The sequence below is a fragment of the Eptesicus fuscus genome, chromosome 23, assembly GCF_027574615.1.
Source record: "Eptesicus fuscus isolate TK198812 chromosome 23, DD_ASM_mEF_20220401, whole genome shotgun sequence".
NCBI lineage: Eukaryota > Metazoa > Chordata > Mammalia > Chiroptera > Vespertilionidae > Eptesicus > Eptesicus fuscus.
Window position 1 is genome coordinate 28925202 of NC_072495.1, and position 69109 is coordinate 28994310.

The following is a 69109-nucleotide window of genomic DNA, read 5'->3' on the forward strand; positions in this document are numbered from 1 at the left end:
CAGGGAAACACCAGCCAGGGCTCTGATATTACTTCATCTGTCTGTGGATGAAGTCCTCTCACACCATGTCCCATTCCTGCCCAATAACCCTGTGTCCGTTATATGTAGGAAACATCCTCTGGCCTTCAATGGTCATGAGTTCCTAGTTCGTAGCAAGAGGAAAAGATTTTAGGTGCAGCGTGACTGTACCAGTTGAAGCGTGTTTTTCCCTACGTCCGTAGATCCTGGTTTCTCACAAATGAGCCTCCTCTTGCAGGATAAGAAAGGAGTTCCTGGAGCCAAGAATTCATTCCCAGTGTCTGAGACCTAGTCACGACCTCACACCAGAGCTCTGGGGCACGAGCAGAGAAAACAGGATCGAAAGGTCTCAGACTTGCTTATCACCTCACACAGGGAACAGAAAATGACCACGTTACAGGTGAGTGGACTGCTTATTCCTGATTATTTTTCCAGGAGATTAGAAGTATGTAAGTTTTCCAGTGAAAAAGAAAAACGGAAATAGTTAAGGAATTAGGGGGAAATAGCTTCAGAAGAAAAGACCTGGATTGGAACAAAATTGGAGCAGTAATACATTAACTATAGGCCTTTGTGATATTCTCAAGGTTTTCATTTTTATAGGCCATAATTACTGAATATGAGCTGCACTGTTGGCTCTCCATTTTGGGGGCAGAAGTACTAAATAAATGTGAACATTTACGTGACTTGTATTGTCCAAAGAGAAAAGCAAATTAATTCTTCATATAAAGTAACTATTTCTTGCTCCCTCGTTGAAGAAGTCTTTTAATAAATGATACAGTGGGTAACGTCCTCAAGAGAAACATTGTGGTAAATACACATGTCTTATGGCCGTTTTTCACAATTTTCCGCCGAGTGTGACCATAATTATTTATTTACCTCTTTAATTGTGAAGCAGAAACACATGCAGAATAACATTAAAAGAAAAAAAGTAATATGCAGAAAAGTAAGCAAAAGGTAGGAAGTACAGTCTAATGGATTATTAATTGAATACACATGAAATTGCCATTCAGGTCTTAACTTCTCCCTCCTGGGAAAGGAGACCCGTGGCCTCGCTCCCCGTCACAGCTCCCGTCTGACCACGGACAGCCTCATTAGGCCCGACCGTTCACAGCGTCTCCCTCCTCAGGGAGCCAGGACCCTGATTTCATAACCGTTTTCCTGCTTTTCTTTACTGGTGTATTTCTAAGTATTCATCCTGAGACGCTGCATTTTGGTTTTGTGTGCTGGCACATACTAGTAGACTCATCTATGTTCTTTCCCTTTGTGATTGCTGCTTTCACTTAACCGTTTGTTTGTGACCTCATTGCCGTGACAGCCTTCATTTAATAAGGCAGCTTCTTAACACCTGTCACCAAATCCAGTCCGTGTGTAAATGCCCAGTGGTTTCACAATTCATAAACTGTTTCTAGTTTATTTGAATTAAAATCTGAATAACATTCGTACAATGCAACCAATTAATCTGTCTCTTAAGTCTCTTTTAATCTGTTGGCTGTTCTTATTATTTTCTGGAAGTGTGTTTCCTCCATGTTGGTAGATTTAGAAATGTTGCTGTCCCATGCAGAAGCTGCTAGCTATGTGTGGACTGTTTAAATTTAATTAAACACCAGCCTCAAGGACTCAATAGGCATAAATTGGACAGCCAGGAATTGGATAGCACAGATAAAGAATATTTCCATCGCCTTAGAAAGCTGTGAAGTATGGCAGCAATCATCTCAGGTAGAAACTGCAGTCTTTAACTTTAACCCTGCTGTTTTGGGTTCTGTACTTATTTTCTTGCTAAAACAATAGAAAAGTTAATTTGATTTTCTGAACTTATGTATGCTATCCCAATCGATTGAATACTCCATGGATGGTGGTTTGAATATCACATTGATTGTGATCTCACTGGTTATCGAAGCACATTCTTCTGGGAACTAGGACAGCTCAGTTACCCTAAATTGTCTCAGTAGCTACAGATAATGCGTTCCAGTTGACTCAGTGGTCCCAAGACCAGGACAGCACAATTATTCCAAATTGCCTCAGTGGCTCCAGATAATGTGTTTCTGTTGATTCAGTGATCCGTAGACCCAAAACTATACTTAATCTTTATAGATAAACTAACTTGCTCAGTTTTGATTCTGTAACTGCTTCGTGCAAACCAGGCTCCTCATTCCAAACCCAAAGGTGCAGTCGATACCTTTGTGATATTCTGCCAATATAAGCCGGAGGTGGCGAGCTTTTCTGGGCTGCGAGATCTGGAGCATGTTGCCCCTCGTAGCCGCCGGCCTTTAATAAATGACTCCATAATTCGAGTTTTTGAGGCGTCCTTTGTGAGATTCGGGGTACAATACAACAGTTGGACAGATCTGATGTAAAGATTTGATCAGATTCAATTTTCAGTTTTTGGCACGAATGCTTCAGAGGTAGTGGTATGTCCTTTCAGGAGGCTCACATGTCTGCTCTCCTCCCTTTTTTTGTCACGTGCGCAACTTTAGAAAATCATTGCCTAGATGGAGTATTTCATTAGGCGTTGCAAAATGGTAACATCCTACTTCTATCATTTTTTTTTTTTATTGACTGGAATACTGCTTTCTAGCTTGGCAAGATATATCAAGGCTGTTTGTATATTTTCCCCCAGCCCCCACCTGCAATTAGATAAAACAGTACCATAAAATTTATTTATTTTTAAAATATATATTTTTATTGACTTCAGAGAGGAAGGGAGAGGGAGAGAGAGATAGAAACATCAATGATGAGAGAGAATCATTAATTGGCTGCCTCCTGCACAACCCCCACTGGGGATCCAGCCTGCAACCTGGGCTTGTGCCCTTGACCTGGAATCGAACCTGGGACTCTTCATTCTGCAGGACGACACTCTATCCATTGAGCCAAACCGGTTGGGGCTGCCAAGACTTTTTATAACAAATAAATGTTAATTATTTTTCAGTAATTGATATATTAATTTTGTTTATTTAATCTGTTTATTCATTTTCATACTATTTCTTATGAAATCTAGACCTTCTTTTTTTGAAGAATTTAAATGTGCTTTTTAAAACTCTGTGTTAGGTGTTTCTATATTTGCAGTTCCTGTGATTTGCATGCTTCTGTTTTCAGATATACTTTGCATCTGTTGAGGTGATTATATATTTTTTCTCACTCTGTTAAGATTTTTTAAATAAATGTAAACCAACTTGGTCTTAATATATTTTGCTTTTTATATATTTCTCAGTTTGGTTTGGTAATGTGTTTAGGATTTTCATCATTGTTTTTGTGTGAGTTGGCTTTTGCTTTTCCCTTCTTGCAGTGTCCTTATTGGGTCTCGTCACCAAGATTGTACTGGTATCAGAAAGTTTAGGGTTATATTCTTGCTTTAATATTCTGTATGAGTTTAGTAAAATTGGAATTATTACTGCATTAAGTGTTTACAGAATTAACTGGTAAAGCCTTTTTTGTGTGTATGAGATTTTTAACTCGGGACCAATACGTTTCACATGCCCAATGCATATGTTGTAAAATCATTAAGGGTAAATGAGTCACTCAAAGAACAAGATAAAACAATAGATTTTAATGTAACAGAATATGACAAGTTTTATCATATTATTTTTTAAAATATATTTTATTGATTTTAGAGAGAAAGGGAGAGGGAGAGAGAGATAGAAACATCAATGATGAGAGAGAATCATTGATTGGCTGCCTCCAGCACGCCCCCTGCTAGGGACCAAGCCTGCAACCCAGGCATGTGCCCTTGGCCGGTGCCCTTGGCATGTGCCCTTGGTCCTCGAACCGGGGACCCTTCAGTCTGCAGGCTGACGCTCTATCCATTGAGCCAAACCAGCTAGGGCTTTATCATATTATTTTGCCAGCACCTGTTCTGGTGCCAAATTTGAGGTTAAGTATTTTATTGGTTCAGAAGATTTAAAGTTGTGTGGTCCAATTCTTGTGTGTTACATAGATGTAAGGATGGAAGAATGACTAATGGCATTTTATCCCACAATATGATACAAATGTAGGGGCACAGTAGGCATTGTCTATGACTTGCTAGGCTAAGAATAATGTTCTCAAGCTCCAGTACTTCTTTTTCTACATCATGGAGTGATAACTGATTCAGTTTCACTAAGATTGTGCTTTTACAGGAGTCAATCTCATTTGAACATTTATCTGTGGACTTCACCGAGAAGGAATGGCAACTGCTGGACCCCTCTCAGAAGGACTTATACAAGGACGTCATGTTGGAGAACTACAGCAGCCTAGTGGCACTGGGTAAGGAAGCTACCCAGAGGACCTCATTGTGCCAGTAATTGCTCTTTCTTTTTTCGTTGCTGCGAGTTGTAGGACCTCTGAAATTGTTAATGATTTTGGATCTAAATATAGAAGTCCAGAGTTTCTTGGACTATGACACCAGGGAACGTATTTGGATATCACCTTCCAATAATGAAGTCTTTTATTGTGCAGCCTCTGAGACTCAATAATAGTCGCAGTGGTATTGGTAGCACCTAATGTAGATAACTCACGGTATTCCACATGCTGTTCATATATCGACTCTGGTAATCATTAGAATAATCCTGCATGACAGGTATGATTATTCTCCTTCGTTTTTCTAATGAGGAAATTGAAGCAAAGAACGGTTAAGTAGCTTTTCAAAGGACTGACAGCTAGGAAATGAAAGAGCCTGGATTTAATTGAACCCAGGCACACTGGCTTTAGAGCCTCTGAATTGCTTAATAGTTTTGGACAGGAATCATAAAAGTCAAAGATTCTTAGACCCTCTTAGCCACCAGGGAGACCGTTACCATTTCTTTGAGAATCACTTACTCTGTTGATATACAAATGGTTAGCTTAACTGAGTCTATTCTGATGCCAAACCTTGCCCATTCCTCAGGGGCCATAAAGCCCAAGCATTCAGGGCCAAGACCTTTGTGATTTCCCTTGAATAGGGTATGAATTTATGAAACCTGATGTCATTTTCAAGTTGGAACGAGGAGAAGCACCGTGGATAGAAGATGGAGAAGTTCCAAGTTCAGACTCTCCAGGTGAGTGTATAAGAATCAGGCAGATGGGCGACGGTTCAAGTACAACCTCAGCTGGTTATTGGGGTGGCATCTTTGAAATGTGCTGTAGAGTGCTCCTTTCAAATTCTCTAAACCTTTGGCACCAGCTATCAAGTAAGTCACATTTTTACATGTGGCTTCTTGCTTTTGGATAAAGTGAAATGGTTCCATGATGTCATCTCCCATCTGTCAGGGCCATGATGTCATCTCCCATCTGTCACATCTTGGGCTTTGACTTTTTGTTTGGTTTTCTGCCTCCGGCATGTTACTCTCCGTATGTCCTCCCTTCTCCTCTGGATGATGAAACTTTTGCTTTGTACATTTAAGAGTTTATATCTTTTTCCTCGTTTTGGGTGTGTCTGATGCCCAGAGAAATACCCATTGAAAGCCCACTCTGTTCAGTCTTACTGTATTTGAGAACAGTCATTATTCCTCCCAAAGAGTTTGTTCTTTTCCTCCCTTTTTTTAAAAAAATACATGTTTTTATTTATTAGAGAGGAAGAGAGAGAAAGAGATCGATAGGAGCATCAGTGATGAGAGAGAATCATCGATTGGCTGCCTTTTGCATGCCCCACACTTGAACTGTGACCTCCTGGTTCATAGGTCTATGCTTAAACACTGAACCACACTGGTCAGGTTATAACCATGTAATTTTTCTTTATAGAACAAGACTCTCAAGTAAATAGTCACATGATGTGGAACCAGGATAACCAAGAGAAGCCTAAAAATACGAAACAAGATTATGAATGTGATGCATTTGGAAAGAATTTCAATCTGAGCATAAACTTTGTTCCTTTAAGAAAATCAAACAATGAAGGTGATGATGTAGATGGATTAACTTTAAAACGTCATTTAGATTTACTTCTTCCAAAAGCTGATTATGGAAAAATAGAACGAGATGACTTAAATATATTTGATAAATTGTTTCTCCATACCAAGCCTGAGGAAACTGATACTTGGTTCAAACACTATGAGTGTGATAAATATGATAATGTTAACTATAAGAAGTCACAGATTATCATATATCATAGAAATCGTTTAGGGGAGAAACTTTATGAATGCAGTGAATGTAGGAAACGCTTCAGTAAGAAATCAAGTCTCATTAAGCACCAGAGCAGACATATAAGAGAGATAGCCATTGGCTCTGGTAAATGTGACAAAACTTTCCCACAAAAGTCACAGTTCATTACACATCACAGAACTCATACAGGAGAGAAACCTTATAATTGTAGCCAGTGTGGGAAAGCCTTCTCCCAAAAGTCACAACTCACGTCCCATCAGAGGACACATACAGGAGAGAAACCATATGAATGTGGTGAATGTGGGAAAGCCTTCTCCCGGAAGTCACATCTGATATCACATTGGAGAACACACACGGGAGAAAAACCCTATGTATGCCATGAATGTGGGAGGGCCTTTAGTGAAAAGTCCAATCTTATCAACCATCAGAGAATTCATACAGGAGAGAAACCTTTTGAATGCAGAGAATGTAGAAAAGCTTTTAGCAGGAAGTCACAACTCGTTACCCATCACAGGATTCATACAGGAACAAAACCTTATGGATGTAGTGATTGTAAAAAAGCCTTCTTTGAGAAATCGGAGCTTATTAGACATCAGACAGTTCATACTGGAGAGAAGCCCTATGAATGCAGTGAATGTCAGAAAGCATTCCGAGAGAGGTCAAGCCTCATTAACCATCAGAGAACCCACACAGGAGAGAAACCTCATGGGTGCATTCAGTGTGGAAAAGCTTTCTCCCAGAAGTCACATCTGATATCACATCAGATGACACACACGGGAGAGAAACCCTTTGTATGCATTAAATGTGGGAGGGCCTTCAGCAGGAAATCCCAGCTGGTTCGACATCAGAGAACTCACACGGGAGAAAAGCCCTATGAATGCAGTGAATGCGGGAAAGCTTTCAGTGAGAAATTAAGCCTCACTAATCACCAGAGAATTCACACAGGAGAGAAACCCTATATGTGCAGTGACTGTGGGAAAGCCTTTTGTCAGAAGTCCCATCTCATATCCCATCAGAGGACACACACAGGGGAGAAACCCTACGAATGCACCGAATGTGGGAAAGCCTTTGGAGAGAAGTCAAGTCTTGCGACTCATCGGAGAACCCACACGGGAGAAAAGCCCTATGAATGCAGGGACTGTGAAAAAGCCTTCGCCCAGAAATCCCAGCTCAATACTCACCAGAGAACTCACACCGGAGAGAAACCCTATGACTGCCATCTTTGTCAGAAAGCTTTCTTTGAGAAGTCAGAGCTCATTAGACACCAGAGAACTCATACAGGAGAAAAGCCCTTTGAATGCAGTGAATGTCAAAAAGCCTTCAGGGAGAAATCAAGTCTCATCAATCATCACAGAATACACACAGGAGAGAAACCATTTGAATGCAACGAATGTGGCAAAGCCTTCTCTCGGAAATCACACCTGATACCACACCAGAGGACACATACAGGAGAGAAACCCTATGGGTGCACTGAATGTAGGAAGGCATTCTCTCAAAAGTCACAGCTGGTTAATCACCAGAGAATTCATACCGGAGAGAAACCTTATCAATGCAATGACTGTGGGAAAGCCTTCTCCCAAAAGTCACAGCTCATTAACCACCATAGAACTCATACCATAAAGAAATCATAGACATGAAGTTAATATATGTCTTTGACAGAGACCTGACTTTATTGTACTTCAGGAAATGCAGTATGGTAAATCAGATAATGGTCACATATATCTGAGTGCTCTTTGGAGGGGGAGGGGAGGTAGGAGCTGTAATTGAGGTTTTTTTAGGGAAAGTTTCAGCATATTTAACAGTTTTATAGATCAGAAGTCAGAGAGGAATGAGCCTATGAAATGCAGTGTGTTTTAAAAACCTTTCAAATTATAGTGAAACCTAATACAGTAGAAAATTACCAGCAAAGAGGAATACTATGGATATCAGAAAGCCTTTAAGAGTGTAAATTTCATTACCTGTTAGAAACATTCCCACTGGGGGTAAATCGTAGTCCAGTGAGTAAAGGAAAGCCCCATGAATGTTGCACCTGAGGTGATCTTTTCATCAGAAAATTACATCTCAGTGTACGTAAGAAATTGCTCTAAGAAATGAGGTTCTATGAAAATAGTAAATATGGAACATTTGTTAGCAAATAATGTAACAATATTGTATTTTGGAGAATTCATATTGTGGATAAACCTAACAATTTAAAGACATTGGAAATGTGTGCCCCTAAAATAATGCTTTAAAGGGAAGCCATATTCTTTTTATAGACAGGAGTACCAAAAATCCCCAGTTCTAAGTGGTTGACAGGTTTTCACTCAGAGGTATGAATATACATGAATAAACTGAACAATTGAAAATTCTAAATTAGGAATTTCTTAGTGTATTTATGATTTTCTTTTGTCACATAAGGTGTTTCGTATTTTGAAACTGCATATGACAATGTAATTAGAAGTATGAGATGCACATGCCTTGTAGTGCCCCTGATGTCTGTCAAGAGACGACATGCCAGTGCTTTTCTATCTTACTGATGCTATAAAAATGGTAACTAATTAATATAATATGCCTTATTGCTAAATAATAATAAAACCACATCTCTTTTCCCTATGGTTTGTTGGTATATAAAAGAGGTCTGTTGTTACTGATCTCACTTCAGTATCAGAAGCCAACATCTTATATAAAGTCTTCTGCGTCCTCAGAGTCTGAGACAGTTTATATAAAAAAAACACACACCCGGTTTATAAGTATTCAAAGGCAGTACCACAGAATTTCCATAGTGACTCATGATATGCTGAGTAAGCAAAAGGAAGGAGGTGTGTGACCATTTTACTCAGCATTCAAACAAAGTGGCAGTAGAGCTGTACAAAATCTTTATCATTTTTTGTGATGCCTCACTGTATAAAATATATGTAAAGTGCTTTGTAAACTACAGCTTTCATTTTAATTTATTATGATGGAACATGGATTCTGTGCGTTGCTATTTTTGGTATTTCAGAAAATATTTTAAAACTAATTTTCCAAAATTTTTGTTTTTAGAGATGAAAGGAAAGAGACATTGATGTATTGTTATTTTCTTAGTTTTTGAATTTTATTTATTGATTTTAGAAGGAGGAAGAAAAAGGGAAAAACAGATTTGTTGCTTGTTATTTATGCATTCATTGGTTGCTTGTATATGCCCTTAGCAGAGATCAAAGCTGCAACCTTGGCCTATGGGGATGACGCTCCAACCAACTGAGCTACCTGCTCAGGACTAAGAAGAAAAGCAGTTTTAGAGTGATTTACTTACAGTTTTGTGGAGCACAATACAGCACACTGAGACAGAATAGTTGAGACAAAATAGGAAGCATCATTCCTGTTTTGTGTATGTGTATTAATCCTAACCTGAGGATATTTTGTTTGTTTGTTTGTTTTTAGAGAGTGGAAGGAGGGAGGGGAGGGATAGAGAAACATCTATGTGAGGGAGATACATTCATTAGTTGTTTCCCACATTCTCCCTGAACAGGGCCAGGATTGAACCTGCAACCCAGGTATGTCCCCTTTATTGGGAATCAGACTCAAGACCCCTCGGTTTGAAAGCCGACACTAACTATTGAGCAACAGGCCTAATCATTCCTCTTTTACTACCTAGGTTGTTCCATTGACCTGGAGACAATTCTACATTGGACAACTTCTATTGCATTCCTTTTAGTAAATGGATCTTTTGGAAGTCTATGAATTTTGAGGTCTGTCGTAGTAGTGCTTTCTCTCCAGCTTTCCTTTGTGTGCCGTGAATCTTCTGACAGTTATCTCTGTATGGATCCCTATGTTCCTGATATTTTCTTACAAGAACACTTTCTTACAAATAATGTGTTGAAATTTGGGGAGCAGGATGTTTATTGAGGATCAATAAACTCACACAATACCAGATTTATCTGTATTAAAAAGCAGAATATAGGTCAATAGTCATTTGCTATCTATGCTTGGAACCACAGTAATTTGTTATTTCATTTATCCCAGAAATATACAAGTATACCCAGTTTGTCAGTTTCATTGTGCTTGTTGGTTTACAAATACGGTACTACTAAAAACAAACAAAATATGGTACCAAGCTTTCAGATGTTCATTAACTAGTCGTGACCTAAGTGTTGATTAACTCATCCATGATCCTTGCAACTGTATGCATATTTTTTGCACCTCGCTTTTATTCTTTTTTAGTCTATTTTCACACTCATACATAGTTATTTTAAGATATAATTGTGATTACACACTCTTGTGCTGAAATGTTGAATAGCTAATTGTGGACTTAAGAAAGTGAAATATGCTTATGGTATAGTTTCATGAGACAAATACACGCCCATCATTTCGGAATACTTTACCTCTCCTCTTACTAATTTTTGGCCTCCTTGAACTACTTGCAGTTCCTTGAAATTTCTACATTCTCAGTTGCTTTTTGCAAATCTGCCACTGAAATTCCCCTGTTTCTTATTTATGCCTATCCAACCTTTATGAGCCTGTATATGTATTTGTCACTGTGATATAATCACTGCATGTTTTATCTTTTCCATTAGAAAGCTGGAACAAGCTTGTCTATATAATTTTAGCAACTGAAGCTTTATATATAAATGTGATTGCTTATCGTAGCTATGTTTTCTACCACATGGAGAAGCATAATCTACAATGAGAGGAAAATTAAGCCATTGTGGAAGCAAAGGCAAGGGCCAGTGCTGACTGAGTGCCGGAATCTGGTTCTTGTCCTGATATGCATTCATCTCTGCCCATTCATGATCGCTGGGTTCCTCTGTGAGATAGCACAGATATCCTCCTAATAAAACTCCATGTTTGTTTCAGGTGTTCAAGTTGTGTTTCTTATAATCCAAATCTTCTTCATGCAAGACATAAGTGGGTTCTCTGGAAGCAGATATTGTGATAGAATTTTGGGAGCAGGATGTTTATTGAGGATCAATGACTGAGTTGACTGGAAAATAAGTGATTGGCCCGCTTGGTGGCATGAACCGGATTCTCATTACTGAGTCCGAGTCACTATGCCCTCCTCATTCCCGACTTGATTTATCCATTTACTATCACAACTGGGCGAGGCAGATCCAAGAAGCTCCTGAGTGGGTCAACTAAACCCACTCATATTCCTCTCCGCCCTGTTGTATAACAGCAACCCTGCCTCATCCTCATGTGTCAGAGACCCCTTCAAAGACGGCAGCTCCTCTTCTTGCCTGCTGGTCTCTGAACACGTTTCCATGTGATATCTGTAGCTTACAATTAAATAGGAAACTTGCCATAACCGGTTTGGCTCAGTGGATAGAGCGTCAGCCTTCGGACTGAACGGTCCCAGGTTCGATTCCAGTCACGGGCACATCCCCAGTAGGGGGTGTGCAGGAGGCAGCTGATCGATGTTTCTCTCTCATCAATGTTTCTAGCTTTCTATCTCTCTCCCTCCCTCTCTGTAAAAAAAAAAATAAAAAAAAATCAATGAAATATATTTAAAACTTGCTCTGTTCTCTGTCAGTGAAGTGTGTCACCATTGGGGATCAAGAGCACCAAGTTGCTGGAGGGTCGCTGCTAATGGTGATAGGTCATCACTGATTCCAAACAGGGGGACCTGTCGCTTCCAGCCCCTGGTAGCGAGGCCGCTCCACAGGCCTCGAGGGTCTCAGGGAATACCAGTCCTCCGAGGCGAGGAATTCCAGTTACAGGTTTTACACTTGAAATTAACCCCTTTGCAAAGCAAGTTCACTCTTTTGTAAAGCAAATTCAACCTTTTGGGAATCATATTCCATTAGGGTTGAAAATAGAGTGAGGTAACACAATAAAGTCGTTTTTTCCTGATTGTATTCGTAGTTAGGGCATGCGTTCAGGCCACAGGACAGTTGTAGAAAGTTGGAAAGCGTAGATGGTCGCGCTGGGACTACAGTGGGTTCTGGGAATTGTAGTTGTGTGAAGGTGGAGCTTTTGGTCTCAGGATGCTGGGGCCTCGCAGCGTTCTGGGAATTGTGGTTGCTGAGGACAATGGCCTTTGTCTGGAGGCGCCCTGACGCCCCTGCGTGGCTTTGTGGGAGTTTTTGTCTTTGCTGGGAGCCTATTTTCTCCCGGAGCGCTGAGGCCGCTGTGTATCCTGGGAAATGTAGTCGTCTGAGGACCGAGGTCTCTGCTTCGTTCCGGGTGTTTTTGTGTGTGTGACCGAGAGCCTTTTTCTCTGGAAGCGTGCTAAAGGCGAGTGAATCGTAAAGTGCAGTTGTCTGAGGCTCCCAGTTTTTGTCACTGCTGGCGTGGGGAGTTCTGGGAATTGTAGTGTGTGATGGGATGTCTGAATTCAACGGAGCGTCGGGGCCGCGGGGTATCCTGGGGAGTGTAGTTCTCTGAGGACAAGCCTCTTCTGTTTCTGCGGGCGTGGGGAGCTATGGGAGTTGTAGTGTGTGGCGGGGAGCCTTCTTTCCTCACGTCGCTGAGACCGCGGTGTGTCTTGGGAAGTGTAGTTGTCTGAGGCCCGTTGTGTCTCTCCGCTCTTGGGCGGTTGCGGGAGTTGTAGTGTGCGACGGCGAGCCTTCCTCCCACGCGCGCTGAGGCAGCGGTGGATCCTGGGAAGTGCAGTTGTCTAGGGCCCGCGGCCTGCTCCGGGGGGTCTGGTCCCCGGGGCTCCGGAAGGCGCCGTCTGCACTCCGGGACGCCCGGTGGAGTCTGGGCTTCTTGGGCCGGAGGTAGGTGAAGGCGCCTAACCCGCCTGCGCTGGGACCACCCCGCCTGCGCCGGGGTCCCCGCCTGCTGGCCTGGGCCGTAACCGCCCGGAGCCCGGAGCCCGGAGCCCGGAGCCCGGAGCCCGGAGCCCGGAGCCCACGGTGCCAGAATCGCAGAGGAAGTGCCAGGCCCGTGACCTCGGCCAAAGAGCAGGTGTAGGGGGTGCAGTCAGGCTGGACTCCCGGCCTGAAGGGAGCCCTCGCGGGCGCCCCGGGCTGCTGGGTTCCCTGCCCCCGTGTGACGAGGGCGGGTGGACGTGGAGCGACGGGAACCCCCTGAGGAGGGACCCGGTTCCTGGGGCCCGGCCCGCGCGCTCAGGCCGCTGTCTCTCCTGCCAGCTCTCCCGGCCTACCCTGTGCTGTCCTCCTCGGTCCCACAGGAGCCATGTCTCAGGTAAGCGGTGCTCCCTCCCTTTTCCCTTAGGGACTCCCTGCCCCGCCTCGCTCCTCTCCTTCGTGGCCTGGTTCGTAGGAGGGTGAAGGAGGGCTGACGGGGAGCTGTTGCCGCGTGGCGGGTTTCTGACCTGGCAGGCGTGTTTTAGGGTTGAAAGTGGGGAGCCAGCTGTGCTGTCGCCTCCTCTCTCTCAATATTCGAGTGAGAGGTGCTTTATTCTGTGTCTCTTGCTCCAGCTGCCTTTCATTCATGTATTCGACATATTTACATTGAGCATCTACGTCCAGCATCTGTATCTGGTCTCAAAGGGTGACCCCTGGACCTGAGAGCTCATTAGACGTGGATGTTTCTGAGCCCGCCCCCCGCCGCCCCCCAAGACCTCCTAAGCCAGAAGCTGGGGGTCTGGTGAACAGCCCCTCCTAGGGATGCGAACGCTTGACCCTTTCCAGGTCTGGGGATGCAGCAGTGAGCAAGATAAAATCTCTGAACTCAGAGCTCACTTTTCAGACTTGACATTCAGTTTCTTTGCAAGGAACACTGGGTATTTTTGTGGCTAAACGCCTGCCTGGCAATCATACTTCTCAGAGGTGAATAAGAAGGCCAACCATCCCAAATTAGCCCCTCTGTTTATAGTTCCTCTTCTCTCTTACTTTTTGTCATACTTATGTCCAAATCCAGAGTTTTGCTGGGGAGTCCCGACTTCCACCCGAGTTGCAAGTCCCACTGTTTACTCCAGGAAGCAGCTTCTTTCTCTGTGACTCGATAATCTTTATCACGTAAAATAATTTTGTTCAGTGTAAAGTATAACCCAGTCGTTGGCAAACTCATTAGTCAACAGAGCCAAATATCAACAGTACAACGATTGAAATTTCTTTTGAGAGCCAAATTTTTAAAACTTAAGCTTCTTCTAACGCCACTTCTTCAAAATAGACTCGCCCAGGCCGTGGTATTTTGTGGAAGAGCCACACTCCAGGGGCCAAAGAGCCGCATGTGGCTCGTGAGCCGCGGTTTGCCGACCACTGGTATAACCTATAACCCTGCCACACATTTGAGGCTACTCGTGTGGGACCTTTTAACATTCCTTTTCATGCCTAACAGTTACATGGGTCACTCAAGTGGTGGAAACCGGGAGCTTCTTGTTGTCTCTCACCTTGCGGGTAAAAGCACTGGGTTCCGGCCCTAGCTGGTTTGGCTCAGTGGATAGAGCGTCGACCTGTGGACTCAAGGGTCCCAGGTTCGATTCCGGTCAAGGGCATGTACCTTGGTTGCAGGCACATCCCCAGTGGGGGGTGTGCAGGAGGCAGCTGATCGATTTTTCTCTCTCATCGATGTTTCTAACTCGCTATCCCTTTCCCTTCCTCTCTGTAAAAAATCAATAAAATATATATATTTTAAAAACCCTCACCTGAGGATATTTAAAGAAAAAAAAAAAAAAAGGCACTGGGTTCCGTGCTGGGAGGCATTGCAGTCCCGCCTCGGGAGGCCCTGATACTTTGGGGCTTATCCTCCTTGTTCTGTGGCGTCTCTAAAACGCTCTCTAAGTTTCACAGCTGTTTCTTCAGGAATGGGAGGAGTGTGATAAGCTTGAGAGTGCATGCCTCATTTCAAGGGCGTTGCTGCTGTCTGCTATAGCCAATTGTTATAAAAAGGAAATTCTTGCCAAATTATGTTAAAAGAGACTGCTATTTTTAAAAAATACATTTTATTTATTTTTTTTACAGAGAGGAAAGGAGGAGTATAGAGTGTTAGAAACATCGATGGGAGAGAAACATCGATCAGTTGCCTCCTGCACACCCCCCACTGGGGATGTGCCCACAACCAAGGTACATGCCCTTGACCGGAATCCAACCTGGGACCCTTCAGTCCGCAGGACAACGCTCTATCCACTAAGCCAAACTGGTTAGGGCAGTGGTCGGCAAACTCATTAGTCAACAGAGCCAAATATCAACAGGACAACTTTTGAAATTTCTTTTGAGAGCCAAATTTTTTAAACTTAAACTATATAGGTAGGTACATTGTTATTAACTTAATTAGGGTCCTCCTAAGCTGGCCTTTGCTAAAAACTCCAGGGGCCAAAGAGCTGCATGTGGCTCGCAAGCCGCAGTTTGCCGACCACGGTGTTAGGGCAAGAGACTGCTATTAAGTACACTCTCCATTGACTGTTAAACACAAAGGAATTGTCTTCATTATTCATTCGTGAAGTGATGCGAGACCTTAAGAGTTTTCAGAACCAAAACCAGAAATCACATGTATAATCCTTTACCTTTCACAAAACTGTAAAATATGTCAGGACATATCACATGGTGTGTCTTTTCTCGTTTTCTCCGTTATACAGCAAAACCACACAGCTCTACTCTTAGTTATACTCTCATTGGTCCCCGCGAATTCTGTCCGCCCTCCTCACTGCAGTCATTTCCCTCCTGGGTCAGGGCCGTGCGGAGGCTGGTGCCGTTGACAGACCCTGTCTGTCCTTTCAGGGGTCGGTGACGTTCAGAGATGTGGCCATAGACTTCTCCCCGGAGGAGTGGGCTTGGCTTCAGCCTACTCAGCGAGACTTGTACAGGCACGTCATGCTGGAGAACTACGGCCACCTGGTCTCCCTGGGTGAGTGCTCCTCACCTCCCTTCAGCTAGAACTTGGCCGTAGGTAGTGGTGGGAATCTTCATTAACTGGCTGAATGTTCCCAAGGGAGGTATGCTGTTTTTTTAAAATTAGGTTGTGGGGTTGTGTTTAATTTGTTAAACTTTATTTTTATTATTGACGCTATTACAGATGTCTCCAATTTCCTCCCTTTCCCCACCTGCACCCAGGCTCTCAGGTCATCACCTCACTGTAGTCCGTGTCTGTGGGTTATTACTCCTTTTTAAGATGGGCATTGTAACTCCACCTAATCTTTAGACACCTTTCATACCTACATCTGGCATTTCTTTTAGTGGTCCCTCTTTTCTGAGGATTAAAGAACTGATTCTGAATTTATTTTATTTCCTGCAAGCAGGTCTTAACATTTCTAAGCCAGATGTGGTTTCCTTACTGGAGCAAGGGAAAGAGCCCTGGCTGGGGAAAGGAGATGTGAGAACAGATTTCTTTCCAGGTGAGTGAGTGAGTTTCCCCTCTGCTATGCACTTCCTGCTGTGTCTGTCTTTGCAGCCAAGAAACAAAAAGGTAGAAAAAGAAAAAAATGGGTGTCCTCTTTAAATGGGCATTACATGTATGTTTGTGAGCTGTCAAATTTTGTGAAGTGTGTAAGGTTTGTGTCTAGATTCATTTTTATGCATGTGTATGTACAATTTTTTTAGCATTTAAAAAAATATTTATTGATTTCAGAGAGGAAGAAAGAGGGAGAGAGAGATAGAAACATCAATGATGAGAGAGAATCATGGGTTGACTGCCTCCTGCACACCCCACAGTGGGGGATCAAGCCCACAACCCGGGCATGTACCCCCATTGGGAATGGAACTGTGCCCTCCTGGTTCATCGGTTGACACTCAACCACTGAACCATGCTGGCTGGGCGCAAAATGAATTTTACTTTTTTAATCCTCATCTGAGGATATTTTTTCACTGATTTTTTTTTAGAGAGAATGGAAGACAGGGAATGACAGAAATATCTATGTGAGAGAAACACATCAATTGGTTGTGTCCTGCACACGCCCCAACCAAGGCCCGGGCCAGGGAGGAGCCTGTAACCAAGGTACATGCCCTTGACCAGAATCAAACCTGGGACCCTTCAGTCCGCAGGCCGATGCTCTATCCACTGAGCCAAATCAACTAGGGCGAAAAATGAATTTTTTAATGTGTAAACTTCCATACAAGTTGTAAGGCTAATACGTAGAATACCCATACGTTTTTATTTATATTTATCTACTGCTAACATTTTGTTCCATTTTTAAAATCATTTGGTATATGTTTTTTCTGGGGATATTTGAGCATAAGTTGTGTACACCATGGAATTTTAATCCTACATATTTTATTAGAATAAGGATATAAGAAAGTATATACTAGTACATTTAAAAAATACATTATTTTAAAATTCGGTCCCCCTACCCCCAAGTGATAAAGTCTCTTTAAAACTGAGCCTGTGCCCTGCCAATGTGCTCTGTGCTTGGAGTGCTGGCCCGTGCACCAGAGTCTTGGGTTTGATTCCCATTCAAGATCACATACCTGGGTTGCAGGTTGGATCCCGGTCCCCAGTTGGGGCACATGCGGGAGGCAACTAATTAATGTGTGTCTCTCACATTGATGTTTGTTTCTCTCTCTCCCTCCCCGCCCCTTCGGTCCTCTCTCTCCTCTCTCTCCGTCTCTCCTTCTCTCTCTCTGAAAATCATTGGAAAAAATGTCCTCTGGTGAGGAGTAACAAAACAGAAATTAGCCTGGAGGAAATCCGGGCTTATGTTTGCCTGTTACATCCAGCTGATAGAAAGACTGTTCTACAAGGTTAAGCTTCAGATGTCAGTCTGGAAAGTAGAGTTAGAGCGAGCATCGTAGGGGGTGGTTTTCAGAGAAATCCTGTATTTATTTAGAATAAGTTGCTGTAAGATGTTCCAGAGGCACTAGGGGAACAGTCGGGTGAGTTGGTGGGATTTGAGAGCACTTGCAGTTTTATTAGCACTATAACATGTTCATTTTCACATCATTCTGGCAGCAAGTAACGAAGTGAGGAAGACGGTAAAAACTCATGCTTCCCAATTACTTACCTTCTTCATAGCTCTGTTTTCCCTTCACTTTCCTTTATTTACCTTTAACCTTTCTCCCTATTCACCTAAATCTCTCCTCTCTTTGATGTCTTCTGAATTTCTGGGCAGAATGCCTAGATTTCAAAGTCACGACAAATATGAAAGCAATGAAGTAATAATTTTTTTCCATTTTAATTCTCTCATTAAAAAAAGAAAAAAGGCTTTTATTTTATTCAATACAGAAAATAAGAAACATTGCTTTGTATTTTTTTTTCAGTTTCAGAGTCAAATGGTGAGATCAGAAAATTTTCTCCAAAAAATGTCATATATGAAGATGACTTATCCCAGTATTTGATAAAGGAGAGGAATCTGAGCCAAGGCCCTGAACATTCCAGTTTTAAAGGAGGCTGGAAATACGAGGATGTTACTGAGATGCTACAAAGAAATCAGGGATGTATCAGGCAAGTGACAGTCTCTCATCAAGAAGCCCTGACTTCACATAGTGTCAGTACCGTGGAGAGGCCCTATGGGTGCCATGAATGTGGAAAAACTTTCAGTCGGCGATTTTCCCTGGTGTTACATCAGAGGACTCACACAGGAGAGAAACCATATGTATGTAAGGAATGTGGCAAAACCTTTAGTCAGATCTCAAACCTTGTGAAACATCAGATGATACATACTGGAAAGAAACCCCACGAGTGTAAGGACTGTAGTAAAACATTCAGTTACCTTTCGTTCCTCATTGAACACCAGAGAACACATACTGGGGAGAAACCCTATGAGTGTACTGAATGTGGAAAGGCCTTTAGCCGTGCCTCAAACCTCACTCGACATCAGCGAATTCACATAGGAAAGAAACAGTATTTATGTAGGAAATGTGGGAAAGCCTTTAGCAGTGGTTCAGAACTCATTCGCCATCAGATTACACATACTGGAGAGAAACCCTATGAATGCATTGAATGTGGGAAGGCGTTTCGACGTTCTTCACACCTTACCCGACATCAGAGCATTCATACCACCAAAACCCCCTATGAGTGTGCGGAATGTAGGAAAGCCTTCCGTTGCCACTCCTTCCTTATTAAACATCAGAGAATTCATGCTGGAGAGAAGCTCTACGAATGTGATGAATGTGGCAAAGTTTTCACTTGGCATGCATCCCTCATACAACATATGAAAATTCATAGCGGAGAAAAACCCTATGCCTGTACTGGATGTGACAAAACCTTTAGTCGGAGCTTTTCCCTCATTCTACATCAGATAACTCATACTGGGGAGAGGCCCTATGTATGTAAGGTGTGCAATAAATCCTTCAGCTGGAGCTCAAACCTTGCCAAACATCAGAGAACACACACTCTAGAGAATCCCTGTGAATATGAAAATTCATTTAGTTTCCACTCAATCCTTACTGAACATCCGGGAATTCATACTGTTGAGAAAACCTAAGGATGTTTGCATTTAAAAATATAGCAGCTAATGCCTTACTTTGACTTCAGAGCCTTATGTGAATGTGTTGAATGTGTTAAGGTGTGAGGAACGGCGAAGCCATGTGATCCATGCCCGGAGAAAAACCCCAGGAATATGCGGGAAAGCCATGACAGCTTCCTTTTCTTTTTTTGGTAATGTCAGAAAGTGCAGCCACTCAATATGGAGAAGACTCATCCTCTAGTAGGATTGCCTTACTCTACATTTATAAATTCCTGCCAGGAAAGGGATACAAGTGCAATGCAAGTGAGAAAGCTTATTGGAGATTAGCTCTCATCCTGCATTTGTCAATTCAAGCACAACAGAATGCATGGGTAAGGGCGCACTTTTTCCTGGAAATCACACAATTCAGCAGTCATACATACAAGCAATGATTTGGGAATGCTTCTTTATTAAATTTTAAAATACTCTTTTAAGGAGAAAAAGCAACCCTATAAATGAATTGGTTATAGGTTGACTTTATGCAATATTTTAAATATATAGCATTATACTGGGGGCACCATTATAATGGGTAGAGTTCTGAGAAGTCCTGGAGGAAATATCAGTGTGGGGAAATTTTTTTTTTAATTACTGAGAGAATCTTTGTTTAGCTTTTTTTAAAAAAAAGCATATTCAAAAGAGAGCTATAAATAAATTTTGATTTATACTTAATCTGATATTTGCTGAGTATCATATATCATATATGATTCTGAAAATGCAACTATCACAATATTGACATCAGCAAGAGTAGTGTGTTTTTGTGGAAGCATTCAAACACAGTCGTAGGAACATTTTTAGGTGTCTTACGGTTTTAACTGAGATAGTGTTTGGATTTAAGGTTATGCTAACTCATGTTTATCCTTGAATCTGACTAGACATGTGTTAGAAATAAATGTAAGTTATGTCACAGGAAAATGCCAAGGTAGTTTTCCTCTTTTGTTGCATTTACAGTGAGAACATTTATTTTGTAAGTCCATATTGTGAAAATAAACCATATTGTGTTCACTTTCTATGTACACCTTGCCCATTTTTTAATGTCCCAGGTAAAGGTTTATCCTGTCTTTGAAGCAACTGACTGCCTCTTGTAAGAACTTCCCTCACATCTAGTGTGTGTAATGTGCAATTTAGTACTTGAATAAGTGCCTCATTTGTTGTTTCATGTATGTAAATTGTTCACAAAACGAGAGACTAGCATTTTTTTTCCCATTCAGTGTGACAACAGAACACAGCTATTGCTGAGTAATTACTTGTCTAGAGTGGCCTAACGCCTCAAACTTGACCAGAACAATTCTGTTGTGCACCCTCCCTTTCCTGCAGTGTGGCCAGCATTGTCACTTTCCCCAGCACCATGTGAGGTGTGTGTGTGTGGGGGGGGGGTTCTGGTAAACAAGAAAGGTAAACTTATCATTTCAGAGGTTTGTAACATTTAGTAATGTGGCCACAGACTTCTCAGAAGGAGTGGGGCTGACTAGATCCTGTCCACAGTAATTTATATGGGAATGTAGTCTTGGCGAACTATGGGAAACTTTTCTGAGGCGGTTATCAGTCCTTCACAATCAGAATCTGAATTTAGGTATCTCTGCTAGTTCCATAGGCAGTATTAGGGGCTGGGCTCCACATTGCCCGGCTGAATTCCTGCTCCATGCTCTTGAGATGATTAAAAATGGGTGGAATAGGGACGTGGGTGCATTTCCCCCCTGCTCTTGTTCTTGGAACAGCTTTTCCTCCCTTACTAAGAGATTGGGTCTGGAGCTGAGTAAAACTATAATATTTTGAAGTATCTATTTTCTCTCTCTTGTAAGCAGGACTTTCTCTTTCTAAACCAAATGTGACCTCCTTATTGGAGCAAGGGAAAGAGTGATGGAGAAAAAGAGACAAGAGTCCTACAATCAGGTAAGTGAAGGGCCATCAGGCAGGAAGTGCCTTTACAGGTAGTTCAGCTCACAGATGGATTACCTGAGTCATGCTATCAAAAATAGTAACTTTCTCTTTCCTGCATGCAGCACCATTCTAAACTACATAACATTCAAAACTTCCTTAACTTGTGGTAAGATATTTAAGAAAATAAGAACTATGATTTTTACTTAAACTTAAATACAGATAATTCCTATATTATACAGTAAAATAGATGTCAAAACACTGTTGCCACTGAAAAAAGAAAATAGATTGTGGATGTTTTTGTTTATACAGTGTGCTTTATTTGTCATTGCAAGAAGGCGCTGGCAAGGTTCATAGTTGCTTTCTTTCACTCTAGCACATAAATCTGTTATATTTTTTCATATTTAACGCATTTTTTACAAGCTGTGGTGCTTTCCAGAGGTAGAAGACAATAAAAATAATTTGTTTTTTTAAGATGAAATTTAATAACAGTGGCCAGACAAATTGAGATATAAAAGCACCAACAGTAGAAAAATATATGATGTTGTACTTCAAATTACTTGTATACTATAATATTTCAGCTTGAATTTGTGTTGTACTGTTGCAGTGGAAAAATAGTGGTGATATATAGTGTGATCATGTCAATACATGTGAAGGGGTAAACACCCAGTTAGACCATTTTGATCTATGTAGGGTAAGATGTTTGTATTTCCGACATACAGTTATCTTAAGTTTGCATAGTCAAGGTGTGTGAAATTCATGTGAAACAGACTCAGGACTGCAGCCATTATACCTCTGGATAGTTACAGGATTTTCTTAATCTGTTGTCATGCTTATTCAATTATCCACACACTATTACACCATCACCCTCCCAGTGAACATGTCTATCCTTCATAGAAGAGCACATTCAGTAATCTTTCACACAACACATGGTACCTATCCTCGAATATGACTTCTTGCATAAGTTTCTGTGTGAAACCTTTTCTGAATTAGAGTTTACATTTGGGGTAATTATCTTGGATACAATCAAACTGAGTGGACAGCTGAGTGACGTTCAACATTGGCACACTCCCAGATGCAGCTGCCATGTCCTTTTTTTTTTTTTTTTCCAGTGTAAAATTTTTATATGTAGAATTAGGCAGCTGGACTCAGTTTAGATGATTCCAATTTTGTTGGCAACATCCAAAGCATCGTAGTCAGGAGCCAGTCGAACATATGCCTTCTTCTCTCCATCAGGCCTGATCAGGGTGTTGACCTTGGCCACATCAGTGTCATAGAGCTTCTTCACAGCCTGTTTGATCTGGTGCTTGTTGGCCTTGACGTCCACAATGAACACAAGTGTATTATTGTCTTCTGTCTTCTCCATGGCTGACTCGGTAGTCAGGGGGGACTGATGATGGCGTAGTGGTCAAGCTTGTTTCTCCTGGGTGCGCTCTTCCGAGGATATTTAGGCTGCCTCCGGAGCCTCAGTGTCTTTGGCCGTCAGAAGGTGGGTGACGTGCGGTTCTTTTTTTTGTGGCTGTGGACGCCTTTCAACACTGCTTTCTTTGCCTTCAAAGCCTTTGCTTTGGCTTCGGCTTTGGGAGGGGCAGGGGCTTCCTTCTTAGCTTTCGGCGCCATCTTCGTAAAAAGCTGCCATGTCCTTGTGTGTGTCAACTATGGTTACAGCTGTCTTTCACTATTACCCTTCCACTGAATGCAATGTTGTTATGAGACTGAGTTTAACTGCTATTTATAATATCTTCAAAAAGTCTGCTTCAAGCTGGGATGCAGTATTGAGAAAGCAACCAGGTAAAGCAGATAAATATAAAAAATCATGTTCAAAGGCATCACCGAGCTGTGGAAGTAGAGGACTAGATGAACCAAATTCCAGGAGGAAAACTCTGCTGAGGTAACCTGGTAATCACATGCGATTTTGCCCTTGTAAGCATTTCCTGATTTTGAATGTGAGCTTGGGGGAAAAAGAAATCACAAAAGTTTTAGGGTCACTTGAGGTTGAGATTGGCAGATTAGGAAAGTGAGAAGCCTCAAATGCACAGGTGGTTCTCTCCCATGGGGCATTTGCTGAGTTTTAGGGCTGTCCAGATATTCTAAACATAATGCAGTTAACTTAGACATCAATAAGAAGGTACCTGAAAACCTTACCGCACATATTACAAATACATAAATCTAAATAGCTATGGATCAAAAAGCCATAATAAATGTATAACACTTAGAATTAAAACAGAATAACAGACCAATATGTGTTATATAGCTAAAGGAGTATTTAGAGGACTATATATAGCCTTAAATGCTTATATTGGAGAACAAAGATTGAAATAATGAGCTTGCAATTCATCTTAAGACAATAAAAAAGGCAATTTCACATTCAAAATACTTACAGAGATTATCAACACTTACAGGGATTATCTTCCAGTATGAATTGGTTTATGTATAATAAGTGAAGAACTCTGACTGAAGGCTTTTCCACATGGAATACTTTCATAGCGTTTCTCTCCAGTGTGAGTTCTCACATGCATTCTAGGGATGAGAGGCCACTTTACTTTCCCACAGTCCTTGCATTCATAAAGATCTTCCCCAGTGTGTATTTTCTTGTGAACTTTAAGGTGGGAGCTTGTGTTGAAGGCTTTTCCACAGTCACTGCACTCATAGAGTTTCTCCCCAGTGTGTATTCTCTTGTGCACTACAAGGTAAGAACTTGTTCCAAAAGACTTTCCACAGTGACTGCACTCATAGGGTTTCTCTCCGGTGTGAGTTCTCAGATGAGCCTTAGGAGATGGTTTTTACTGAAGCTTTCCCACATTGATGACATTCATAGGGTTTCTCACCAGTGTGCGTTCCTACATGTCTCCTTAGTGCTGAGGAATCATTGAAGACTTTCCCACATTCTTTCCATTCATATTGCTTCTTGCCCATGTGACTTCTCTTGTGCAAAATAAAATTAGAAATCTTTTTGAAGGCTTTTCCACACTGATTACATTTATAATGTTTCTCTCCAGTAGGAGACTGTTCCTGTTAAGGGATGAATGATGACAAGTTTTATTTTTATTACATTCATAGGAATTTTCTGCCATTTGAAAATTGTATAGGAAGCATCTTATGTTTGAAGTGTATACCATGTATGGAGCATATTCACTCTTTTTGTGCCATTTGAGTTCTTTGAAGATGCCACAGAGCTCTAGCATATTCATGACTTTCACAGAGTTTCTCAATTCACAAAATTTCCCCCATAATTGTTTAGATGGTATTATGCTTCAAACACTCGATATTTAAGTAACAGTTATGGCATTGTTTGCTGGTGCAAACTCTCTTTGAAAAAAACAAATTTTGATCTAAATTTAGAGTTTTTCTCCAATTTAAGGTAGTCAGAGAATCTCTCTTGATAGGCTGTTTTCTTGGGGGTAAATATCATTTGCTTTAAATTAACCTCCGGGATATTGTGTTTCTCCAGTCTTCTCTTAATGTGGAGACCAGTCATCCAGTGTGAATCTTACCGTCTTACCAGTGCGTGTCTTTTCCCCAAAAATATTCTGCTTAGGAGTTGGTTCTTTGTTTTTAATTAGAATCTCGCAATCTAGGTGAGCGGCTTTGGGAATTCTCCTTTTCATAGTTCTTATCTCTTGACCCAGCTGGGAGATCACAGAAGGCCTGCATAATGGATATGCCACTGAGGTGAGATTTATGTAGTTTCCCAGCATCACATTTATGTACATCCGTCTCTGAGCAGAGTTCAGCACCATCCATTCCTCCTGTGTGAACTCCACAGACACATCTTTAAATGTCTCTGGTCCCTGTAAGCAGGTTGCTGGGAACCCAGCCACCATCCTTTCCTCCTCAGTGTTTTTCACATAGAAACAGGCAGATTCCTGTGCAGTCAGAGCCCACATAGGAGATAGGTCAACAGCTGTCATCTCGAGAGTCTGAAAGTACCATCTGCCTGCACAACAGGGTAGAGAGATCAGGATACTTCTTTTCTTGTTTCTCTGATCCCATCAGGGCAGGGATGCATTTCACTGAGCATCTTCCCTGTAGGTACACAGGCAGTTCAGTTAAAAGAAGAAAGGTGGAAACAAGGCCCCATTGGAGGCAAGAAAAAAAAAAAAAAGTATACCCATCTCCCTACTTTCAGCAAGTTCTGACCAGCTTAAACCTTTACTGGGATTGTAATAACATGCGTTATAGTCATCCTGGTCATCATTATTTTTGTTGTTGTTAATCTTTACCTGAGGATATTTTCCCATTTATTTTTATGGAGAGTGGAAGGGAGAGAGAGACAGAGAGAAACATCTATTCGTTGCCTCCTGCATGCACCTCAGTCATGGGCAGGAAAGCAGCAACCAAGGTACATGCCCTTGACTGGCACTGAACCTAGGACCCTTCAGGCCAATGCTCTATCCACTGAGCCATACTGTCTAGGGCATCTTTGTTATTTATACTGGCTTCACATATAATCTATTTCAGAGAGGAAGGGAGAGAGCAAGAGACAGAAACATCAATGATGAAAGAGAATCATCCATCGGCTTCCTCCTGCACACACAACCCCACCCCCCACTGGGAATAGAAGCTGCAACCGGGGCATGTGCCCCAACCGTGAATCGAACCAGGACTTCTTGATTCACAGATCAACACTCAACTACTGAGCCATGCTGGCCAAGCTGCAAATCTAACTTTTTAAAGATTAGATGATAACCTTCAAATGCAAGCCTTCTATCAGTATTATACTTCAATGGAGTTCAGTTTTAATGGACAAAAATATAGAATTGGCATTGTAATGTAGACAGGTAGGTTCTATGTCCTTAAACCAGAAAAGTATGTAACTCTGTTACTTTAGTGTATATCTTACAGAAATACATTTGTCTGAACATAAAAGGATTATTATCCTGGAAAAAAAGAAGATTCCAGGAAACAGGAGGTCTAACACAGAGATGAGATGAGGGTAAAGGGAAGTCCCAGTATGCCAGTGTGCTGTGTGCCTAAAGAATAACTGATCACCCTGTCTGGGTGGGAGCATCATCCCATACACCAAAAAGGGTACGGGTTCAATTCCTGGTCAGGGCATATTCCTAAGTTTCGTGTTTGATCCCTAGTTGGGGTGTGTACAGGAAGCAACCAATGGATGTTTCTCTCTCTCTCTCTCTCTCTCTCTCTCTCTCTCTGTCTCTCTCTCCTTTTCCCTTCCCCTCTAAAATCAATAAAAACATGTCTTCAGCCCAGCTGGTATGGCTCAGTGGTTGAGCGTCAACCTATGAACCAGGTTCGAGTCCCTTTTAGAGCACATGCCCAGGTTAGGGGTGTGCAGGAGGCAGCCAATAAATGCCTCTCTCTCATCATTGATGTTTCTATCTCTCCCTCTCCCTTCCTCTCTGAAATAATAAAAATATATTTTAAATAAACCCCACATATCTTTGCATGAGGGTTTGAAGAAAAGAATAACTGATTATTATATCAGTGAATGGTGTGCTGCCAGAATTTTTAAAACATGCAATACCTGAGTAATCAGGGGCACTGACCTCTTTTCCTTTTTTTTTTTTAAATATATTTTATTGATTTTTTACAGAGAGGAAGAGAGAGGGATAGAGAGTTAGAAACATCGATGAGAGAGAAACATCGATCAGCTGCCTCTTGCACACCCCCCACAGGGGATGTGCCCGCAACCAAGGTACATGCCCTTGACCGGAATCGAACCTGGGACCCTTGAGTCCGCAGACCGATGCTCTATCCACTGAGCCAAACCGGTTTCGGCTGACCTCTTTTCCTTTAGATTATCAAATTAAAAAGTGAGAACAGCCAACACAATAGCCATCCGATGTGAATGAATCAAAATTATACCTATATTTTTGTCAGATCGGCAAAAGTACATTTTTTTGGTGTACTGCAGAATTTTAGTAATTAGTTTATGTGTGGCATGAGATGAAAAAGGGTGACAATCGCTGGTCTAGACAGTACAAGGAAGGAAGGCTCCTAGGGATATGTGTTCAGGAAGAGAGAAAAATGATAAGGTGGTATGACAAGTTTCTACCGTGAGGCAAAAGGAATGGAAAGATTTTATTTTTTAAATATGCTTTTATTGATTTTTTAGAGGGAAAGGAATAGAAACATCAATGAGAGAGAAACATCACCTCCTGCACACCCCCTACTGGGGATCGGCCAAAAACCAGACATGTGCCATGACTGGGAGTCTAACAGGTGGCCTCCTGGTTCATAGGTCAATGTTCAACCACTGAGCACACCAGCCAGGCTGGAAAAGCATTTTACATCGGCTTCCACTGAGAAGAACCGGGCCTCCTGTTTTTATTATGAGCCTCTTAACATATTAGACCTAAAAATGAATGTACACATTTCTCAGAAAGCTAACAGTTACTGAGAAAATAAGCAATCAAATCAAGAATTAGGAAAATGGCAACAAAGTAAAATTTAAGAACAACAAAATTTACAGAACAGAAAACCAAAAAACAAAGACATAATACATCTGTGTGTGGAGGTGTCAAGCGGGGAAAAAGTAGACATGTAAAACTTTAGATAATAAAAAAAGATAAATCACAAAATATGACCCAAATCTGCTTCTTTAAAAAGAATAATGTAGATATATATTTTATAGGATGAATCAAGAAAATAAAAAGATGACCTAGATAAAAGGCTATAATTTGAGCTGTGCTTTTTAAACATTACTAAAAACTGTTTTTTAAAAATAATATGAAAATAGCATGAACAATTTAAGCAAGCTTAAAATTTCAGATAAGATGAATAATTTTTGGGAAAACTTAAGTGTCCAAAATTGACTAAGAACTAAAAAACGTAATTAACTACTGTAAAAACAACTGGATCAGAAGTAAAGTACCCGTAAAGATTTTCAGCCCAAAACTTTTTTAAAATATATTTTTATTGACTTAAGAGAGGAAGGGAGAGAGAGAGAGATATCAATGATGAAAGGGAATCATTGATCAGCTGCCTTCTGCACACCCCCTACTGGGGATCAGGCCTGCAACCCAGGCATGTGCCCATGACCAGAATCGAACCCGGGACCCTTCAGTCCGCCGGCCGACGCTCTATCCACGGAGCCAAACTAGCTAGGGCTCAGCCCAAAACTTTTAAGGAAGACTTTTTTTTTGGGGGGTGGGGTGGGATGGGAGAGGGCAGGCTATTTTAAAGAATAGAAGAAAAAAGTTGTGTTTCCCAAATTACTAAGACTTGTAAAATATTTTCAGGTCAATACAAAAGATAGAAGGAGTGAAGTTCCACCATAATTCTGGACACCAAAAAAGTCCCAAGTAAAATATCAATACATTAAATATGGCAGTGTATTAAAGTAGTGGTATATCACACTCAAGCAGGTATTAACCAAGAATACAAGAGTGGTTGAAAAGTAAAAAAGTATTGTTACTGTATGTAATAGTATAATGAACTCTTCTACCCATCACTCTATTTTGAAAGAGACCTGGAAATGCCATTATTTTTAAGTACTTCAGAATTTGTCTCTGAATAAGAACCTTTCAACACCTTAACCGGTGTGGCTCAGTGGATAGAGCGTGGGCCTGCACACTGAAGGGTCCCAGGTTCGATTCCGGTCAAGGACTTGTACCTTGGCTGCGGCACATCCCCAGTAGGGGGTGTGCAGGAGGCAGCTGATCGATGTTTCTAACTCTCTCTCTCCTTTCCTCTCTTTAAAAAAATAAAAATCAATAAAAATATATATTTTAAAAATAACCAGGATATGATCACACCTACTAAATTAGCAATTCCTTAATATCAAGTATATAGGCAGTATTAAAACGTTATATCATGCTTTTAAAAAGCTTTTTCAGCTTATGGCCCACATAAAGTTCATACAATTTTTCTTTATTGCTCATACAATTTTAAGTCTCTTAAGGTTTGCCTTTGACACCTTGTGGTACTGTGATGCCACCCAGTAACAGATTAAGGGACGAAGACCTCCACGTGTATCCAGGACATTGCTGCCCCTCTCCTCAGAGTCAAGTCCAACCCCTAACCTGCTCAGCCTCCTGCAGGCACCAGCAGCTCCCGGCGGCGGGGACGCCCCGTTCAGCTGCGCCTGCTCCCGCCCCTCCGAGGGCCTCACCTAGGAGGCTGTCCTGGGACCGTGTCCGCACCCCACGCGCGCGCTTGACTTCACGCGTTTCCAGCCCCCGTTCCCCCGGCTGCTTTCCGGGCAGAGCCTGCCCAGCTCACCGCAGAACTCGGCTGCCCGCTCCCACCTCCCTCCCCTTCCCCGCGTCCCTTCCGCGTCTACGGGCTCCATCGCGCTCGCTTGTCTGGGAACCTGCCTCTCAGCATCGAACTACCGGGCCGCCGCGAGAACAGCGAGGAGATCGGCGACCCGCGCCCCCGAAGCCGCAGGGAGAAGGGCGGGTCTCGGAGCGCTCTCGGGCTGGGACTACGTTTCCCAGGAGCCCCCGCGCCGCCTCGCGGAGGGATTCTGGGATCGCGTCACCGCCGCAGCTCTGGACAGAGGGACCGCCTCGCGCGACGGGAAGTGTGCGGCGTCTCGCAAGGTGCGCGGGGCTCGGGCCGGGGCCTGAGGGGTGCGGGAGGGCGCGGGCGGGGGGGGCGCGTGGGCGCGGGGAGACCGCCGGTCCGGCCCGCGCGCCGGCTCTGCCCGCCGCCTACCGAGGCCGGGCTCGCCGTGAGGAGCCGGGGCTGCCGCCGTGGTGACGGGTCGCGCCCCATCGCGCCTCCCGGGCTCCCTGCAGGTTCGCGCGAAGGTGCCGGGCAGACGGTGATTTCCTTAGCGAACAGCTTTTCTTACGGGGGTTTCCCCTCGGAGGGAGGGACTTCTCCCCGGTACCTCCTCTTTCCTTTTCCCCGGGTTCCGGATTCTCGCCGCGGCGTGAACAGAAAGGGCCCGGCCTCCCGGGAATGCGGGCCGTGCTCCGGCCGCGGGAGGCCTCGTCTAATCCCGCCCGCCCGCCCGCCCGTCGGGTCCAGACGGGTAGCGTTTCGCGTGCGGCCTTCCTGGCGTCGCTGAAGGCGGTCGTCTCCTTTTTGGGAGAATAGGGCATTTCTTAAAAGCTCTAGTTTTGTTCCTGGAAGAGATCCAACGTGGCTGTGCTCGTTTTTTAAATACACAGGGTGTCCTAAAAAATGTAGGCACGTTATAAAGGAAGTGTTTATTAAGATACATTTCATTTTCAAAATGTAAAGGCAGCTACAACCGCCAGCTGTTAGTGTGTGTGCACATTCGGGTGGGCACCCTGTATACACGGGTTCTCCTGGAGGATGGTGTGGAAGTTCCATGCTATCACCGTGGGTGACCTGGATCTGCTTTAGTAAGTTTGATGGCTGACAAGGCTGGACAGAGTTCTGTGTACCAGTTTGGTCTAAAACGTTCATTTAAATGTCAGTCTTATTAATATTTTCAGTTTTCAAGATCAAGCACTTGCCCTTTGCAGATGCCAAATACTCATGAATTTATTCAGCGTATAAACAGATTCTGTTGTCTTATTTATTTTATTCCCCCCCCCCCCCGTTCTCTTTTATTAAGAAGTGTGTGCTCCTGGCTCAGTGGTTGAGCGTGGACCCAGGAGGGCACATGCTGGGGCGTGCAGGAGGCAGCCAGTGGATGGTCTGCTGTCGGATCTTTCCATCTCTCTATCCCTCTCCCTTCCTCTCTGAAATCAATAAAAAAAATTTTAAGTACATTAAAAAGAAAATAAAAACATGTTAAAGAAAAACACAAAGCAAATGCCCCATACCCCTGAGTGAAGCACTGTCCCTGACTAGGCCTTGCCCGTCAGGACGGGTCCTGTGGCTGGTGTCAGAGGCCCCTCAGTTCTCTCTGGACCTTCGTGCAGCCCGTGTTGCTGCTTGTACCAGGGACTGTGGGAGTCAAGAGGAAGAAACAACACCTTCCCAGAGAAATTGGGGAATGACACAGAAAGGGAAGTCACTTGATCCTGTAGGCTGTATTTGTTGGTTAGTTTTTTGCCAAGAGGCAAGAAAGGGAACAACATTCCTGACATAAGAACAGCATGAGTTACCATGGTGATGGGAGAAAGTGTGGGTAGTGTGATGGAACATTTAGGGCCAGTGAGGTAGGTAGAGAAGGGCCCAACCCAAAAGATACAAAGTCCATGCTAAGGACTCGCTCAATTTCCCTGTCAGTTCTGGGAGACCAGCAGAGAATCAAGGAGTGAAATTTGTGTTTTACAGAAATGATGCTGATGTAGACCTCACTGGAGTGGGAGAGGCGGAGGCAGAAAGCCACGTTGGGCGTCTTAAGTCGAGAATTTCGAGGGCTTGAACCAAGCATAGCAGTAGGAATCTAGAGCACGGCGTTTAGGAGAGGGATTTGACAGGATGTAATAACTGATTGGATGTTGAGAAAACAAAGTGGAGGAAGACACTGCCATTGCTGGGTCTGTAGCTGTCCCATTTTGCTGTTAATGTACATTTTTAGAAGGAAAGTGTTTTATAGGGATGGTGTTCCAGAATGGAAAGGAGTTGCTCCAGGAAGGGGAGAGGTGGTGAGACGCAGAGTGGCGTGACGTGTTTGTAACGGACGAGTTGGAGGCGGTCCTCAGCCTCCTTCCCGTGTTGGAACTGGCTGTCTCACAGGAAGTTTCAGGCGGCACTGTGGCTCCTTTGGGCAGGTGTTTCTGCACGTGCCACGCAAGGTACAGCTGGCTCTTCCCACAGTGGGCGCTGGACAGGCCCCCTTTCCTCCGACGTCTCCTAGTTCTCAGCCTCAGTCATCTCTGCTTGGTTTCGCTAACGTCCTACATGGCATCATTTATTACTTTTAGGGATTAAAGTCTTTCAAAACGTGAAAGAAAAAGCAAAATAATTTTACTTCCTCCATTCGTGTGGAAAATAACGACATGCCAGTAATCTCTCTCTAGATCAATGGCTTATTGTACGAGGGTATAACTCAGGAGCAGCCCGGTGGAAGTGCTGCGTAGGACAAGGTGTGTGGGAAGGGTCTTCCCTTCATCGGCACATGTTCACCAACCGGAAGCTCCCAATTGTTTTCTTAATTAACAAACAAAAAATCCTTACCCTGTGTCTGGCAGTGTTCTGTGTGTTTTACAAATATTGACTCATTTAATGGTCATAGTGACCCTGTGAAGTAGGCACTATTTTATACCCATTGTACAGATGAAGAGACTGGGACATTGAAAGGTTAAGAAACTGCCTCGTCAGTAATGGAGCAGGTTTTTGAACCCAGGTGGTCTGGCTGCAGAATCCACGCTGTGTGCCACCGTTGTAACTCTGCACCTGAGGTCGGGGACGAGGATAGAAGAAATAGTGGTCTGTTCTTTGTAGACAGTTGGTCCCCTTGTGTGCCCTACGATGGGATAGACAGTGGGGACAAAGCAGGTAGGTGTGTTGTGTCCTGAAGATACCCCGAGCCTCATTGAAAACAGAGACTGGAAAAGACTGAGGATGCAATGGTTATGCTAATAATAATTTTTGAAATCGTTAGAGAAGACTAGGAAGTACCAAAGATGAAAACTGGGAGAAGGAAGCAAAGTAAACAAAGATCTTAAAGAACAGGTGAGAGGCCAGCAGTGCCCTCTGTAATCGGTGTCATTGGCGAGACTCAGTCAGTGGTGTGGGGGGCAGAAGCCATAGTGCTTTTATTTATGTAAATGCGTATAAAGTTGAAGTGGAAATTGTTAACATCTCTAGAAAAGAAAGGGGGCAAATCATATTAAAGAGAATAAAATACAAAAGAACTATAAATGTAGACAAAATAAAAATATTTTAACACAGTAATCAACAAATTGAAATTTAAAATATAGTCTAAATTTAAAACAAGTTAAAAATGCAATGTTTATAGACTTCTGCTTCTGACCAAGATGGAGTAACAGGGAGTGGATTTATCTTCTTGCCAAAACAACTCAACAACAAAAAGGCAAAGTACATGAAACAATTGTTTGAAGACACTGGATGTCAGACAATGCAGGACAGTCATCCCTGTGAGATGGAAAGCCAACGAGGTAAGCCCTCTGACCGCCCCAGCGTATTGCCTGGAGAGGGTTTGCAGGTGACAGCAGAGGAAGGTGAGACTGCAGTGGAGCCCAGCAGGCTCCCAGAGGGTTGGGCGTGAGCAGTATCTAGAACGCAGTGAAGGGACAATTAACTGTCTACTGCCGATAGTCAGCAAGAATAGATTTCAACAACAAAGGTAAGGCAATGTATAGAATGGGAGAAAGTGTTTTTTATATGTATTGATTTTTAGAGAGAGAGGAAGGCAGAGGGATAGAACGATAGGAACATTGATGAGAGAGGAACATCTTCAGTCGGTTGCCTCCTGCACGCCCCCACGAGGGATCAAGACTCAAGCCTGGCAGGTGCCCTGACCAGGAATCGAAGCGATGACCTCCTGGTTCCTGAGTTGATGCTCAATGACTGAGCCAAACCAGTTGGGTGGGAGGAAATATTTAGAAATCATGAATATCTGATACTGGTTTCATATCCAGAAAATATAAAGAAATACAACTTAACAACAAAAGTCAAACAACACAAATTAAAATGGGCAGAGAACTGGAACAGACATTTCTCCAAAGAAGGTCATACAAATGGCTAAAGCACAGGAAAATAATGCAAATTAAAGCCACAAGGAAATATCACTTAACAACTACTAGGCTGGCTATCATAACTATTTCAATGGAATAACTCAGTTTGTGGGGGAAATTGGAACCCTTGTGTATTGCTGGAGTGAATGTAAAATCATGTAGCTGCAATAGAAAGGTTTTGTGGGTCTTCAAAAAGCTAAATATTAAAATTACTATATGACAGCAATTCCACTCCTCGGTATATGCCCAAAGTAATTGAAAACAGGGATTCCAGCAGGTTCTTGTATGCCAGTGTCCATTGCAGCATTATTCACAATAGCCAAAACCCAGATGAATGGATAAATGAAAGGTGATCAGTCCTTACAATGGAATATTACTCAGCCATGAAAAGGAATGAAGTTCTTGCTGCATCATGGATAAATCTGGAAAATATGCTAAGGAAATTAAGCTAGACACAAAAACACAAATACTGTATGTTTTACTTAGATGATATTTCCAGAATAGGCAAATTCATAGAAACAGAGTAGGTTAGAGGTTATTGGAGTTTGAGGGGAGGAAGGAATATTGCTTAATGTTTAGGAGTTTCTGTGTGAGGAAAAGTTTTGGGATTAGTAGTTTTGGCTGTACAACATTGTGGATATAATTAATGCTGCTGAATTGTACACTTAGCAGAAAATTTTGTTGTATATATTTCACCATAATTATAAAGATTTGTAATGTAATATACTGAAAGCCATTTAATTTGTATACTTTGGGTGAATTGTATGATATGTGAGTTATATCTCAATAAAGCTGTTTTAAAAAGGTACAAAGGCAAAATAAAGACATTTATTTTGCCTGACTTACAAAAGCCAAAACAATTTGTTATTAGCAGCACACGTTACCAGAAATGTTAAAAGATGTCCTTCAGGGATAAAGGAAATGAAACCAAATGGGAATCAATCTCTACAAGAAAGAATGACAGGCACTGCCAAGTACACAAATAAAGGTATATTTATTTCTTAATATTTAAATACCTTTAAAATAACTGGCTGGGCATTAGTTTTCTATAGCTGTGTAACAAATTTCCACAAATGTAGCAGCTTCAAACAGCACTCACTAGCTCACAGTTCTGTGGGCATAAGTCTGAAGAATGTGGCTGGGTTCTCTGCTCTCATACCTAACGGATGATAGCAGGTGTAGTCGGGTGTGAGTTCTTAGCTGGAGGGTGGGGGAAAATGCACTTCCAAGCTCACTCTTAAGTACTGGCAGGATTCTGTTCCTCTGGCCTCAAGGCTGAGGTCCCTGTTTCCGTACCGGCTGTCTGTCAGCTCCCCCAGACTACCCACACTTCTTGCCACATGGCACCTTGTACCTTCAGGCCAGTAATGCTGACATGTTTCTTGTGCTTCTAATCTTTGACTTCCCTTCTACGATTAGCTGGAGATACCATTTTTCTTGTCTGTAAAATAAGGATGTTAGGTCAGGTCAGTTTTTGTTTTGTTTTTTGTTTGATTTCCTAAAAAAAGGGATTTGTTGTAGTAAAATAATTTGATTCCAAATGAAATTTAGCATTGAACCCTGGAGGTTAAGGGGGGAAGGCAATCATCATACCTCTTTCTTCCTACTCCTGGGAACTTCTGGAGTATCTCTGATGTTCCTCTGTGTGGTGGTTTTTGAGTTACATCCTGCTGGGAAGAGGGGTCTAGGCTGAGGATTTATGAAGCGTCCCAGGCACAGCTGACTTTCCTCATTTTCTTTCTTTTCTCCAGCTTTGTCTTCTCGGATCTCTCATTACTCAAGAAAGCATCAGCAAGCACGCAGGGGGCATGGAAGCCAAGCCACTCACTGCCCGGTTCCCCGTAAGCTGCTCGGCCTTCGGTGTTTGTTTTCCAACTGAGAATCTCTTTTTGCTTAAGTTCTGAAGTTCCTTTGCCTAGACCTTCAGAACTTGTATCTCACACATTCTTCTCCAAGAGACTAGCACCATTTGTTTGTTTTATTGGTAGAAACATTTTTATTTCCTTTCATAATAAAAAAAATTCAAGTTTGTGAGTAATATGGTCAATAGTCAAGTGAGGTAATATTGAGGAATGAAGCACTTTTTGTCCGCACTTTTATTTTATTTATTTATTTATTTTTATTTATTTCAGAGAGGAAGGAAGAGGGAGGGAGGGAGAGGAGAGAGAGAGAGAGAAAGAGAGAGACAGAGAGACAGAGACATCAATGATGAGAGAGAATCATTGATTGATTGGCTGCCTCTTGCATGCTTCCCACTGGGGATCGAGCCCGCAACTCAGGCATGTGCCCTTGACCGGAATCGAATCTGGGACCCTTTAGTCCACAGGTTGACCCTCTAGCCACTGAGCCAAACTGGCTAGGGCTGTCCGCACTTTTAAATGAAAGTGCTTCTTACAGTTTCTAAACCTAAAGCATAGCAGAACTGGTTTGGGGACAATAAGTACCTTTTAGGACTTGACCAGAATCCAACACAAATACTACTGACTCCTAAATAAATTCTGGTTCATCTTCTTTCCCTCCCCCAGTGCTCTCTGCCTAAACTCTGTCAGGATTCAGGAAAGGGAGGACAGACACATCTGGCTCAGTACAGACGTGTTTCATGTTGTAGGCACTGGTGACCTTCAAGGATGTACTTGTGAACTTCACCAGGGAGGAGTGGAAGCTCCTGGACGCTGCACAGCAGGTCATGTACAGAGATGTGATGTTGGAGAACTATAGGAATCTGGTTTCCTTGGGTAAGTCTAACCTTTGTTTTTGAAGATGCACTGCCTGTGATGGTTTGGGTTCTTCATTGACCAAAAGGTTTGAAGACCCTGAACCATGTATCAGTATGAGCTTGGGCTCAGGGACCTAATATCTTTGGGGCATAGAATAGGGTTTTTATACTCCTCCCTTTGTGGGGGGGGGGGAATTTGTTTTGATTTGTTGACTGTATAAAATGCACATTTTGCTGCCTCTGTAGCCTTACCTTATCTGCTCTTCAGAATTCCCCATGGTTGGGGATGGTGTTGAATCTGGGATGCTTCTCTGGGTCCAGCTCTGAGTTCTCCAACCCTTGCCCAATTCGGTATCTTTCACTGTGAACAGGACATCACCTTCCGAAGCCAAATGTGATCCTCCAGTTGGAAAAAGGGGAAGAGCCATGGCTGTTGGAGAGAGGAACTCACCAAGATGCCCATCCAGGTGAGGACCAGACAAGATGCATTGCAGGCAGTAGCCTAGATACCCCATTGGTCTAGCATCCCTGGAGATAGTGGTCACTAGTTCTTATTCCTCAGAATAAGAGGGCATGTACCTTATTTCTGAGGAAGAAGAACTAGTGACCAACTCTTAGCATCCCCGTTCTCTCATTTTGACAGAATCATTTTTCTGTCTTTGCCTGTCTTTTACCTTTCACGTGGTGCTTCCCACAGCCTCTGTGTGTAGGCTGGTGACCCTAGCACCTACCCCTGCCTGAGTTATCTCTGCCAGTTAGGAAACTGCAGCAGAGCCCATCTGTTCCTGCTGCTCGATTCCTCTTCCCCAGAACTGCTGCTCTCGGGCACCTGTGTTCTCACCACACTCTTGCTCTTTATTTAATCTTTTTCAATTTATACCTATTTATTTTCATCTTCATATGTAAAAGGCAAATTATTATGTGAATTCCTAACATCACTTATATTCCCTATTTCCCTTCCCTGTGTACAGAAAATCAGCCTTCTAGGCTAAGAGACACAAAGTACTCTCTGGTTTTTCTCCTCCTTTGTTCTCTGTAAATGATCTTGTCACACATTTTCTTTTCTGAGCTCAAAACTCAGACATTTTCCCCCTCAGCCCTCTTTGGTGTTGCTTGTCTGAGTCATGCTGCAAATACCCACCTTCACCTGTGCCGAACTTTACCAGTGACCCCGTGGGGGTTAGTACAGACACACAGCTTTCTAAGCCCGTGCAGCTTGTATTCATTTCTGTCTGATACCTAGTAAGTTTGTCAGGTGTTTGCCTGTATCTCAGGCTGTATTGCTTTGGTGATAAGAGGCATTGCCTGACATGTCTGCATTCATGATTTAGAAACATTATATTGGCTGTAGTGTGAAGAATGCATGTCATGGAGAGGACCTGGCAACAAATAGATATATTAGGTTCTTATGTCATTAATAGTAGGATTAGATAATGGGAGTGCAAACCTCTCTGTGGGATTTCTTTTATTGCCCCTCCTCCCCCACTTCACTGAATATCCTGAATTAGTCCTGTGCTTTCTCCCTAGTCTCTCTGCTGCTTTTATGTACTGTGTTACCTAGCACATTTCCTGTGTACTGGTGTATTCATCTCTGTCAAGGTTTCAGAACCATGTCTGAAAGCAACTCTATCTGTCTTATATTTTGTCTCCACTTACATCCCAACATTCTAATGTTATTTTTATTTTATTTTTTTCGTTATGCAAACCTTTTTCATTTATTTCAGATTGTGATACTGGAGTTGAAATTAAATCAATTTCCAAGAAGAGCATTTCTAAAGATAAACAATCCCATGACATTAAAAAGGAAGGAATTGCAAAGAGTGATCTGTGGTATCTGTCATTAGAAGAAGTCTGGAAATGTGAAGATCAGTTGGACAAGTATCAGAAAAACCAGGAGAGACATTTGAGGCAAGTCGCATTTACCCAGAAGAAAGTATTTTCTCCAGAAAGAGTCAGTGAACGTGGTAAATTCAGGGAAAACTGTCTTCTTCCTAGTCAACTAGAACTGAGAGACTATTTCCATAAACAAGACTCATGTACTAAAAGTTCAAAAGGTGATTTAGTTATTAGTGGTCATCAGGAAAGCTCTGCAAGTAACAGTAGTGAATGTGGCCAAACCTTCTGTCGGAACATTCACCGTATCCAATTTGCAAAAACTCAAACAGGAGATAAGTCCTACAAATGCCCCGAGAATGATAACTCTCACAGACATGGCATATCCCATGGTATATCCAAGGGCATACATAGAGAGAAACCTTATGAATGTAAGGAATGTGGAAAATTCTTCAGCTGGCGTTCTAATCTTACGAGGCACCGGCTTATTCATACTGGAGAAAAACCCTATGAATGTAAAGAATGTGGAAAATCTTTTAGCCGTAGTTCTCACCTCATTGGACATCAAAAGACTCACACTGGTGAGGAACCCTATGAATGTAAAGAATGTGGAAAATCCTTCAGCTGGTTCTCTCACCTTGTTACCCATCAGAGAACTCATACGGGAGACAAACTCTACACATGTAATCAGTGTGGGAAGTCTTTTGTTCATAGCTCCAGGCTTATTAGGCACCAGAGAACTCATACTGGAGAAAAACCTTATGAATGTTCTGAATGTGGGAAATCTTTCAGACAGAGCACGCATCTCATTTTGCATCAGAGAACGCATGTTCGAGTGAGGCCCTATGAATGTAATGAATGTGGGAAGTCTTATAGCCAGAGATCTCACCTCGTTGTGCATCATAGAACTCACTCTGGACTGAAACCCTTTGAGTGTAAAGATTGTGGAAAATGCTTTAGTCGAAGTTCTCACCTTTTCTCACACCAGAGAACCCACACTGGAGAGAAACCATACGAATGTCGTGATTGTGGAAAATTCTTCAGCCAGAGTTCTGCCCTCATTGTGCATCAGAGAATTCATACTGGGGAGAAACCATATGAATGTTGTCAATGTAAGAAAGCCTTCATTCGGAAGAATGATCTTATTAAGCATCAGAGGATCCATATTGGAGAAGAGACTTATAAATGTAATGGGTGCGGAATTACCTTCGTCCAGAACTCTCCATTTATAGTACATCAGATAGGTCACACTGGAGAGCAGTTCCTAACCTGTAATCGGTGTGGGACAGCACTTGTTAATAGCCCTAACCTTATTAGATACCAGACAAGTGGTATTAGAGAAAGTACATATTAGTATAATGAATATGAAAAACTTTTCACAAAGAACAGTAACAGCTTTGGAGAACTCTCTGGAGAGAAGCTGTACCTATGTAATCCATGTGGAAAGGCTTTCAGTCTTGTACTATTCTTTATTTTTTTGCACTAGAGAATTGGTCTTGGAGGGGGTAAAACCCCACATATTTTACTTTCGTACACAAATACTTGAGATTTTCTTCTTTCCACAAAGTTCTATGTAAGTAATTGGCATGGGAGCATTTTTGACCAAGTTTTAAGTGCTAAAATCTGAGAAGGAGCCATTAAGTAGATGAGTTGTTGAGAGATGATCCTGCTTTCTTCTTTTTAAAAAATAATGATCCCGGCTGGTGAGGCTCAGTGGTTGAGCATTGACCCATGAACCAGGAAGTCACTGGTTCAATTCCTGGCCCAGCATGTGTTGAGGTTTAGATCACCAGTTGGGGGTGGGTATGTGGTGGGGGCAGCTGATTGACGTTTCTCTCATCATTGTTCTATCTCTCCCTTCCCTTTCTCTAAAATAAAAAATATATATATGTAATAGATAAGTATATAAATAAATAACGCTACTTAAAAAAGATAAATGAGAGTTGTTGCTGAGAATAGAACATGGATAGTTATTATAACAAGTTGGAAAATAATATTTCAATGAATTAATACACTATTTTTACACGATTATCCCTCTTGGATACTTAAATGTTGTTTAGTCTGTTTTATGTGTCTAATATAAGCACATTTTGGTTAGCTAGGAAAATGTTTATAATGGAAACAACACATTTACTTATAGTAGTACCCAGTTTTAAAAACATTTGCATGTGTACAAGAATTGAAAAGGTTTCTATGGATTAAATGAACATAATTTATTTGCTATCTAATTCTGTTTTATTGTACAAATTGTATCCTAATGGGATAATGAGTGAGTTTTATAGTTTATTCAGTGTTAATGTCACAATTTCTGAAGAAACATTTTTAAATATTAAAAATTGATGTCTAGCTTTTCTATTTCACCTTCAAGGAAGCTTGAGAAGCATCTACTAGCAAAATTTCCGATTCAGTTATTTTGATCATAGAGTTGTACTCTTTGAGACAGGGTGCTAAAGTTTCCTAGGAATTTTAAAACAGTGATTCTTTTTACACTGGGACCTGGAGGAACTTTGGGTATTTGAACAAATTACGGAGGGTCCTCATTTGAGTGGGAAAAGGAACCTGAGTAATACCTGGATCAAGTGTGCTCAGGAAATAAACCACCCAAAATTAGCACCAAAAAGCATGGACCTTAGTACACTTAACTTACACCACTGCTGTGTTTGTTCTGTTACTGTCAATTTAATTCCTTGTATTACTTAAAGCCTACAGGGCCTGCTCCCAGGCGCTGGGCAGGAGAGCCAGAGCTTCCGGCTGCCGCACAGCCCCTCCCCGCCCTTGGCCCGCGGAGGCTTCTGGAAGTTGTAGTTCGTTCTGGCCTTGGTGTCACTGACGCAATTCCTGTGCGTCCCTGTGGGCCGTCCGCGGCTCCGCCGGGCTCGAGGAGCTTGGTTCCGTAGTGGGCGGCTGGCAGCCGTTACCCGGTGCGGTGACCAGACAGGAGTGGGCTCCTCTCCCCGGGAGCCGCCGCGCCAGCGCCCGGAGGGACGCCTCAAAGTCTAGCGCGAGGGCGCAGTCGTCTGGCTGCAGACCCGGGAGGTGGAGGCCGCCAGTCTCCAGCAGACCCTCCCTCTCTGGCCCTTCAGGATGCGGAGCCGACCCGCCGCCTCCCTCGTTTCCAGGCGCGGACGGTACCGACGAGCCTGGCCTCACTCCCTCTTTCCCGCGCGGGTGTTGAAGGGGCGGAGGTGGGGAGCCCGGCGGCTGCCTGAGGGAAGGGCCGGTCGGTGCTCCCAGCCGCCCCCTGGGACCGCGGGGGACCCTCCCCTCCGTCCTGTCTCCGCGGCAGCCCGTTCCGGGCCCTCCCGAGGGCGCACCGACGGCGTGGGCAAGGGCACCAGGGTGCGCACCGCTGCCGTCTGGGTGAGTCGGTTTCCTCTCCTTTGTGAAAAGCCGCCCCGAGGCCGACGGGTCCGCATCCCAGCGCCTCCGGGGCGATGGAAATGCCCTAATTTGATGACAGGATTGTTGCCAAACGTCAAATTACCAAAAATCGTTGGAGAAATTACTCCTTTCATGGGAGCTTTGTTGAGGTGTAATTTAGACACCAGGAAACCCTCCTTTAAAGCCCGTCCTTCAGTCACGGTTAGTGCAGTAGCGCCCCTTTCTCCGCGGGAGGCGACCTTCCAAACCCCCGTGCACGGCGGCCCCCTGGGCAGCAGGACCCTGTCCGCACCGCTGTGCTCAGCTCGCAGCTCTGTCCGCCCAGAGGAAGCTCCGTGGCTTCTCGGTGCCGCTTGCGAGTCGCGAGCACCCCTGCTCTTGCGCTTGGGGCCGTGGCTCAGTGAACCAGTCACGGCGCCGCCCTGCAGCCCGTCCGGTAGCTCAGCCCACCCGCGCTGGACTCGGACGGTGCACGTCCTGGTGGCAGAGCGGGATCCGCGAGGTTTCATCGCGCGCTCAGAAGCCTGTGCAAGGTGAAACTTGGGAGTTCTTTTATTTTGTGGAATTTTCCTTGAATGCTTTCGTACTGTAGTTGGCCATGGAAGGTGAGACGGCAGATGAGGGGTGGCTGCCGTCTTCATGGAGTTTTGCAACTATCACCACCATCTAATTCCAGAAAACCATCACGCCATGAAGAAACCCTGTCCCCATTCCCCATAACTCTCCATTCTTTCCCTTGCCCCTGCCCACATTAATCTAGTTTTTTCTTCTTCTTTTTTTTAATGAATTAACCTGGACATTTCTATATAAACAGAACCATGCCATGTGCAGCCTTTTGTATCTGGCTTTTTCATTTAGCATAATGTGTGTTTTTTAAAAAATATTTTATTGATTCTTTTACAGAGAGGAAGGGAGAGGGACAGAGAGCTAGAAACATCGATGAGAGAGAAACATTGATCAGCTGCCTCCTGCACACCTCCTACCGGGGATGTGCCTGCAACCAAGGTACATGCCCTTGACCGGAATCGAACCCAGGACCCCTCAGTCTGCAGGCCGACGCTCCATCCACTGAGTCACACCAGCCAGGGCTAGCATAATGTTTTAAGGTTGCTTTGTGTTGCGCTCAGCCTGTCAGTCATGATGCTATTGCCTGGGATGCAGGGGGGCACACCCCTGGGCTGAGCCACATGTGTGGAGTTCCACATGCCTTGTCTCTCACGTACATCTTGGATTTTGTTGTTAAGAAATTTTTTGGAATAAGCTTCCTCTGTACTCTTTCTTTTTTCCCTTCCTCCTGTCCCCCTTACCCTCTCTGATTATTTCTTAGATCCTCTTGTTCTCACATGGCCACAGCACTGGTGGGCCACTGAGTGACTCCAGGAACACATGTGTAGTCAGCTGCAGCTCGGAGCCTGAGGAACAGGTCTCCGATCCCACTCCAGGGAGGCGCTCCCAGTTGGGGATGAACATTTATTGGTGACTGGAGAGCTGCATCGTGTGGCCCATCATGAATCGTCCCTCCTTTCCCACATTTCCTCTGCAGGGAACTGCCCTCTGCATTTGGGTCCCATCTGCCTGTCTCCCCAGGTTTGAGAGACCTGTCATCTAGGTTTTGTGTGTGATCGGCGTCGGGGCTTTTGCTTTGACTGTTCTGGCGTTGGGGCTTTTGCTTTGACTGTTCTGGTAGGCCTCTTGTTTCTGTTGGGAGTTTTGGGGAGATTAAATAACCCCACTGCTACCCTGACCTCACCCTACTCTCAGTGGTTTAACAACAAAGAGGAACAAGGAGTGGGAGAGGTTAAGTGAATTTGTTCACGGACAGAGAAATAGTGAGTGAAGGAGCTCTCACCGAAACAGACTACTCATCACAACCTACTGCTGGTGCACACCTGCCTGAACAGGGTCTGCTTTTGAGCACCTGGCATCAGTTCATACTGAAGTGGCTGCAAAAAGTTGTTTAAATCTCAGCTGCTCATCATGCGTGTGGGGTTCCTGGAGCCTTTGCAGCGTTGGGTGGGGGGCACTGTCATCACTTTGTCTCGCTTCTGCCCCTCAGCAGCCCTGACCACAGTCTGCAGAGCACACAGCCTGACCTGCAAACACGTCCTGTTGGGGCCCATTGATACGTGCTCCCTAAAGTGGTTTGCTCTTGAGTCCACAGGTCCCACCCCTGCAGGAACGAGACAGTTCAGGCACTAGGATCAGAAAGCGCCAAGGTCAGGAACCCATTGTGGGTCTGAGGACCCCTGACCAGAGGCCTCTTCCTGGAAGACCCCAGCAGAGGCCCAAGAGCCACAGAACAGAGCAGGCCCTCGAGTTGCTGTTTATTTCCCAGGAACAGCGGAAAACCACAAAGTCCCAGGTGAGTTGCTTCTTTATTTCATTCATTTATTTACTTTTCTGCTGGGGAGAGGGCTGTGATTCCTAACTTCCAGGGGTAAGCTAATTATTCCTCAGTTGGTGGCCTATTTATCATTGCCGTTCCTGCCAGGTTCCCGTCCACCTTTATTTACAGATTTCCCGATTTCTCCATGCTCAGCTTCCATCTCCTTTTTCACGCCCTAAGATTATTTTCATCGACATTCTGTTGTTGACGTGTTTATCACATGTGCATTATTATTTCGGTGAATGTCTTTCTGTTTCACGTCGGCGTGTGCATGCACATCTGGCTGCGATGCTTGCGTTTTTCAGTGAGCTCTCGTTTATGAGGCACCTGTGCTCATCCATGCGGCTGCTGGCGGCAGGGTGGTGTGTCCACATGCCTCACACTCCAGCAGCACTGGTTTTGCCTTTAGAAAGTGTAGTTGTAATGTGTCTCCGTGCGTCTTTGTAGTCTTTGCAGTCTTTGGCATAGTCAGGTGTTTTTTCTTTTTAATTTTAGCCATTCTAATAGGTGTGTAATGGTATCTCATTGTTTTAACGTACAATTTCCTAATGGTACACATGATGTTGAGCATTTTTTTATATGCTTATTTCCCATTCATGTGTTTTCACGTTCAGATCTTTTGCCCTGCAAACTGGCCACTACTTAGAGCTATTGCCTTTTACTCCCGAGTTATTAACGTATCTTCTCTCGCAGTGGTCGCTTCTATAGCACCCTTCCCATGCCTCACCCTGACATGTAGAAGCAGCCTTGCTCTCCTCTTCCTCTGTGCCCACCTTTCTCTCTCTCTCTTATTCACGCCCTGTGTTATTTGTATGTATGTGACTCTGCTTTCCTCTGCACAGCTGAATGCTTCGTGCAAGCAGGACTGTATACCACAGGCACCTGGTTGAATAGCCAGGAGCTGTTGCAGGAGTAGGGTGACCAACCATCCATGTCTGTTTCAGCCTCTTTGACTCCCAGCTGCATTTATACACGTTCGCCTTTGATTTCCGATGCATTGCTGAGCACTTGTGGGCGGGACTCTGTTTCCCCACTGTGACGTCACCTGCAGCTCCCTAAGGACCTGGCACCTGATACTGTCGTGTCTTGCGTGAAAGGCTGACTAATACAGTGCCTATTGATGGGAAGGTTTTCAATAATTTTTTGCTTTTGTCACAAAATGTAATGTAATTAATGAAGACTCCAGGTAGGCAGCCTGTTGTTTCCCACAAACTCAGTAAGATCGTCTGAGATTGTAGGGAACCTGGTATTTCAGAGACGGTTGTCGTTCATGGATGTGTGTGTGCACTTTACCTGGGAAGAGATGCAGCTGCTGGACCCTGCTCAGAAGCACCTGTACAGGAGTGTGATGCTGGAGAACTACAGCAACCTGGTGTCTCTGGGTAAGTGCTGTGGCCCTGAAAGGAATGTGTGTGGTCTCCAGGCTACTTCTTGGTTGCTTACAGCTGGGGAGTGGGGAGCGGGGCTTTTGTAAAGTACTTAGTGATTTTAGACTTCTAGTTAGAGGCCAGGTTTTCTTAGGCTCCCTTTGTCATCAGGATATGCTGGTTGAATGTCTGTATGTAGCCAAAGTACAAAAGGACAGCTTCATCATGCTGCCTCTCAACTCAGTCGCCCCATCCTTCAGCACCCCTGAACCCTGGGTGGTTTCGGTCTAGACTGTCTGTGTTCTCCATTAACAGGGTATCAGCCCACCAAACCTGATATCATCTTCCGGTTGGAGCAAGAAGAGCTGCGTGCGATGCAGGGCCGCGGATCAAGTAAAGGCCGTCCAGGTGATTGATCGGGACGTGCAGATTTTTACATTCTTACTTAGAATCGGTGCGGATTCTGCAGTGATGTGCACCTCGTGTTTGTGCTTCTTGTCTCATCTGTAACCATTCTCTCGTACTTCCTCTCCTCTCTGGCTTTCTCAGTCTTCCTGCTTTCCCATCTAGCAGACGCACTTCATTATGCATCTAAGCAGCTTCTCCTTGATATTACTTGATGTAATTTCCACATCCCTTCTCCTTCCTTCCTTTTTAAAAAATATATTTTAAAATCCCTTACGCTTATATTTCACAGCAGTCCCAACTTCCTTCTCCCTGAAACCACCCTCTCCGTGTTTCTCCATGCTGATCACTAATGTTAGCACTGTCCTTGCCAAGTGCATTTCTGCATCATTTGATAGTGTCCGTTTTCCCGCCTGCAGCCTCCCCCTCTGCACCCACTGCACCCTCTGTCACAGTGCACCGTGATGGGATGGTTCTCCTCACACTTCATGGACTTCTCTTGCTGTTCCCTCTGAGTCCAAAGGGGTATTTATTTATTTATTTTTGGAACTTTCCTCATATAGTATAACTTTAAAAAGATTTCTGTTCTAAACATTTAAGTTCTTTATTCTCTTTCACCTGCCCTTCGGTACTGGGTATGATTGGCCCACAGGGCATCTTGCTGCCCGTGCCACTTGCTTATCTCATTTTCAGAAACTAGAATGGTCCCTCCCACTGCCCGTAGCCACGTCTCCCACGTGTCTGACTATGGCTGGTGCGTGCTGCTGCGCTCCTGGTTCTCCTGGGTGCTGGGGAGTCAGCTCCCTCCTGTACGTGCTGTTCTCTTCCCTGGTTTTACTGTGGTCTCTTCGTGCTCTGGTCCTTTAAAGAAGAAGTCCCCCATGTTTTCACTTTCCACCCACAAGGCCAACATTGCTTCATTTCTTGTATTTTTTTTTTTTACTGATTAGTCAAGTTTATTCAATTATCCTTTTTATGCTAGTTCTTCTTTTTTGTTTGTTTGTTAATCCCCACCCCAGGATATTTTTTCCATCGATGATTTTTAGAGTGGAACGGAGGGAGAGGGGTGAGAGAGAGACACACACATTGATTGGTTTCCTCCTGCACATGCCCTGACTGGGCTAGAGATCTAACCTGCAACCCAGGTATGTGTCCTTGACTGAGAATTGAACCAGCGACCCTTCGGTGCATGGGCTATAACTCTAACCAATGAGCCACACTAGCCAGGGCTATGTTAATTCTGTTTTTGTTGTTGTTAATCCTCACCGTAGATATTTTTGTTTTCAATTTTTAAAATATATTTTTATTGATTTCAGAGAGGAGGGGAGAGGGAGAGAGAGAAATAGAAACATCAATGTTGAGAGAGAATCATTGATTGGCTGCACGCCTGTTGGGTGCACAGGTCCTATATCCTGCTCGACTATGCCCCTCTTCCAGGGACTGGACCTCTTCGGGCGCCAGGCATTTGACGGAGAAGATGTGAGAGGTTGTGGGTATGAGAGAGTCTTTGTTGTAGCCCAAGTAGCCATTGCTACTGTAGGAGCCATTAGACAAAGCAGTTCTTCAAAGGGAAGTCCCATGCTGTAGCTGCACACTGGCTGTGTAACAATACATCTTCCCACAAAGCAGTAGCAGCCTCCCACATAGGAGCTGTGCGGGAGCCTCACACAGCAGCCATGATTAGAGTCCCAGCCGCCCCAAGTAGCTGTACACTGGCTGGTCAGTAACGTACTTGATGCTAAGTTGGACAAAAGAGACTTCTTTCTAAATGGTGACATCACTATTTTTGGTTATAGACGGGCATGCCTGCTCAGTGTACATAGTCACATTACTGTGTCCTTGCTCTTGCACCAGCATACAGCAACTTAGCCTTGAACACTCTGATTAGGATTTCCATGCTCAGATTTGCTTGAACATCTGGCATACTCTGGACAGGGTTCCCACAACACCCCACACTGGGGATCAAGCCTGAAACCCGGACATGTGCCCTTACTGGGAATGGAACCATGACCTCCTCCTTCATAGGTCAAAGTTCAACCACTGAGCCAGGCCAGCAGGGCGAGGACATGCTTTTATTGATTTTAGAGAAAGAGGAAGGGAGAGAGAGAGACAGAGAAACATCGATATGAGAATGATACATCAACCGGTTGCCTCCCACATGCACCTGACTGGGGATCGAACCTGCAACCTGTGTATGTGCCCTGACCAGGAATCCAACCTGAGACATGTCAGCGTAGAAGCCTGACACTCCATTCAACCAAGCCACACTGGCCACGGCTTGTTTTTTGTTTATCTGGGAGCTTTTACTAGCTTTTCCCTGTAAACTAGTAGTTTGCAATGTTTTCTGCTTTTTCTCCTGAGCTTCCTAGTATTCTAAGTATTCAACTAGTATTTATTAAACTAGAGACCCGATGCACGAAATTAATGCAAGAGTAGGCTTTCCTTCTCCCAGCTGCCAGCACTGGCTTCCCTCTGGCACCCGGGACCCGGGCTTCCCTCACAGCCCCGGCTTCATCTGGAAGTTCGCCCAGAAGGATGTCTGGTCTACTTAGCATATTAAGCTTTTATTATTATTGATGATTGTAACGATTAGAGATTTCATCCATTTTCTTTATATTTTGTTCATTTTTCCTTTTGCCTTTTTTGGCTTGTTTACCCACTGTGCAAGTCTTTTAAACTCAAAACAATCTTTAATTGTTTTCAGTTGCCTATTCCTATCTTTATTTTTAGTTTTCCCCAGTGCCTAGGAGTTTGGGGATATTTACACTTCAGATTTTACTTATTTTCTGTTTAATATATTAAACTAAAACAATCTGATGGTATGGCATTTTAAGGCAATTTTATGCTATAACATGGTTATGTTATTATTTATACCATATTTTTATTTCTAGACAAAGTATGGGAATTTGATAATCACACGGAATGGTATCAGGAAAATCAAGGCAAGCTGGGAAATATGGCAAAATACTATGACTGTACTGCTTTGGAAAACTATGTTTTCTTACTACAAATTGTGGTTTTTCAAAACAAAATGTTTATTATGCTGGAAAGAATCCTAATGGGTTTTATGCACAAAGGGAATCATTCCTCCATTATGAACATGAACAAACTCTTTTTGGAATAAAATACTGTGAAAGTAATGAATCTGGAAAATTTGTCAACAAGAAGTCACAACTCATGTGCCCACAAATCTTTATGGAAGGTAAACCCTTTGAATTCAATTACTGTGGGAAGGTCTTCAGTAGCAAGTCATACCTTGTAGTGCATCAGCAAACTCATGCAGAGGAAAGGCCTTACAAGTGTGATGGATTTGAGAAAGACTTCAGCAGCAAGTCCTACCTCATTGAACATCAGCAAAATCATACAGGAGAGGAATTATGTGAATGCAATGAATGTGGGAAAGCATTCTGGATCAATTCACAATTTTCTGTACATCAGAGAATTCACACAGGTGAGAATCATTATGAATGCTGTAAATGTGGAAAAGTCTTCCATAGGAAAGGCCAGCTTGTTTCACACCAGAGAACTAATTCAGCACAGAAACCTTATGGTTGTAATGACTGTGGGAAAGCTTTCGGTTTGAACTCACAGTTCATTATACACCAAAGAATTCATAATGGAGAGAAACCGTATGAATGCACCGAATGGCAGAAAGCCAGTAATACAAAGTCAAACCTTCTGGTACATCAGAGAGCCCAAACAGGGGAGAAACCTTATGGTTGTAGTGAGTGTGGGAAAGCCTTTACTTTCAAATCACAGTTCATTGTCCATCAGTGGCTTCACACAGGAGTAAAGCCTTGCGGGTGCATTCAGTGTGGGAAATCCTTCAGTTTTAATCACAACTCATTGTATATCAGAGGATTCACACAGGAGAAAGCCTGTATGAATGCAGTGAATGTGGGAAAGCCTTTAATCATAAGCATCAGCTCATTTCACACCATAGAACTCATGCAGGGGAGAAGCCTTATGAATGCAGTGTCTGGGGAAAAACTTGGTTTGAACTCACAGCTCATTATACATCAAAGAATTCATACAGGAGAGAAACCCTTTGAATGCAGTGAATATCTGAAAGCCTTTAATACAAAGTCAAACCTTATTGTACACCAGAGAACCCATACAGGGGAGAAGCCGTATGGTTGTAGTGAATGTGGGAAAACATTTACTTTCAAGTCACAGCTTACTGTACATCAGGGAACACACACTTGGGTAAAACCATATGGATGTAACCAGTGTGGGAAAGCCTTTAGTTTGAAGTCACAGCTCATTGTATACCAGAGAAGTCACACAGATGTGAAACCCTATGGATGCAGTGAATGTGGTAAAGCTTTCAGGAGTAAGTCATATGTCAATATACATATGAGGACTCATACAGGAGAGAAACGTCATGGATGCAATGAATGTGGGAAATCCTTCAGTTTTAATTCACAACTCGTACACCAGAGAATTCACAGAGGAGAAAATCCATATGAATGCAGTGAATGTGGGAAAGCTTTTAATAGGAAATATCAGCTCGTTTCACATCAGAGAACTCATGTAGGGGAAAAACCTTATGGGTGCAGTGAATGTGGGAAGACCTTTAGTAGGAAGTCATACCTCATTATACACATGAGAACTCATTTTGGAGAAAAACCATATCAATGTACTAAATGTGGAAAAGCCTTCATTTGGAAGTCACTATTCATTGTGCATGAATGAACTCATGCAGTGGAAAATCCTTATAAATGCGGTCAGTGTGAGAAATCCTTCAGTGGAAAATTACGACTTATTGTACATCAGAGTATGCATGCAAAAGAGAAACCCTATGAATGCAGTGAATGTGAAAAGGCATTTTTAAGGAAATCTCAGCTCATTGCACAGAACTCATTCAGGGGAGAAACCCTATGGATGTAATGATTGTGGAAAAACTCTCTCTCAAAAGTTAATTCTTAGTGCACACCAGAGGACTCATACAGGAGAGAGACCCTGTAAATGCACTGAATGTGGGAAAGCCTTTTGCTGGAAGTCACAACTCATTATGCATCAGAGAATTCATGCAGGTGAGGAAGATTGATGAGTTAAAAATCAGAAACTTTCTCTCAAAAGTCAATTCAAATCTAAGAAACTAGAAATGAAGTCATCCCGTGCACAGGAAAACTTATACTGAATGGAAACCTTATGAAGGCACAGCATGCATGCACAGCAAGCTGTTTTTACATCTAAAAAAACATCAGTGCATACACACAGGAACTCCGTGGATTTGGTGAACCCTACGAAAAGGTCATACCTTCCTATAATTTTATACAGCTGCGGAACCATATGAATGAAATGAATGTTGGAAAGTTGGTTTTTAGAGATGATAAAACTCTGAGGAAATTCCATAAATCAACATCGAATACACTCATTTGAAATTCATAACTTATTAAACCAGAACATTTATTAATGATAGAAAAATTCTCTTTATTGCAAAATTCTTAAATGTAACTTTTTGCTAGAATAAAATGACTTACTAAATACCTTTTATTTTTTTTTTTTTTTTTTTTTTAAAATATATATTTTATTGATTTTTTACAGAGAGGAAGAGAGAGGGATAGAGAGTTAGAAACATCGATGAGAGAGTAACATCGATAAGCTGCCTCTTGCACACCCCCTACTGGGAATGTGCCCGCAACCAAGGTACATGCCCTTGACCGGAATCGAACCTGGGACCCTTGAGTCCAAAGGCCGACGCTCTATCCACTGAGCCAAACCGGTTTCGGCCTAAATACCTTTTAGTAATAGGAACCACATATATATTATTTGTTTCCTTTATAGGTGGCTCCGGCAACTACCTCTTTTGTTATATACAGCAATATGGTGTACATTTTTAAAAATATATATATATGTATTTTATTGATTCCTAGAGGAAGGGAGAGGGGAGAAACATCACTGATGAAGGAGAATCATTGATTGGCTTCCTCCTGCGTGCCCCCAGCTTGGAATTGAGCCTGAATTCCTAGTTTATAGGTCAGTGCTCAACCACTGAGCCACACTGGCCAGGCTGGTGTACATTTCTAACTGGTTAGATTATCCTGATGTCTTTAGAATTCCTAATTCCAGACAGTATGTGCACTCATGATGGGATCATCATTCAAGGTGCAATGCCAAGGAATTGACCTTATCACCCAAGTAGGCTGAAGTACTAGGGGCTTCAAATTTTTCATGGACTCATACAGAAAAGCACGTTGAGCTTTTTTTTCCTGGTAGCATCTTCCAATTGTTAATAAGTTCTTTCTATATCTATTACCCAGTATAGCTTGAGCTACAGTCATTTTAAATTCTACTTCAATTGCCTTTATTTTAGCTATGTGGCATTTTTGTAATACATTTAAGTAATGCTGAAATATGCACCAATAGTTGTAGAGTCATGGTGTTGGGAAATTATTCTACCAGTTGCTTATTTACAAAGTCTGTTTTCTTCACAACCTCACCAATTTGCTTATTGGACTGAGAATTAATTTGAAAGGTCTTGGGTCCCTGGCAAATAGATTAGGACTATCTTGGAGGAATACAAAGATTCAAAACTATAAATATTTCTGAAGCACCCTCCACCTTGTACTCTTTACTTCAGGAGGGAATTCATCTCTTACCCCTCTAAAAATTGTTTCTTCCTTAAAGGAGGTATTTAATAATTTCTGAATGACTAATCCTTATTGTGTTCAGCTCATTATACAGGATACAATCTCAAGATACCTAGGATGAAGCAGGATGATTCACAGAAGGAAAAAGAAAACTTGGATAAAGAAAGAATTTCAGATAATTGCTAAAGGATGTCCCGTAAATCTGAGAAATACCATGAATATATATTTTGTCATTGATGTTCCGCTGAAGATACAAAGTAAGAATAAGCATCTAAGGGAAAGTCTACATTCAATTTACTATTACCCAGGGTCACTTAGAATGTAAGTTACTGTATTGTGTGATGTAAATCCACATTCAACCAAGAAGATGGTAATCCAATACTGTGGGAAAGGATAGTACTGGATTTTGTTTGAAGCTTAAAAACAATGGAAAACTTACCAGACAAATGAAACTTCACAATGATTCAGTGTACAACCATTAAACAAAATGGAATTTCTGTTAAAAAATCTAATCTCTGGTGTGGGAATCTACCTAGTCCTTCCAACCCAGCCCTTAATAGTTGATAATTTTTTTAAAAATTCAAAGAAAGTTAATTCCAACATTTAACAGTATTTCCCAGTAAATAGACATAGGGGGAAGGAAAGAATGACTTATAGGTCATATGAACATAGATTTAAAAGTCCCAAATGGAATAACAGAATGCCTGTCACCGTGTGTATGTTTTTTGAGAAGCCATGTCATTGTTACATGTACAGACCACTGTAGTGTCCGCTGCCCCAGTGTCACTGGTTTTCCTGATGGCAGTGTAGGTTGCTAAAAAGCTCCATTTCTCCATTTTGTTTGTAATGAAGTATAATCATGCTGCTAAACTCGAGTAATGATATGGAAGTACGAGTTGCTGAGAGGGTCTAATATGAAGGTTCTTCAGAAGGAAAACAAACTCCTGTGAAAAGCCCCCTCGTGTCTTTTCATCTTTCCTGTTCAACGCTCAGCACGTCATGGTTCGGGTTTCCGTAGCCATCCTAGAACCTGAACTCCCCCTGAGGAGGGAAGCCACCCCCAGAATGCAATGGAGAGGGACTGCCTGTCTGAAACGGTGGAGCTCCTATAGACCTGGAGACTACCAACATCTGGGCATGTTTTACACAGAAGAGAAAACTGGGTTGTTTCAGCCATCCCTCTTTTGGGGCGGGGAGAATTGGTTCCTTTATATGCAGCTGAATGTGACCCTAATTGGAACACGGGCTGTTTGGAAGACGGTATCAGTAAATCATTTCATAAAAATACCACACTCCCAGATAAAAGAAAAGCCCTATGGTTATCTCCCTATGTGTAGATAATTCAGTTGACGGAATGTAAAAACCATAAATATTTTAAAATACGAAATAAGAAATGAACTCCTTTGACCCCTCAAGAAGTTTGTCATACTTAATGGTTAAACAGTAGACATGTACCCTTGAATTTAGAAAGTGACAAGGATGCTTATCATTTTTATTGAGCAACGTAATGGGAGTTCTAGCCAAGGTGTGAAAACAAAGTTATATAAGGAATTGTTGGTTATGTCAGAAACCAAAAATTTCCAATTTTTACCAATCAGTCATGTTCTGGTTAAACCAACGGGGTAAGCTACAAAATTAACAACACAAAGAAACCCAAATGAACAAAGCACTAGAAAGTAAGGAACGTTTTATGTAAGGGAAGAGGTGCTCTCCTGGGTGCAGCTGCAGGAAGAGGCGGGGTCCTCTGAAGTAAAGGACACGCTGACCCGTGGCCTGTGGCTGGCAGGACAGTTAGAAACCCAGAGGACCACACCACAGAGGAGTTTCCAGCCAGCTCTCCGTGGGTCATCTTGGGACCCCTGGAGATGGGATGACAAGTGTGAGGTTGGCAGAGAAAGCTGAAAATAAAAGCTTTTGCTGACATGCCCTGGTCCTTCTCTAAGTGCAAGGCAGATGCTATCTGAAGGCAGGAAGGTGGACAAGGCAATAGTTAAAGGAACCTCGTTAGAGGTGATCCGTGCTTTTAGGCTGATGGGTGCGTAAAGGACTCGGAGAACACACCATCCCTTGCCTGTTGCTCCCTCCCGCCCCCTCATGTATATGAAAACACCCCAAAGCACTTAGGGCTTTGCACTACCGAACCTGGGAGAAGGTTCAGGAGGGCTGAGACAGGCTCTCTCAGGCATCCTGGGCCTTCACACAGGGGGAGCTCAGAAGGCATCCCAGAAAAGCACGCAGGCTGTACGGCCAGGAGATGGCTCACGTTTTCAGAAAGCTGTTTGCTTGCCTGTGAGCCCACGCAGTTGGCAAACATTTCCAGGCTCCGATCCCAGGCGCTGCTGAGGGAAACATCCTGCCCGCAGGGTAGTTGGAAGAAGTGAACTAAATCTAACCTTAAACTGCAACAAAGTCCACGCCAGCTGAAGTTCAGGCCAGATTGATTCTGTCTCACGCATTCCCCTAACTTAACGCCTGACATTTGAAAATATGTACCCTTTCCTGGAAATGCCCAGGGCAAAGGAAATTGTCAGGAACAAAGAGAGTAATAATCCTAAAAGTATTATTTCACCAAAAATAAATCCTACGTGTGCATGCACTTAACACTAAAGCTTAAAAATCGTGAAAAAGTGGAGGTGAGAGAAACGCACGCTATAATTGTAGTTGGACACGTTTTTCATTAACTCGGAGAACAGATTTCAGCCGTCGGGACTGCTTCCAGATTTTCACTTGAACAAACGGAGTGTTTGTCTTTGTGCCGAGCTTTTCACATAAGCTGGGAAGTGGGAGGACTCTTCCTCCCGGTAACACTTGGCCGCCCTCCGAGCGCCAATCGGCAGCCTCCGGGTCCGCCGTGTCTAGACCGCCGTCCACCGCCCAGAGCACCGCGGAGCCGGGCTTGGCACTCAGCGGTGCCAGCGCTCTGACCAGGGTCAGCGCGGGCCGGGCCCAGCTCGTCGCGGCGGAGAGTCCTCGCTGGGGTCCTCGTGGGACCGGGGGGGGGGGCACCCCAGCACCCCAGAGCGGGCTGCCCCACGCTCTTGTCGCGCGGGTGTCAGCCCTGGCGTGCGGTGGGGTCACCGGGCGCTGTCCTTGCGGGCCCGGCGCAGTGGACCCCGCGCCTGACCCAGGAGCCCTACGTCCCCACGGGGCCTCTGCGCCCACCCTGTGCCTCTGGCTCTGGGTTTGAAAGGCGCAGTCGCCCCGCGGGGCTAGGGAGCCGGTGTGGGTCGCCGAAGGCCCACAGTCGGGGTGCGGGGAGTCTGCCGCTAGCGGGGACCCGGGCAGGTTTTGGCCCCGAGGTCCACCCACGCAGGAAGCCTGGGGTCATCCAAGGGTCGCCGCTTCCTCCTGCCCCCGCCTCCTGGGCGCGTAGGCGGCGGCGCCCTGTCCTCCCCGACGCCCACCGCCCCCAGAACCCGCCGCTCTGCCCCGGCCCGGGACTCCCAGAGCCAGGCTCGATGGCACCTCCGAACCCCAGAACCTCCCTGCGCACCCCGGGCTGCGGGACCCAGGGCACAGGCACTGGGGCGCCGACTCCCGCCTCGCGGCATCAGGCGCGGCTCTCGCCGGATTGGCCGGGGCCTCGATACTTTGTAGCGACCGCACCTTCCGCGCTGCCGGATGGCCGCCGCCTTGGCGCCTCCTCCCCGGAGGTGCGGGCTGAGCACGTGCGCGCCGGCGAGCACGGAAGTGGCGTGGGACGGCGGGGGGCACCCCAGCGGCCCCCAAGTGCACCCGACGGAGCAGCACTCGTGGCCTCCGCGGGGAGCCGCACCGGGAAAGGTACTCGCCTCGGGCCGCCACCTGGGGAGTGGGAGGGTCAGGGCGCCCGACAGAGCCCCCTTCCGTCCCTCCGGCCCCGCCCAGGGCCGGTCCCCTCCGTGTCCGCACGCGCCCAGCCCGTAGCCTCTCTCCTGTGGCGCGGGCTCCGGACGGAACCGGGTCCTGAGCTGAGCTGTCCCCCTCCCGCCCCGTCCATGTCCTGGAGCCTCGGCTCCCGCAGGGCCGCGGGGTCCAGGGCCGCCCGCCCGCCGCGGCGGGGAGCGGGGAGCGTCCGCGGCGGGTGCGGAGCCGGGCGCTGAGGGGCGCTGAGGGGCGCCGAGCGCCGGCCTCTGGGAAGCTCTGCAGCAGCTGCTGGGCTCGTAGGTGCCGGAGGCTCCGCCGGCTCACTGGGCCCGGAGCCTGGTCCACAGGAGGGAGGTGTCCTCTCTGAAGGAGGCACAGCCGTGGACGTTAGGTATTCGCCTCGAAGAGCAGCCACTGGCCGGTGCCTGAACCTCCGCGGTGGGAGCGGGTTCCGGCCCTTTTTCGGGGATGCGATCGGCGCCGGGAAATGCCTGTCGTTGCAGCGGATAAGCGTTCTCCGCGGTTAAAATAGGTGCACGTACGCGTCGATTTGTATGAAAAAGAAAAGCTCACAAAGCCTTCAAGTCCACTTGCTATAGCTACATGCCTGGGGGGGCGGGGCACAGAGTGGCTTTGGGGTGCAGTGGGTCAGCGCTCTTTGTTTGGGGCCCCACTCGGGGGTCTCAGCACCGGCACTAGCGGCGCAGGGAGGCCAGCCCCACCCATTCCTCGTGTAGGTGCTTTTTCTCTTCTTCAGTGTCTGTGACTAGGGCAACCTTTAAATCTCTGTGCTTTCCAAATGGTGAGTTTGAGGGTTTTTTGTTTTTCCCCCCAAAATCAAAACAGTTAAAACCAGACGGTACTAGGCCTGTTCCCGCGGGGCCCTTGGCCCCTCTTACATGAATGTAAATGGCGTCTGCCCAGCCCCTGGCCCGGGGCGCCTCCTAGCGGCTGGGAGAGGCGTCGGCAGACGATTGGCAGATGCTGGGGAAACCTGATGGCCCCCAACACACATGCTCACTGCCCCCACCCAGCCCAGAGGAGAAAACAAAACTTAACTACCACATAGAGAAGGACAGAGGGGGGCACCTGGGGGTGGGCGGAAGGTGCAGAGGAGTGAGGGACAGCACCCAGGTCAGTCGGGTGCACAGTGGGGTCAGTCCGATTTGTAGGGACTGGAAGGAAGTGCCATGGGCCTGGTCCCCCGCCGTCCTCAGTAACCTCTCACTATTGGCACCTGACCAGAGCCCGTAGCAGGAGGGGCCTCTCAGAGCTGGTCTGAGGATTCAAGTGCAATCAGCCCAGGTTCCGAGCTGGCTCTTGTGATGCCTGCCACCTTGTTTGCAGAGGGACGCAACCCAGCCCAGGATGCAGAGCTTCCTGCAGCTGCTGCGGGAGAGTGGAGGCGCCGGCCCCCCCGTGGAGGAGTTGGTGAGGCTCGCGGGCAGCCTGTGCCGGGAACTGCAGGACGACCTCGCCCAGGCGCAGCCCTTGGTCACGGCTGTGCTGGAGAGCCAGCTCCGCCTGTACCTCCTGGACAACAAGGATGTGGCCCTGGTGTGCGCCCGCGTGCTGGCCCAGCAGGAGCAGCACCAGGCCGCCTGCAGGCTGTTGGAGGTAGGACTGGTGTTGTGGTGGGAGGTGCAGAGACAGGGACAGCAGCCACTAGCACCCTGAGCAAGATGGAAAGTCCACACGCCAGCCAGAGCCTGGAGAGAGGTTCTGTAAACAAGCCAGGATGGTCCCCTCTCACCTTCAAGGTCTGAATAGCGTGATAATCCGAGAAAAATGGCCCATTGGTGAAATCCTCACTGAGTGGGGGTCCCAGCTTGGAGTGCCGGCTACCAGTCGAGTAGCCAGCAGTCAAGCAGACCCGGGACCTCTGTCCCTGAGCCAAAGGCCGGCTCTCGGAAACTCGGAAACCAGAAACATCTGTGCCCCTCTCCTGGGGGCGCTGGGAGCCTCGCTCATTCTCCACAGAAACATGACCTGCATTGATGTGAAGGAATTAGCGGTCTTTATTTATTTACCTAGTGGACAGTGGTCCATTTTGCTGCCTACATATTGACATGTTTGAATGCAGTATGCTGCCTGCCCCGGACTATATGGGGTGGCACGTACTATATAGTGTGTGCCTGTGTTACTTCATAAAATCCGAGAAATTCTGAATTCCAACGTACAGACAGCTCAACAGGCTTCAGTATGTATGTATGGATCTGAGGGCCCATGTTTCCCTGTTTGAGCACACACTTAACGTAAAGATAGTCGATCCTTCCAAGATTCTTGTATTCCCACCCCACCCCTCCAAGCCAGGAGGCGCCCTCCTCCCGCCTCTGCCCTCATGCAGCAGCTGGAGGAAGTTGTGAAACTGCAGGTGGGACCATGTGTGCACCAGGGCCTGGGGCCGGAGCCTGCCTGCTCTGCAGGCCTGAACCCCCACTTCCCCTTCCTCCGAGTGGCCCATGCTGGCTTCCGGGCTGTTCCTAGACTTTCCACGACATTTCTTTGTGTCGTAATTTCTATGCCCACGTCATTCCCTCAGCTTGGTGCCTTCCTCCCTTCCAGGTTTCTGCTGTACATGTCACCCCGTCTGGGTGGTGCCCCTGTAGCCTCAAGTGCACCCCCACATTCAGTCCTCGGGTTCCTCCCTCCGGTTGTAATTCGAGTCCATTTGTGCTTCCTCTGTCTCTCCTGGCTCCACTGTGGGTCCAGGAGGGAGGGGCCGCGCCCTGTTCTCGTTGCAATCGCTGACACCCAGCATAACCCGGCGACATGGGAGGGGCTCCAGTGTTTAACTCTGTCCGAATAAATGGGTGAAGTAAAGAAACAAGGGCACCCACAGTTAGAGGCGTGGTAACTGCCATGAAGGTCTCAGCGATGAAATGTATGAGTGACACCAGTGCGGATAGACTCCCAGGAGAGGGATCCCAATTCCGTCAGGATGGCGTAGACACGCTCTGAAGAGGTGCCGTGGAGCTGAGACCCGAGAGCCACCACACGTGTCAGGCCCAGGCCGTCCTGCAGCAGGGAGAGTCCGTGGTTTCCCGACTGTTGTGCCTGAGGCTGATGGCTGATCCCATCGGAGACTAAGTCACAGCCCAGCCACGTGGGCTCTTTCTGATGATCTGCACCTCCCTCGCCAAGATGGCGCTGGGAACGCGGCGTTAAAGGCGAGAAACACACACAGACGGGTGTCCAGGGGAGGCCAGTGCCAGACGTCCTGGCCATCTTCAAAGCGTGGTTATTGGACCAGGGCTCCCTGGGCTTCACTCCACTTCCCTGCTTGTGGGAGAAAACAGCTTTTCTCAGAAGACACGGGCCGAGCTGTGGAGCCTCAAAGTGACAATGTGGTCGTCAATGACAACAGCCCTGCCTCCTGGGTGGCTGCCAGCCAGTCGCCTACCTGCCCTTTCCTCTTGCTCCTCACCGCCGAGGAGTGACTGAGCTGTCCCCACCTCGTGTGCTTTGTGGGAGGGCTGACGTGCTGGTGTGAGTGGGTGCCCAGCAGTGAGCAGCTCCTCTCAGGGTCAGGTCCGGGCGATGGCAGGGCTCCAGGGTGAGAGGTGGCCAGGTCTCAGCACTCTCTTCTCCACAGGGGTGCTGGGTGCAAGGAGGCAGTCAAGAGCTGGTGCAGCTCTGGAATGACATCCACTACCATTTGGTCATGAAGAGGCTAGGTGTGGCCAAGCTGACCTCGGTGCAGAAGTTCCGCTGCAGGAAGAGGTAGGCGGCTGAGCTTTGTTTGTGCAGAGGGAGGGGGTCGGCGGGTTCCTGGAAGAGCACGGGGTGGAGGTGTTCCAAGCATCCCTTTCTCCCCGAATACATCTCCTGTGAGCAGAAACATCGACGCGAGGGAGACAGAGGCAAAGCCCGGTTCCAGGCCAGACACAGAGGCCGTAGAGCTTTGCTCCTGATTGTGGGGTCCCCGCTGGTCTGCAGGCCCCCAGGTTTCCTGAGCTCCCGACAGCCCAGGTGCAGGACTTCTCAGCCCCAGGTCCTGGTTCCCGGCCTCGTGGCCAGAAGAGACCCATTCCTTTCGGACCAGAGAGAATTGTTTCCTGCTGCTTGCAGAGAGTGAGCCATGTCTTCGGACCCGACATTTAATCAGCTTCGGTGTCTTCGAGTGTGCAGGCGGGTGGGTCCAGCACGGGAAATGGTTTGGGACCAGCAGAGGCCCTGTTGTGGGTGCCATTGGAGGTGCCGAGGACCGAGACTGGGCTTTGCTCTCCAGAGCTGACCTTGGGTAGACGATAGACAACAGTCAAGGAAACACTGTACATTCCATGATTCAGAGCAAGGAAGGGGGAGACAGAGACGGTCCGCAGGAGGGGGCTGTGACCCATTGTTCTTGCTGCGGGGAGGGCTGCGGTACAGGCCCGTCCAGTCCTCGGAGGAGAGACCTGAGCAAGTGGATGGTGGTCCCCAGGGGCACAAGGCGGCAGGGGGGGCAGTGGAGTTACAGCAGAGGCCAGTGCAGGAGCAGGAGCGGGAGGGTCTGAGTCTCTGGCAGTGGCTGAAGAAAGGGTTGTGTTAGACAAAGTCTGTCCCTCCCTAGGCGTTTTGGCTCAGTGGATAGAGCGTTGGCTTGCTGACTGAAGGGTCCCAGGTTCGATTCCGGGCAAGGGCACAGGCCCAGGTTTCGGATTCAATTCCCAGTAGGGGGCGTGCAGGAGGCAGCCGATCCATGATTCTCTCTCATCATGGATGTTTCCATCTCTCTCTCCCTCTCCCTTCCTCTCTTAAATCAATGAAAATATGTTTTTAAAAATGGAGTTTGGAGGATTTGCCGAGGGCGTGGGTGTATTTGAGGAGGAAAAGAAAGAATCAAGCTGGGCTCAGTGCTCTTGGCCTAGCGGCTGGAACGGGGTGGCTTCTCACCGTGTGTGCAGGACGGGGGCTGAGGGGTGTGGGGAGGGCTGGGGACAGGCTCACTTTGGATTTGGGGTGAGTGGGATGCCTTTTGGACAGCCAGGGCATTTGTTCAGTGGGTGTTTGGCTGTTAAGTTTCGTGTAGACAGGTGCTATTTGTTTAGACGTCACTATTTTCTTTTAAAACAACTCACCTTCACAATGATCAAGCATAACCCATCTCGGCATCCTTCTCATGCGGCTCCCTTAGTTCTTGGCCGTTTGTCAGCGCTGGCATCTCACTGTACATCCCGGCAAGCCTGGTGCGACCTCGCAAGTGGGTCCAGGGAGCCCTCACCCCTTCAGGGGCTGTGCCCCTGGGACCTGGCAACATAGAAACTGGGAGGAGTGGCCCGTGAGCGGAGAGTGTGCAGGGCGCCGGAGGTTTAACTGGAGGGGTACCAGGGAGAAGGGAGGCTGTGACACCCCCTTTGTGTTCTCCCCAGGAACCCGCCGCCCCCCTCCCTCTGTCCTGAGGGACTGAAGAGCCGCAACTTCCCCAGGGAGGTTCGCCAGAAGCTGCAGAACTTCGCCTCGGGTGTGAGCAGCAGCCCCAGCAAGGCCGAGCGGGTGAGAGCCCTGCTGTGCGGCGTCTGGCCTCTGGTGACTTGCGTGCATCCCCCTCCCCCGTGTGTCCTCTCCCCCCACACCCTGCTGCTGGGCTCCAGATTCCGTGTTTCTGCAGGAGGCCCTGGCTGCGGAGACCCGCCTCACCGTGGAGCAGGTCTACAACTGGTTCGCCAATTACCGCAGGCGCCAAAGGGCGGGTCTCCAGCATTTGGAGCCACAGCCCTCAGGCCACCGACACCCCGGCTTCGTGGGTGGGCACCTGCCTCAGTGGGCAGGTGAGTGGCCCACAGGTCCCCATGCTGGGAGCTGACCTTAGCCGCCCGGTTACCGCACCGTGTCCAGGGCCAGGCCTAACCCTAACCCTAACCCTAACCCTAACCCTGACCTCATTCACCGAAGAGCAAGAACGGTGAGGCTAAGGGTCAGACGGGCTGCGGCTGCCCTCGTGTGTGGGGGGGGGGCCACTGGCCAGGGCCACGTCAGTAGATTTGGGGAGCGAGCGGGCCAAGCACCAGGATGCAGGTGTCTAATTAGGGATTGTTGCTCAGAGTAAAGGTGGATCACGGGACAGAGCGAGTGGGAAGGACTCGGAGGTCCCACCTTTTCCCACAGCAGGGCTCCTGGGACCGCTGGGAAGGAGGCTGGAACTGAAGGTCCATCCAGCCTCCCTCCCATCTGATCGGCTTTCTACAGGAGGTGAGGGAAATGGGCCGGCACGGACCCTGGTGACCACTCAAGGGCTGTGGCAGCCTCCGACCCTGGCCTCGGACGTTTCTGGAGACGAGACCGTGCCCGAATCGCTGACTCCGAGGTACTGCCATCCCCATGGGCTGTTCGCCCGGCTCAGCTCCCCCCCGCCCTCAGTAGGAGACCGGGTGGGGAGTGAGCATGGGCGTGCTGGGCCAGCTGGGACCAGGTCAGCGAGGGCTGTGGCCGCAGGGGTTCGGGCGCCCTGCCAGGAGCCCAGGTCAGGGACCTGGCACTTGTTCACCGAGACTGACTCACAGCCTGGTGTCCTGGGCCTGATGGAGAAGGGAAAACAGACGCAGAAAGAAAACACCCAAACCTGTCTCCTGAAGGCACACCCACCCCGCTGTCGTGTTAGTTTTTTCCTGGTATATTTTGTGGTTGGTTTCATTGGGTTGATCCTAGCCAGCTCTGCCAGTTCCTACAGCACCAGGATCGTGCCTGGGCCTGGCACCTGACGTCCCGTGACAGCACCAGCTGTGTTTCTAGGCGGGTTCTTGGGACCTCCCTGTTTCTCTCTCTTCACCTGTGAAGTGGGGACTGGTAGGCCCTGCCCTGTGGTTGTTGCAATGGTTCCTGGGGTGGGGGCTGTTGACAGAGCCCAGGAGCACCATCTGGACACTGAGCATTTGTGGATCATTAATTCTTTACGCTGTTACCCACTCTGCCTCGTGTTCCTTTGAGACCAACCCTTGTTTATTCAGTAGCCTGCTAGGCCCTTCCTGACACCGGCTAGCTTTCAGTGCCGTGGGAGAGTGCCTCCCTGAGGCCTTTGAAGGAACTGCGAGCGTATCTATCTTGGGTTTCCAGTCATACTTCCCTCTAGGTGTCTGTAGAGCGTTTGCAGCCACAGGGCGAGCAGTGAAGGCAGCAGGATTGGGGAGTGGTGGCCCCTGATGTCAGGAACTGCCCTGGCCGGAGCGAGCCTCCATCCACCAAGGGACAGTGTTTGTGGGTTTCCCAGCTCTCTGCAGGGCGGTGAGATGTACCCGGAGGGGCCTGGCCGCGACCCATCCACTCACCCTGCCGTCTACCCTGATCCTGGCCTCAGTGGGCTGGCTGGCCGCAGCGACTTACTGGACCCTTCAGCTGCGCCCAAGCCATGGCTGGTGTCCCTCACACTGGCGTCCCCCAGGGACGTTTCTGTTCAGACTGGACACCTGGTGCCCAGCCATGGGCTGCACTTCTGGATGCCCCCTTCGGACGCCTCTATGTCCGTGTCCATCGCCACGCTCGCCGAGCCCAGCTCCACAGGTGAGTCCACTCCACTGGGACCATGAGTTTCTGAACCAGAGGCTGCAGCCATGGAAGGCTCAGGGGCGGGGAGGGGGCGGGCGGGAGGTATGGGAAGGGTCAGGGCTTCCGCCTGAACCCTGTGTTTGATTAGACCCAGAACCAGTGAACCTCGAAGAGGCTCTTCCGACAAACATCCCAGGTTATCGTTCTCATCTGTTTCATTTTTCAAAGTAAAACATGCACATGAACCAAAATAAGACCACGAGGAAAGAGCAAAAATGAAACGAAGCATGCCCTAACCAGTTTGCTCAGTGTATAGAGTGTCAGCCTCTGGACTGAAGGGTCTCAGGTCCGATTCTGTCAAGGGCATGTACCTTGGTTGCGGGCACATCCCCAGTCGGGGGCTTGTAGGAGGCAGCTGATCTATGTTTCTCTCTCATCGATGTTTCTAACTCTATCCCTCTCCCTTCCGCTCTGTAAAAAAATCAATAAAATATACTTAAAAAACAAAAAACGAAGCAGCTGCCAGCCCTCCACTCTCCACTCGGTGCACTTGCCTACCTGCCAGCACCTGCCACTACAGCAGAGGGTCGAGCTGGGCATGTGCCCCTGACCGGAATTGAACCCCGGACCTTTCAGTCTGCAGGCTGACACTCTATCCACTGAGCCACAGCAGCCAGGGCCACAGGGGCTTGTCTTTAAGAGTAAGTGACATTCTGCCCGGCCCGCGTGTCTCAGTGGTTGAGCATCGACCTATGAACCAGGAGGTCATGGTACGATTCCTGGTCAGGGCACATGCCTGGTTTTCGGGCTTGATCCCCAGTGTGGGGCATGCACTATGCTGCCTGTCAATGATTCTTTCATCATTGATGTGTCTCTCCCTCTCCCTTCCTCTCTGAAATCAATATATAAATATATATATATATATACATATTTATATTGCTATATTTATGTTTATATATATACTGAGTCCTGGTGCATGAATTTGTGCATGGTTGGGTTCCGGCCAGCCTGGCCAGGGGGAGGGGACATGGGTGGTTGGCCGGCCTGCCTGCTGGTCGAACTCCTGGTCAAGGGGACAATTTGCATATTAGCCTTTTATTATATAGGGAATACACTGAGTGGCCAGATTATTATGCATTCAGAGATCATCATCATCTGGCCACTCCCTGTATATACTATATAATAAAGAGGTAATATGCAAATTGACTGTCACTCCAACATACAAGATGGTCGTGCCCATGTGGTCAAAGATGGCCACCTCCATGTGGGCACAAGATGGCTGCCACAAGATGGCCGGCAGGGGAGGGTAGTTACGGGTGACCGAGCCAGCAGAGGAGGGCAGTTGTGGGCAATCAGGCCAGGAGGGGAGGGCAGTTGGGAAGGACCAGACCTGCAGGGGAGGGCTGTTGGGGGGGGACCCAGGCCTGCAGGGGAAGGCAGTTAGCGGGGATCAGGCTGGCAGGGGAGGGCAGTTAGGGGCGACCAGGCTGGTAAGGGAGGGGAGTTATGGGTGACAGGGCCAGCAGGGGAGGGCAGTTTGGGGCGACCAGGCTGGCAGGGGAGGGCAGTTAGGGGCAACCAGGCTGGCAAGGGAGGGCAGTTAGGGGTGACAGGGCTGCAGGGGAGGGCAGTTAGGGGTGACCGGGCTGGCAAGGGGGGGCAGTTAGGGGTGACCAGGCTGGCAGGGGAGGGCAGTTAGGGGCAATTGGGCCGGCAGGGGAGCAGTTAGGCGTTGATCAGGCTGGCAGGGGAGTGGTTAGGGGGTGATCAGGCTGGCAGGCAGAAGCGGTTAGGGGCAATCAGGCAGGCAGTTTGGCGAGCAGTTGGCAGCCAGCAGTCCTGGATTGTGAGAAGGGGTCCCAGATTGGAGAGGGTGCAGGCTGGGCTGAGGAACACATACCCGCCTGTGCACGAATTTCATGCATATATATATATAGATATAGAGAGAGAGAGAGAGAGAGAGAGAACAATGTTCTGTGAAATAATGTGAGAAAGGGGCAAGGTAAGGTTGTGGCACCTTGTACCTCAGTGAAGCCAAAGGTAAAATGACAATGTCCCGGCCTCACATGGCAGTGGGGTGGGCAGATTCGGATGCTGAGTCTTGGGCAGGGGACAGTCAGACAAGGCAGCATTGTCCTGTTTTGTCCTCTGGAAGCCTGAAGGTGCGGCTGAGATGAACAGTTGTGTCCAGTCCTTCTTCAGGGAGGGAGGCTGCGGGCTGCGGCCAGGCAGGTGGACACTCCTGTCCTGCCGGGCTTGGCTGTGCTGTGTGAGCTGGTCCCTTCCTCCCCACAGTGGGCTGTGGCCTTTCCTTCATGCAGGGTTCCCTGACCCACCCGGCAGCCACCCCCAGAGCGCATTCCTGGAGGAGGGTCCGGGCACCAGCGTCAGCCAGGCAGGACAGGCAGGCAGCTTCCTGGTGACCCACCCCCCGCCACAGGCTCCGGAATTGGTCCCGCCCCAGAGGTAAGTCCATGGAGCCCTGGCTCACAGCGTTGGCTGAGCTTGTGCTGATGAAGTCCTTTGCTCACAGGTTTCTGGAAACTACAACCGTCCCCTAGCCTGTGTCTCCCGAAGAGAAGAGGGTGGGTTTTCGCCCAGAGAGAACTCCTGGGAACACGAGAGTGGACAGGACATCTGTGCTGTGGACGGTGTTTAGGCCTTTCCCTGACATTGCCCTGGCACCCAGCAGCCTCTTTCTTGCATTTTCTCTTTCCCAGCTAAAGGCTGTCAGGATTTCTGAGCAGCATAGAGATCCTGGTTTCATTTGCAGAGTGAAGTTTTAAAGGCCTTGGCAGCCTAGGTGCTGTGGAGCCGGCACACAGGAGGGACGGATGAATGTACGGGGAGGGGGGGCGGGTGTCCTCTGCTAGATGGAATTTCTGAGAGGGACCCCCAGGACTGGGTCCCCAGAGTTTGTGTCTCACTAATCTGTCACTGAAGGCCAGTTCCAAGTGAGGGCAGAATTCTAGGGTCACATGAGAGGGAGGGGCAATCCCAAGTCAGATGGTGGGAGAACCCTGATCGTTCTCCACAGTGACATGGAGTCGGGGACAGACGTGTGCAGTTGCCTTTAGGGACCTGCCGACAGGTCTCCCTGGGAGCTGCACCGCCACCGTCCCTGCCACCGACCCCGCGATCCCTCGCTCCCTTGGTTTGGGTGTAAGGTGCTCTGTCTCCTTCACTCTCCCAGCCCGTCCCTTCTACGTGACCCCGCTGCACGTGTCCTCTGTGAGCCACTCTGGTGCGCTACCCACTGAGCCATGTGCTTGTCATGTCCCACAGGCCCTGCTGGGCGCTGTGTCCTGAGGGCTCTCGGGGAGGAGATGGGTCTGAGGGCCTGGCACCTGGGGGGCTCATGGTGCACAACACACTCAGGCATGTTCCCCAAGGGGTGGAAGGGGTGGCTTGGCGCCTACTGGAGACGACCCCTGTTCTGACATGGCCTCTTCTCCAGCCTCCCGGAGCTGGCTCCTGCCCCGTCGACCTTTCCCGGGCCTGTGCCTGCTGGGGAGCTGAGCGAGCCCCTACCGTCCAGCCAGGTGAGGCTTTCCTAGGAGGCACTGTGGGTCCCTTCCTCACTCCTGGATTCATGCCTGCCTTTAGAATGAACACGTTGGGCAAAGATGAGCTGGGGGAGCCGGGCAGGGACGCCTGCATGTGCAATGCTGTGTTGGCTTTCCAGGTGCCGTGGTCCGACAGCCAGGCCTCCAGCGATGCCTTCTGGGTGGCCAGGATGCTTCTGGAGCTTGCGGGGGGCAACCTGGGCTGAGCTGCCCCCGGGAGCCAGCCCAGCATCCCAGGGAAGACAGGTGTGCACATTCGACCATTCAGTGCAAGTTACAGAGCCTCATCCTGATGAGAAGAGGAGGTTCCCGCCTTCCCTGGGGGCTCAGCCGGGAGGTGTGTGCGCCCCTGGCCCGCGCCCTGTTGGCGCCGTTGTTTGGCAGCTCCCGATGTTGGAGGAAGCGTTTGAGAAATGTTCATGGATCCCAAGTCTGAGGGTGTGTGTTCCACTCAGACCACGGCAGACGTTAGGGCCACCCCCGAGCAGCTGTGGGCAGGAGACTGTTCCCCTGCCGGCCACCCTCCCGCCCACCCTGCGCCAGGCCAGACTCCCCCAGCTAACATGGTGCGTGGGCCGTGGGAGCGTGCTGGCACTTCCGTGCCTGTGCGGCTTCTCCAAGTGGCGTGGGGTGTCCCAGCAGGTGGCGGGTGCCTTTCACTCTAAGGTTGTAATCCGTTGTGTTTGCCACATGTTCTGTTCAATTAAATTAAAGTTCCATGCTCTGGACGCCTCGTGCTTATTCACCCTGCGCACTGCCTGTCGCTGTCGGTGTCTGTCCCCGACCAGCATTGCACAGCACGGGTGCGCAAACCCAGGCATCACAGACATTGTGTCTCGTGTCTCCGTGTTACACACGGGGTCGCGGGGGACATCTCTGCCATCTGCCCTGACGGGATGGTGATGTGGGAACAGGAGCTGCCCTGGGGGTGGCAGGGACCGGACACAAGCACACGGACCCTGGCGCCCTGTGTGCGGTGTCCCTCCTAGCGCCGGTGACCTCCTTTGCCCAGGTGACTTTGACACTCAGGACTGTCACCTCCAGGAATCGTCCTAAGAGCCTCACCTTCTCTATTGTGCCAGGTGATGTGTGTTGAACAGGTTGTGTGTGTGTTACAGTGAGGAACAAAGGCACGTGTGTGCCCCTGGTGCTCATGGGATAGTAGGGGAGATGAGAACAGTAGGTAGTCCTGAGTTGTTGCCAGTAGGATGGTGTGAATGAGGGGCAGCTGAGATCCAGGGTGTGTGGAAGCCAGTGCTTGAGTGGCTAGACACTGAGCTCCCTGAGCTCAGCCACCACAGCTGCAGGGCCCTCGGCCGCCTCCTCCACTCCGCCCTGTCAATCTGGGGCCCATCTCATCCCACCCTCATGGCCAAAACCTTCCACCCAGACACATTCATTCACACCCCTCACATTTTTCATTCCCCCAAACCACCAACCTTTGATTTCTAAAATCTTACATAATAATAGAGAAACATGTAAGTTGACCATGCCTCCACTATGCCCACAGCAAATCAGAGTGAGTATGCAAATTAACCCAACAAAGATGGAGGTTAATTTGCATATATACCTGTGTCCCGGCACCTCCTCCACACCCAGGTCACTCCCAGCCGGCCATCGGAGGGCCTGAGCCTGCAATTGGAGTGGTGGGGCGATGGAGTCAGGGAGGGCGCTTCCCAAGCCTAAAGCCTGGGGCTTGGGAAGGGGCCGAGCCTGTGACCAAACACAGACCATCCGGAAGTCAGCGCTGGGTTGCCCAGCTGCAGCCTGGCGACCCAACACTGACTGCTCAGCTGGCTGAGACCCAGAAAGTGAGTCAGGGTCTGATCTGC

At 46.6% G+C, this 69109-nt stretch overlaps 5 protein-coding genes and 1 pseudogene across 6 annotated transcripts; 5 read left to right on the forward strand and 1 right to left on the reverse strand.

The window, feature by feature from the left end:
* The first annotated feature begins 226 nt into the window (after nt 1-226).
* LOC103300417 (zinc finger protein 84) lies at nt 227-10856 on the forward strand. Of its 2 annotated transcripts, XM_054712337.1 has the most exons (6): nt 227-418; nt 4131-4257; nt 4932-5027; nt 5710-5862; nt 9680-9773; nt 10599-10856. In XM_054712337.1, the coding sequence occupies exons 1-5, from the start codon at nt 404-406 to the stop codon at nt 9763-9765; spliced, it is 477 nt and encodes a 158-aa protein (XP_054568312.1). In that variant the 5' UTR covers nt 227-403; the 3' UTR covers nt 9766-9773; nt 10599-10856. The 2 variants fall into 2 exon arrangements, with proteins under 2 accessions (XP_054568312.1, XP_027989434.2); XM_028133633.2 differs by lacking the exon at nt 10599-10856 and having other exon boundaries at nt 9680-10250.
* A 1776-nt stretch (nt 10857-12632) lies between these two features.
* On the forward strand, nt 12633-20289 carry ZNF140 (zinc finger protein 140). The gene is made up of 5 exons (XM_054712583.1): nt 12633-12740; nt 13116-13170; nt 15648-15774; nt 16166-16261; nt 18120-20289. Exons 2-5 carry the CDS (start codon nt 13162-13164, stop codon nt 19283-19285), a joined length of 1398 nt encoding a protein of 465 aa, XP_054568558.1. The 5' UTR covers nt 12633-12740; nt 13116-13161; the 3' UTR covers nt 19286-20289.
* A 1997-nt stretch (nt 20290-22286) lies between these two features.
* Nucleotides 22287-22807, reverse strand: LOC129148100 (60S ribosomal protein L23a-like; annotated as a pseudogene).
* A 6852-nt stretch (nt 22808-29659) lies between these two features.
* Nucleotides 29660-40400, forward strand: ZNF10 (zinc finger protein 10). The gene is made up of 7 exons (XM_054712542.1): nt 29660-29691; nt 32979-33138; nt 34589-34705; nt 35469-35558; nt 36326-36452; nt 36805-36900; nt 38158-40400. Exons 4-7 carry the CDS (start codon nt 35526-35528, stop codon nt 39618-39620), a joined length of 1719 nt encoding a protein of 572 aa, XP_054568517.1. The 5' UTR covers nt 29660-29691; nt 32979-33138; nt 34589-34705; nt 35469-35525; the 3' UTR covers nt 39621-40400.
* Nucleotides 40401-41151: 751 nt separating this feature from the next.
* On the forward strand, nt 41152-52913 carry LOC103300421 (zinc finger protein 268). The gene is made up of 5 exons (XM_054712637.1): nt 41152-41626; nt 43809-44009; nt 45289-45415; nt 45716-45808; nt 52484-52913. The coding sequence occupies exons 1-5, from the start codon at nt 41351-41353 to the stop codon at nt 52585-52587; spliced, it is 801 nt and encodes a 266-aa protein (XP_054568612.1). The 5' UTR covers nt 41152-41350; the 3' UTR covers nt 52588-52913.
* Nucleotides 52914-57615: 4702 nt separating this feature from the next.
* Nucleotides 57616-67483, forward strand: ANHX (anomalous homeobox). Its single transcript, XM_054712872.1, has 9 exons — nt 57616-57864; nt 59843-59970; nt 61602-61725; nt 61841-62000; nt 62419-62536; nt 63437-63726; nt 66033-66177; nt 67169-67253; nt 67397-67483. Exons 1-9 carry the CDS (start codon nt 57616-57618, stop codon nt 67481-67483), a joined length of 1386 nt encoding a protein of 461 aa, XP_054568847.1.
* The last annotated feature ends 1626 nt before the right edge of the window (nt 67484-69109 follow it).

Bases quoted from the DNA above. Each gene is read 5' to 3' on its own strand.
- LOC103300421 (XM_054712637.1), top strand. From the start codon at position 41,351: ATGCGGAGCCGACCCGCCGCCTCCCTCGTTTCCAGGCGCGGACGGTAC. The intron at 44,010-45,288 runs GTGAGTTGCTTC...CTGGTATTTCAG, and splicing joins GGAAAACCACAAAGTCCCAG to AGACGGTTGTCGTTCATGGA. The intron at 45,416-45,715 runs GTAAGTGCTGTG...CTCCATTAACAG, and splicing joins CAGCAACCTGGTGTCTCTGG to GGTATCAGCCCACCAAACCT.
- ZNF140 (XM_054712583.1), top strand. The intron at 15,775-16,165 runs GTGAGTGCTCCT...TCCTGCAAGCAG, and splicing joins CGGCCACCTGGTCTCCCTGG to GTCTTAACATTTCTAAGCCA. The intron at 16,262-18,119 runs GTGAGTGAGTGA...TTTTTTTTTCAG, and splicing joins GAGAACAGATTTCTTTCCAG to TTTCAGAGTCAAATGGTGAG.
- ZNF10 (XM_054712542.1), top strand. From the start codon at position 35,526: ATGGAAGCCAAGCCACTCACTGCCCGGTTCCCC. The intron at 35,559-36,325 runs GTAAGCTGCTCG...TTCATGTTGTAG, and splicing joins CACTCACTGCCCGGTTCCCC to GCACTGGTGACCTTCAAGGA. The intron at 36,901-38,157 runs GTGAGGACCAGA...CATTTATTTCAG, and splicing joins TCACCAAGATGCCCATCCAG to ATTGTGATACTGGAGTTGAA.
- LOC103300417 (XM_054712337.1), top strand. The intron at 4,258-4,931 runs GTAAGGAAGCTA...TCCCTTGAATAG, and splicing joins CAGCAGCCTAGTGGCACTGG to GGTATGAATTTATGAAACCT. The intron at 5,028-5,709 runs GTGAGTGTATAA...TTTTCTTTATAG, and splicing joins TCCAAGTTCAGACTCTCCAG to AACAAGACTCTCAAGTAAAT.
- ANHX (XM_054712872.1), top strand. From the start codon at position 57,616: ATGCAGAGCTTCCTGCAGCTGCTGCGGGAGAGTGGAGGCGCCGGCCCC. The intron at 59,971-61,601 runs GTAGGCGGCTGA...TGTTCTCCCCAG, and splicing joins AAGTTCCGCTGCAGGAAGAG to GAACCCGCCGCCCCCCTCCC. The intron at 67,254-67,396 runs GTGAGGCTTTCC...TTGGCTTTCCAG, and splicing joins AGCCCCTACCGTCCAGCCAG to GTGCCGTGGTCCGACAGCCA.